General features: G+C 39.4%; 1 protein-coding gene and 1 pseudogene across 1 annotated transcript in view; one reads left to right on the top strand and one right to left on the bottom strand.

Moving 5' to 3' along the window:
* Positions 1-248, top strand: part of LOC149210809 (F-box protein PP2-B11-like) — a 2,578-nt gene extending 2,330 nt beyond the window's left edge. Inside the window, exon 3 of the mRNA XM_089396794.1 lies at positions 1-248. This exon is cut by the window's left edge and continues 450 nt beyond it. The gene's annotated coding sequence lies outside the window, so the exon portion shown is untranslated.
* A 23,253-nt stretch (positions 249-23,501) lies between these two features.
* Positions 23,502-71,166, bottom strand: LOC149210808 (uncharacterized; annotated as a pseudogene).
* Positions 71,167-72,089: the final 923 nt, after the last annotated feature.

Raw genomic sequence — 72,089 nt, 5'->3', positions numbered from 1 at the left:
TATTGCATCTGTTTCATGTTGTAGACTTAATTGCATTTATTGTGAATAGTGCGTCTGTTTCGTCGACGCTGCTGGTTGTGTCCCTCCCTACACATATTTTATTTGGTTTTGGAAGTTGCACATGATGACTCTGTTTCGTAGGCTACTCTGTTGACTTTGTTGAGTTTTACCATTAAATAAAACAAAACCGGCCCTGATTTACGAAATGAAAAAAGCCTCATTTTCACGAGATTTTATTTCCTTTTCTAGATGGCATTTTTGGTTTTTTGATAAAAAGGCAAGCACTTATTTTGTAGTTGGTAACTATGTTGGAAAAGATTTTGACTGAATTGAGAGTTACATATTGTTAGCGTTGGTCTTTTCCAATGCATATTTTTCCATTGAGCTAAGTGTTGTGATTCATGTAGGATTATTATCTGCCTAGTTGTCGTAGCTATCTTTAGCTGACACTGGGCCTTCTCTATTGTTATAAATGAAGGAATTCTCTATGTATTTTTACAACATTGTGAGTAATACAAAACTATTTCATGGTATCTTCGAAATTGAGGATAATGAATCATGACAATGCTCTTGAGCAATGTTAGTTGCCTTATTGCCCATGTTTCAAAATTTGTAGGTTTCACAAGCAACAACTAGTGGTCGTTTGATTCTGATGAAGTTAACACTACCACCTTTCAGTATTGATGGTTTTTTCAGTGGTGGCTTGTAGGCGTCAATGGCAAGTGTACAATTTTACATTGTTCATGTGATGCTTTTGTTTTGTCTTTGATTCATGGCGAGGGTATAGCTTACATCCCCCAATGTTTTTTCATATTCAAATTGCCCTGGATCATACTAACATGGTTTCCTATATTATTTCTTGGTTTGACTGCAAAACCAAGCTGAGATCTACACATCTGTCAGAGTTGTTTTATAGTAGTGGAAACACATTTGCCAACTTATTTTGTTGTGAACAATTTATCAAGATGGATAAAGATTGCAAGAACTTCATGAGAAAGATTGCAAGAACTTCATGAGAAGGCAACGCATCAACTTCGTAAAGAGGTCATTCATTTACAGTCCATTGTCACTATATTGCAAGAAAATAATGCAACACTTAATAATCATTTCCAATGTTGTATCACTGAGAAAATCAGCAAGGCTGATAATCTGGAGTCAACCATGGAAAAATATTTCCATAATCTTGTAGATGAATTTCAGACCAAGAGTGACCTTCTTGATGATTTGGAGGAGGAAGTTGTTATGCTCTTGACGTGTGAGAAACCCAAAACACAAAAATATCACATAAAATGAGACAAGTTGCAAAGATATTTTGGTATTTAGAAAAAAGATACAATGTTCACTTGCCTCTTCGAGGGGGCAACCTCCAACAGAGCAAAGCTTGATTACAATAAGAGCCGATGATTTTTCCCTTACTATCTAAGACTATTTATAACTTAATGACATCCAAAACCCTTAAATAACACGGGTTAACCACTTTATTGATTAACTATGACTTGTTTATAACTAATTGTGGCCCCTTTTCTATAATGCAAGTTAACCACTTACAATTATTATTAATGTGGACAACTGCTTACGGGCTTTATTGACTCTCTAACTAACTATGACTTTGACTAGGCCCCTTGGGCTTATTACATAAATAAAGGGGTTAGGTTTGGACCCTAACATTTCCTCCCATCAAAATCATCCTTGTCCTCAAGGCTGAAGCTGTGGAAACTGTTGAAGAATAGTGGCATTTCCCATGTCGCATCTTCTGGAGAGGTGTCTTTCCACTTGATGAGGACTTCCTTGATCGTGCGACTGCGGAGATGTCTTTTGCGAGTATCGAGGCCCTGTTTTGGTTGGAGTCAAAGTGAGCCTTCCTCATCTGATTATGGTAGACTTGTTTGAACCTTGTGATTGGTCCCCACCACTTTTTTGAGGCATGATACATGGAAGATCGGGTGGATTTTTGAAGTAGTTGGCAAGGCCAATTTGTAAGCAACTGCTCCTATACGTTGAAGTACCTGATAAGGCCCATAGAATTTTGGTGCTAGTTTTTGGCAGCACTTTTCTTTTAGAGAGGTTTACTTATATGGTTGGAGTCACAGGAACACTTGGTCCCTTGAAATGAGTGCTCAGAACGATATGTACCAGAAATGAGATTGTACGATATTTTCATATAGCTACAATCTTTTATGATGATACAATTAGTAAGTTGGCCTTGTGACAGACGCATAACACTATTATTGTGAATTTCTTTCGTCTTGGAATATCGTTTCAACTTCATTTTATAGGGATAATGCATGTTGTTCACTGCCAAAGAGTTTGAATTTTCTTGATTGAAAAGTATATCTTCTATAATCCTACAGGCAGATGTTTACAGTGGCAGAACAAGGGCAATAATGTGCTGCTTTTCTGTCAAGCATGGATGTTAGATCTGATATAAAATTATCTTTCAGAGTTTGAGATATGACCTACATGTATGATCTGTTAGCAAACTTCTTGATTGCATAAATATAGCTTTCAATATTGCTGATGGGAGTTGCAGTCTTTCTTAATTGCATGAAGGTTGATTGGACTGGAATTTAATCGTTATCTATCTAGCAGTGTTTATAATCAACATTTTATGTATTGCATGATCATATTATATTTCTGAAAAGTTCTGCTTCTGTCAGGGATAATGTTTGCTAGGTTCTGGAAAGGATAACAATAGGGATCTGAGTGGTTAGGTGTTAAGATTCGAAAAGGGCGTGATTATCTATTGGCATAGAAAATTAAGACACCTAGAATAAGTTATCAAGCAAACACAAACTGATGATGCTGAAAAACCAAATAGATACTATGAACTCAATCCTGCTGAAAAATATGTATGGAAATTAGCCACTAAAATTTTTGCTATGCAAGGTAGAAATTTCAATAAAAAGTCCAAGTGGCAAGTTGTGGTCTTAGCCATTAGCTAATATGCAGGTTGTATTAGCTGAAATGGATTATTCCCAATAACTGTACATGGCTCTCCTTGATGTTAATATCTACAATGGAAACACTTGTTTGATATAGTGCTATAACTGGCTCATCTAGCATCCCAATAACTGCACATGGTTCTTCTTGATGTTAATATCTACATTAAAAACACTTGTTTGATATAGTGCCATAATTGCCTCACATACCATCCCTGCAAAAAAAAAACAAGAATGAAACTTAAGAGATGAAGTTGACAACTAAAAACACCTTAAGAAAATCCAAATGAGAAACCTGAGAGACTGATAGGGAGTGTTGTGTGGCATGAACAATTTCCACTTGGCATCCAAACTCTGCCTTCTCCTAGGCACTTTTGTGAAGTAATGTAAGATTAAGACAAATACCATTCCCATTATAACTGCAAAACATAGATAATTTGCTTAACCTAATCTGGCTAACTGTGATCCAGATCTAGTTTGACCTTCAATCATCCTTAGTATGTTGCATCCCTGATTGCATGGACAACATATTCCTGCCATTTCCATGCTTATCTTATGCGCTCTACCTTTATAGTCCTAATATCCATGCCAAAGTATTCCATTTATCTGGCAGTTGATGTTATTTTAGTATTTTATATTTCTTCCCACTTAATGTTATTTCATTCTTCTATGTCGTTGTTTTTGCCAACTCGTAGACTCTTGCTCTCTTGCAGCTAGCAAAAGCAAAAGGCAATGCAGTTGTAGAAAGATTATCATTCTGTTTTTTAACTATTGACAGGCAACTGATTAAAAGAGTCGAGTTAAATTCTCCTATCCATTCATTATTGCATCCTATTATTTCCTTTTTTTGGCTTTTTCTGTTGTCCTTTGAATGTTGTTTAATTGTTGTTCTGCTACTACTACTGTCAATTTAAGACATTTTAATCAAATTGACTTCACAGTGGATCTGTCGCAGATTATTTGGTCAGAGTTTGTACATACTTGTTAATGCCTTAGCTTATATGATTTACATCTTTATTTCACAACTATTAACAAAATTCTCTAACCCTGATTCCTTCCGGTTGCCTTGCCTCTTCTTGATTCCTTCCGGTTGCCTTGCCTCTTCTTGAAGTTATAGTTATTTTTCCATTTTAAAAGGATAAATAACATGGAAGAAAGGGCATATAAAGAAAGGAATTTGAATAGACAAAATAGCAAATTTAATGTGAATGTGGCAAGTAGTGAAACAATTTTCAGACATATTATATCTGGTATGAGAAATATTTAATCAGGAGCCTCTGTTAGCATTGAAAATAAGGTGTGAAAACTCCAATACAAAGGCAATTAGGGCACTTCCTGTAATCAGATCCCGGGGCATCTGCAAATCAAGAAATTGTAGTATTTTTTCGAATAAACTCATTCCTACACTCTAGTGTGTTACTCAAGGTTTCATCATCTGCAAAGCAAAAAATTATTGTTTTTTTTTTAATAAACTCATTCCTACACTCGAGTGTGTTACTCAAGGTTTCATCATGCAATATTTTTTTGAAGAAACAGAGTAAGGATAAAGCTCGAAAACAGATTGTCCGGGAGCGGATTGACAACTCAGGTGCTGGGCCTATTTTGATGGACAAAGGGACCCTGGACACTACGGAGCTGGTGGGTAGTCACACCGGGGAGATGATTTTTTCTTCAATTTCGAAGAAGGGCTGGACCTAGAACTATCAACCTTGAGTTAATCGCTTTGAGGTTCACTTTTTCATTGGCTATTGACAAAGTAGTTGAAAGATACTCACCTCTGCTTATTAAATGTGTGAAGGAGTTCATTATGAAACATTTCTTTTTATAGCCTGTGTTAGATGAGATTCTAAATTTGTCCCAAGCTTTTGATAGGATCTTTTTCACCATGTGTATATGTAGAGGATGATAGAAATTTAAAGAGAGCAGTAAGAGACAATGATTGCACATAACACGAATCAACTATACACGCTGTTTTATCATTGATCACAATGGCTACAATATATAGCATTTAACACACTGATTTCGACACCTATAGATCATGATTACAACTCATTATATAGGAATCAACACTTTTTAGACTGATGCCTAGGGACTCACAATGACACCTACACATGACATGGAAGCAATACTCCCAACACACTCCTTTAATGCTTACATTAAAAACACATATCCCAACAACAATATGATATCTGTCTGATTGGTCTTCATCAACACTCACATCCACTCTGGAATCTTGCAAACACTGCTCTTTCACCACCGTGTCTTTGAGCTATCACTTTGCCTCCATTTAAAACATAACTGCTTTAGACCATCTTTGACGTACTTTGTTGAATTGATGCTTCGGGACCTCCCGAAACACGACGGGTCAGTGTCTATATTGAACCATCCTATGGACACACCTCCATCTGTTGAACACATGGTCTTCCGTTGTATTCTCTAGTGGTTTAGGAAGGCAGTTTGAGTACTGAATGTATTCAGAAATCAATTATACAAGATAACCTCTTAAACGCATAATCAAATTACCCTGTAAGTTGATGTCCCTGACTCCACATGACATCACCAACTTATAACAAATTATACATAATCAAATTACTGATATGTTCTTGTGTCACCGTATACATCAAGAACCACTAATTTGAAAATATATTAATATGTTCTATAATTGATTCTTCATTTGATTTTTCACATTGTAATATTTGCATATTACAAATAAAACTAAATAAGCAAGACACCAATATTTTATTATTTCAAATCTGAATGAGAAACACCAATTTTGGGTAGCTGTTTGGCTGGACCTTCTCTTCTCCCTTTCATTTTTCAACTGGCCCAATGCACATGATCGTTCAGAAAATGGATAGTGGGAGGGTTTTCAACAATGATCATAAGGGCATCGTCAGGTATACAAATTAAAGAGGGGTCCCAGATATGCACATTGGTTCCTTTGGGTAGTGCATCTCTATCTGCGTCGATGAATTAGGCACATTGTGAATGTGCAACCTGACAGCAAAGGCATCTTGTAAGCAAGACACTGACTATCACAATCATGACGCTGACCACAGTGATCACACTGACCATCTTGTAGGCATCAGTGCAGAGGGTTCCATAGAGCACACAGTTGCGTTGGTTTCCGTCAATCTCCAACTTTTTGAACAAAGATCCATGCAACTCTGCCACTATGATACAACAACCATAATGCCAGAAACATAACTTTAGGCACAATTACACACAAACTCTAATGCAGGCTCCCCAACGCACAACTCCAGCCACCACACTTGGATCCACCACGCAATCTTAAGATAATGAAAACGTATTTATGAATATAAACATCCTCCATTTATATAGTTGATATTTATGAGTATAAACATCCTCCATTTATATAATCTATACACTAAATATTAGTCTAGTGTGAGTAATTTGGGAAAGTTGTGTTAGTGGACATTCCTAATGGCTTATTAATTCTTATGTTAGTGCACATGGAACATATTATTTTTGTATTTTGGTTAGATTTCTGTTAGGAATCTTATAATACATGTGGTTATTTATTACTCATTTTTATAAAAATATTTTGGTTAGATTTCTGTTGGGAATCTTATAATACATGCGATTATTTATTACTCATTTTTATACTATTAAGTACAAACTCTTTTATGCTTCATAGTCTTGATAAGGTTTTGGGTGTTTTTTTAAAGAATGTAATTTTTTAGATATCATTTTTTGGGATTCAACTGCGTTAAGTAATCTAATATCTAATATAATGCACTGCGTAAATCCCCCATGCTTAAATGTAATTTTTGTTTCTCTGTAATAAAATTTTTATTGTTATTTTTAATATATTGCTAAAAAGACATATTTATAATAATAATAATAATTTTTTAAATCATGGTCAACAAAAAAGAGAAGTTAAACAACATATATCACAATTTAATGATTAATTATGATCCCTGAAACATGATGCATGTAAACCTTAGAGATTTATCAAGAGGTCTCACAATCTTGTTATTTTCTGAATCTGTAAACAGATTTATTCACAAGAAAAATGACACACAAATATATCCCAGTACACAACATTTACATGATAAAACCTTGACTATTTGTGAAGGAAACATTCATGGGCAAGGCAAATAGGATTATATTGCAACATAATTATTACAATCAAGCTTACTCGCTCAACCCCCTCATCTCTCGGAATCAACATATGAAGTAGGCACCGTTACAATAGTTTGGTAATTGTCTTTTGGTTCATAAACTACCTCCATTAAAAAAAGCACAAGAATATTTACATCAGTGAATTAGTTTTACATTTCCATTTTCTTTTAATGGTTGTTGTCATATTCTAATAATCAGCACCTTAACAAAATGGTACTTTATATCAATATGTTTGGTCTTGCTATGATAAACTAGATTTGTAGCCAAATGGAGAACATTTTGACTATCATAGAATATAATTATGCTATTATGCACTTTCTTGAGTTCAGTGAGAAGACCTCTCAACCAAATTGCCACTTTGCAAGCACGTGAGACAACAATGTACTTTGCCTTTGTGGTGGATAAAACAACTATTTCTTGACGCTTAGACATCCAACTAATGGACCCCCTTGTAAGAGTAAAGACATGTTGAAGTAGACCTCTTATCCAAATCACCTGCAAAATCTGAATCAACATATTCTATATAATCATTATAACCATTAAAGTTGATACATCATTGGTGCCTCTAATGTATTGAAGCACCAATTTCACTACATTGTAATGCTCTTTTCCTAGAGTTGCCATGAACCTATTGACAATGGCCACTACATGTTGAAAATGACATCAAGAAAGATTCTAATTTAATTTTCCCTTGAATTAAATTAGAATAAAACTATAATTCCACATCTCATGACAACTTGTACGAGTTAACTACGTTAATTAGACTTGGATCAGTTAATTCGAGTTGAGGGCCTAACTGGAGTCATGTAGAGTGTCTCTTACATTATAGGAGCCTTGGTTGAGTTTATTTTGAGTTGTAATTAATTAACTTAGTTTATCTGAGTTAAAGTTAGTTTGACTAGTTCCAACTGATGGAGGAACTAGTGAGAGGTCAAAGAGTGGAATTTGGACTCGAGCAACATCTAGTGACCAGTCATATATATGATGATTCACTCATAAATAATCCATGCATGTCAGTTCTGAGAAAGACTCAGTTGAGATTGGAGTTCAAGGGCAGTGTACTATCAGTGGTATAATCATCCAAATTGTACAAGTGGTGCATGCAGTCAGAGGAAGGCCTTAGATGAATTACGTATTTGTGGTTGGGAATTTCCCTAATTAATAGGGCCTAATTACCCATGGAAACAACAAAAGGAAATAACGATCCTCATAAGCAAAAAAATGGTTAAGTATTGGCCTAGGCTTGTCTAGGAAGCAATGAGACAAATAGAGATAGTGCTGAGGTTTTTTAGTCTTGAGAAAAACATTGTAATCTTCTCATATTTTCTGGCTAATGCAATATACAGATAATAGGGTTTTTAGTTGTGGCTTTCCTCAAGAAATCATTGTAGAATGTGTGATTAAAATTATCTCTTATATGCTTTGTGATTTCATGACTGTAGTTGGTTATCGCAATTGGTAGAGTAGATTCAAGTCTATTGTTTTAGCATATTACAATTAGCAATTTGAATCTACGTGGATTTTCTACATGGTATCGGAGTAGGAATCACAATAGAAGAGAAGACTACGAGTTTTTCTTTGTAGGTGAATCAAATTTGCAAATCCATTCTTCAGGACTAGTAGTAGGATCAGGATGTCTTTCTCTGGATTGAGACTTGAGTATGCCCTTGAGGGTAGCTCAAATTATATAGCTTGGAAGGACAAGATGATAGCAATGTTGGAAGACAACGAGTTGAAGGAGTTCATAGATAGTGATATTCCTAATCCTGCGCCAACTGATGCTCAAGGTCTGGCGACCTGGAAGAAGAATGTAGCAAAGGCAAGAAGAATTCCATTGGAAGGTGTTCGAGATCATATTGTCTCGAACCTCCATGGAAAGGAAACTCCATATGCAATGTGGATGGCCTTAACATATTTGTTTCAGAACAACAGTGTGTGAAAATTCCTTAAACTTGGGAATTCCTATTGCAACACTGATGATATTTCTTCTACTTGTTATATTTACATGAACAAGTTATTTGCAGTGTCCTACGAAAAACATCGAAATACATACACTACAGCCTACGCCATTTAAATAATATGCCGAAACAATAGATTGAACAATAGAGAAAGATACAACACAAATGATAGTTGTTTTTGCACAAATGTCCCCAGAAAAACCCAATGCGGGAAAATCAGTGAAGCAAATATGAGGGATTTTATTATTAAGTTGAAGTATTTCTGAATACAACTATTGGATGCCTTCCCGACAATCTAGTTACAAAGAATATCACTCGACAAAAGAAATTAGTGAGATTACCTCACTCTACACTGCATGTCCTTGCTGATCCGACAGCTGAACGAACGAGTGCTTGGCTACTTTTTCACTGCCCCTGTGTGGGATCTATGTTAGCCTCTAAGGCACTACATCACCTCTAATGGGAATCGATTTTCCCTCTAGAGCTGATTCCATCCCTCCCGACTCAGAATATCCAAAGCAAATCTGAGGGATTTTATTATTAAGTTGAAGTATTTCTGAATACAACTATTGGATGCCTTCCTCACAATCTAGTTACAAGAATATCACTCGGCAGAAGAAATTAGTGAGATTACCTTACTCTACATTGCATGTCCCGGATGATTCGATAGCTGAACGAACGAGTCATTGGCTACTTCTACACTGCCCCTGTGTGGGCTCTATGTCAGCCTCTAAGGCACTACATCACCTCTGATGGGAATCGATTTTCCCTCTAGCGTTGATTCCATCCCTCTCGACTCAGAATATCCAACTCCCCAGAAAATTTCAAACTTCTGCGTAGGAGGCTCCTCGCTGCTTTGCGTGGGCCCTGTGTGAGCCCTTCCTAGCTCTGCGTCACTCTCTTTGGCCTCTGTGCTACCTCCTTTGTGTGTCTTTTTGCCTCTCTGCTGAGTATCCTTGGCTTCAGAGAAGATCCTCCAGCGAAAACTCCCTTTGCCCCTCTTTGTGTGATCACTACAAATCACTACACTGCCTCTAGCTTTAGCGATTTGATCTGACTGATCAACTCTCTGTGTGTCTTCCAAAATATCGTCAAGCCTCCTTAAGTAATCTCCTCGTTGACATTCAACGGCCCAGATTAGAAGCTAATCAATGACTAAGATCATTTCTGCTTGTTCCTCATCTTCTTCTAGAAGTTACACCGATAATTAGATTAATACCCATTAATTATTTTAATTTACTAAGTTTAGACTTAGGGACCAATTAAAAATAATTAATTATTTTAATAAAACTGTCTTTGGGTGGAATTTCCCAAAATGCTTTCTGGGTTCTTTGGAATAGATGTGCCCAAGCCTCCCTGCAAAATTTGAGATTTAGATCACATCCAATGCTACCAGAAATCAACACTTCCTCTTAATGAGGAATGTGCTCTAGCAATGCCTCCCACTGAAGCATCACCTTGACTTCATAGCATCGTCCTTTGCACTGCTGATCTTTGACATGTTGTCCACCAACTACTGTGCTGCTACTGACACTGCCATTGTCAACACTGCATCTGTACTACAACTCCCTCTGAATTTCTGCATCTGTGTTGTCGCTGACACTGCCACTCCCAACTGTCTCTACATTGCAAATTGTTGCTGCTACTGCATCAACAAAGGAAAACATCCCAAATTACTGAATAAGTGTTCAACATAGATGCATCTTGATGTTGGAGATCTGACTGCTGTTAGTCCCACAGTATCCCTTTAAAGCCATTGTGCCGCTGCCGCTACTACACTATGCCTCCATGCACTGTTGCAACTCTGCACTACACTACTCAGACTTGGCGTTCTAGCCATTGCATCTGTTGCTCCAACACTCCTCTGCACCATCTGACATTGGTCCATCCTACTATTTTTGATTTGGGCTCTCGTAGCAAGGAATTGATCCGAGAGGTGGGCTCCTCAAGGATCCTCCCCATATGTAGCTCTTTCGAACTACAACTCTAAATTATCCCACCTCCCTCCTAGAGGTATCTTAGTTGTCATGGTAAAATCTTCCTCCTCGATCTTCGCGAGTGTAGCCTTTGGATTGTGCTTCTCATCTTTGTTCTTCTTTCTGAGAGGACAGTGTGTTGCGTGGTGATACATTTGACCACACCTAAAGAATTTGATCTTCGAGACGTCCTTCTTCCGCCTCTACTGCTCTTGCTGCCCCTTAGATGCAAGGGCTGCATTTTCTTCCTCCTCTTTAGGCTTCGATCCACTGCTGCTGCTTCCGTCAAGCTTACACTTGACCAAGTCTCTCCTCTTGCTTAAGAGTTGCCCACATCTCATCCCAATTTGGCAAAGTCGCCCTGCCCAAGATACTCTGGACAAAGACTTGCCACTCATCTGAGACTGAATTTAGGGCCAGTCTAACCAACTCGGGCCCTTGAGGTGTAGACCCCACAACTGCTAACTCATCCCGGGTCTCTTGAATCTTCATGAGGAACAGATATATACGCTCCCCCTTATGCATTTGCGCTGATCTCAGTTTATTCTCTAAATACATCTTTCGCTTCTCAGAAGATCTTTGATACAGCGTTGCCAAGGCATCCCACATCTCCTTAGCAGTCCTTCTGTTAGCGATGTGACAAACCACGTGATCCTTTACTCCATCCAGGATCATCCTCTTGGCCTTCGCCATTTCTTCCTGGTACTTCTTCAGCGGATCTGCATCTGCAGGCACAACCACCACGCTGTCGACATAGGTCTTGAGAGAATGCTCATCTAGGAGGAATGCCATCCTTGCCTTCTAGATGACATACTTGGATGCCCCATCCAACCTATCCCGTTTTCTCAGCCCATTGGTTGCCATCTCTGCCACGAAAATGTGGCACTGTTCCTCTCTACTTCCTACTGCTGCCGCTCATCCAATAAGAAAACAGACTTCTTGGCGGGAAGTCTATTGAGGAAAAATTCCCTCAATGTGCTTCTCTCTCTCTTCTGACGTCTTTTTGCCCAACAAAAAAATGGCCGGCAAAAAAACTGTGTCTCACCATCTCTTCCTCATGCTGAGGCTTCAACGCTACTCCCTTTGTCTTGGAAAAATTTCCACTGGAAGCCCTTCCTCTCTGTCGACTCACTCAAAGGGAGACTGCCTTGAAATTCAACCCTCTGACTTGGACTATGCAAACCCCTTTGGGAATTCGAACCACTGCCTCCTGCAACTATTTCAATCTCCTTTTTTGTTCAGCGCTGAGTTCTCTGGCACTATTCTTCTTGCTTCACATGCACTGCTTTGATACCATGTGAAATTTCTGTTGGCATTATGAGACAAGTGTTGTCCTTGATGGCAAATCACACTGATGACAAATCATAGTGCAGAAGGATAGCAGCAAGGAATTGATGATCAGACTATAAGAAGAAGAGAAAATTCATATACGCAGGTTCATTAAGCCCAAGTCGCGTATACACGCAGGTTCGCTATATACCAAGTCGCGTATACGCAGGTTCGCTATATATCAAGTAGGGTATACATGCAGGTTCATGAATGGAAAAGAGCGTACGTGTCGGAAAGCTTACTTTTGGTTCGTGGTAGTTAGTCCTCGGTACTTGAGCCTATGTTTTTGGACCAAAGTATCTCGACAGACGTGTTGATCCCTAGTATTGAGTTGATGGTATTGTTTTACTATGGTTTTGGGCCGTGGTATTATGAAAGGCCTAAACCTATATAAGGAGAAGATCATTAGGCCAAATGGTGTGAGTGAGTAATGAATATCTGATGAAGTGTGAGATCCAAATGTTGGTTATGGGTTGGTGATCTGAACCATGGTTTCACTCATGTGGAGGATGATGAACTATGGAATGAGATCTCAAGGCTTGGAATGATTATCTTCATATGGTTTGACTGTGGATAGACTAGATCTATTGACGCATGTTTATTGTTATGATCTGGGTATGTTTTGATGTCTGATATAGCTGCGGAATTATAAGTTAGGATTTGCAGATCTGTACGCAGGTTGTCTTTGGAAAAAGAGCGTATACACGCAGGTTGGATTGGTCCAAGTAGCGCATACAATGTGATGTATGATATTTGAAGATGAAGTTGGATCTGGCTATTGTTATGTTGTCTATGTTGTTGACAGGGTTTCAGTGATTCAGTATTGGGTGATTCAGAGATTGATGATGCAAGTTGTTTTATGGATCCAGTATGAAAATGTATGAAACATGGTCCCGAGAAGATCGTAGAGTTCAGTAGGCTGGCACCTACGTACTGGTAAACATATTAGCCAGTACAAGAACCAGGGGGTTGTAGCTCCCTTCCAGGAGCAGCTGGAGAACGAGTAAAGGTTGGAGCATTCTGTAGGCAGGCACCTACGTACTAGTAAATGGATCGGCTAGTACAAGAGCTAAGAGGGTTGTAGCCCTCTGCAGGTTGTAGCCTGCGTGCTGGTAAAGGACTGCACCAGTACATTGTAAAAGAAGTTTCTTATTAAAGGAAGATAGAAACAAATTGCAGCAGGTGGTTTTCACCCACATTGGGTTTCCACCTTATATCATGGTATTCATGTGTGTGCCTTATGTGTGATGATCTGTTCTGTTATACTGCACCTATTTACTATTAATATGGTTAATAATGTTCTGATGCATTTACTGAAGATAAGCTAACTGAATCATAAGATTACTGCATGTACGCTAGTTGCCCTTAACGAAGTCGCGTATATACGCTGATATCCTTAACTGAAGTTGCGTGTATGAATCTGAGTATGAAATTGAAAAGTTTTATCTGATCTGATAATACTAATTCACCCCCCCCTCTTAGTATTATTTGCAACAATTGGTATCAGAGTAGGTCCTTTGGTAGAAGCTTGATCGCTTGAAGGAGATCCGTGGAACAATGGGAAAGAAGCTTAAGAAGAAAGCTCATAAGAAGAAGAAGACATCTCAAAAGGACTATGACAGTGGGAGAATCGATTGGGGATTAGGTATAAGAAGCTCTTCAGATTCAGAATCATTATCAGGTATGAATGTGTTATCCTCTGATGTTCCAGCTATATTTCCTTGTGAAAGAGATGGAAGTGATAGTGAAACTACTGAACTTGCTCTTATGGGTGAACAAGAAAGATATCAAATAGAGGCAGAATTTAAAAGGCTGACAGACAAAATTAGAGATCAACAAGATCTATTGAACAAAAGGGAATGTGACTTCAAAGAAGAAGCTACCAAACTGAAGGCCCAAATAGAAGAAGGAAACAAGGTAAGAAAACTACTCAAGGACAAGGAAAATCAATGTCAAAAATTGCAGCATGAAGTGACATCATTAAGAAAAGAAGCCAACGAAAGAAGCACAACCATCAAGAAACTCAAAGATAGATCCAGCTACTATGAAAATCTTGAAGCTACAATCCTCTCACTAAAGGGAGATCTTGAAGAATCAAGGAAGCATAATGAAGATCTACATCAAGCAATTGAAAAACAAGAAAATGAAGTCATCAGCTTAAAATCCCAGCTGGAATGTGCCTTCCAAGTTCGTCAAATGCAGCAGGATCTGAATGAAGAACAAGAAAAGGAGATTCTCAAACTAAGGGAACAAATGGAAGAAGGAAGAAACGCTGAAGAAGATTTGAAAAAGCAATCCCTTGAAAAGGAATAACAACTTCAGGATGAGGTAAATATCTTGAAAGGTAAAATAGAAGAAAAGGATAAGCTTTTACGATTTCAAGATAGCTCTAAAGTCTTGGATGATATTCTTAGTAGTCAAAGGTCTCCTGGTATAAAGAATGGTCTTGGTTTCCATGAATCGGTTGAAGGTGAATCTAGTTCACAAGGTGAGGCAAGGAACTCTAAAGAAAAATCTAAAGTGATCAACGAAGAAATAAAAGATCAATCTCATCATCAACCAAGGAAAAAAATTTCTCAAAGAAAATCCTTTACTCCTCCTATGAATAATGTTGAATGTTATGTATGTCATAATCTTGGACATGTTGCAGCCAGATGTGGAAGAAGAAGAGTTCAAGACCATCATGTAGAAAGATCATCTCAATCAAGGTACTTTTATGGATATTGCTTTGCTTGCAATATGTTTGGTCACAAAGCTGCTGATTGCTACAGGAGGAATATGAAACATGTAAGATGTTATGCATGTAAAAAGCTTGGACATATAGCAAAGGAATGCAGGAACAAAGCACGGACTTCACACCAAAAGGAGAAAACAACATCACACTTGAAGATATGGAAGAAGAAGGAAGTACAGATAGAAAGATGTGGCACAGCACAAGGTACTCAGACACAGCACAACACAGACTCAGAGGGAGCTGAAAGTATAAAACTTCAGTGTCCTGAATCTCATTCGCAAGTTCCATAAAGGGAAGTCGCGTATATACGCGAGTTGGATACTGCACAGTCGCGTATATGTTTATCTGAAGAAAAGCAGTGGGGACAGGCTCAGAAAAAGGATCTGATATGATTCAGTCCATTATTTGCTCTATTGGTTAATAGCTACAGTCTGCTGAGGATGTGTGGAAGTGTTTTGATACTTGTAAGATGGCTAGAAGTATTTTGATCCTAACTTGATGATGATGAGGTCTTGATGCTTACTGTTGATATATGCATGTTTAGATATAACAGCAAACAGATGGCACAGGTTGAGGGGGAGAATATGCCTTTAATATTGCATTGTTGGCATTATGGATTAATAGTCCTTGGTGATGTTACTTATATGGCTAAACGATATATCTTGCTATGATGTGGTTGTGAGTAGTCCATGATAAAATCTCATATGATTCTTTGGGGTTTCATAGTTGATGTTCAGATCAGATTTATGGTTGATTCATTGATGATGCATATATGGTGCTTACATGGTGATCTTCATAAGGATAAGGAGAAGTACAAAGCTTGAATACGCATCTTCCTCACTTGATGATGAGTCACTCATATGCTGCTGCCCTCATATGCATAAAGATCATACAGTTAGGATGCAGGCACTCATGGGGATAAGGATTGTTGTTGTTGATGATATCAAGAAGTTTTGTCAAAAGAGTTTGAGCTCAAGATACATAGTGCTGATACATGGATGACTCCTCAAAGTCACTTTGTTGGAGACATGATGATGAGTTCATATCTATATGATGATAGGTTGATACTTACATATGTTGGTTGATGCAGATGTTCCCAAGTAATGATACTTGGATCATGTAGAGCTTGATGAAATGGCTATGGTTATTTCACACATGATATAATGTGAATGACTCTGAATTCTGGTCAAAGGGATGAATTGATGCAGACATACCTTGTTATAGGTTGATGACTTATTCTCTACTGGACATTTACAGGTTGCTGATATGGAAATTTGTGTACGCGAGTTGGATAAGGACTATCTGCGTATATACGCTTGTTTATGTAGATACAGTCGCGTATATGATAATTTGAAGGAAATCAGTGGGTCAAACTCAGAATGAGAAGATTCTGATATGGGTCTAACAGAGACCATCTGGCACAGGTTCAGGGGGAGCAGATTAACATCTAATAATGCATTGTTGGCTTTTGGTTCTAGTTCACAGCTGTTGCTGGTTTCAGGTGGAACAGAGGTAGATGGAGAACAGAAGGAGAACATGATTGCTACAGTGATTGACAGATGCTGCTGATAGTAGTTATTGATGATTTGCATAGTCTTGATATTTCATCTCTATGTCATATATCTCTTTTATGTGGTATCTCTTTCATGGTGTCAAGGTCATGTAACGGCCTATATTGGTTTCCCCACTATGCTTGGGATGAAGATGTAATGTAATTGGTTGTCATATGTAAACTTCTGATGTATCCCCACTTAGTTGGGAGGTTGATCCCCACTTGGTTGGGTGAAGGATGTATAGAGTTGTGTTCTTTCTTGTAGAACATCTTTTTGCAGATCTTGCCTTCAGTCAAGAAGAGCATGAACAACACACTTCAGCAGTACAAAGACTTGGCATGGACAGATTGGTACACTTTGGCATATACAAAGGGGGAGCACATTTGGATATTTCAGCAGGTACTCAGGGGGAGTATGAACAGCATAATGTTTATCAAGGAAAGAGAATATCTTGGTCCACCCTTTGCCCTTGATGTCAAAGGGGGAGAGTGATTTGGTGTTGTTGCCATCAAGTCCAAAGGGGGAGATTGTTGGCATTATGAGACAAGTGTTGTACTTGATGGCAACCCTCTCATAGAAGAACATCTCAATTACATATAACTAGATCAATCTACAGATGTGACTAAATGCATGGGATGCAGGACAGCTCAAAGGAACAAGAAGATCAAGTTCTAAGTGTGACAAGTTAGCTTTGCCATCAAGTCCAAAGGGGGAGATTGTTGGCATTATGAGACAAGTGTTGTCCTTGATGGCAAATCACATTGATGACAAATCATAGTGCAGAAGGATAGCAGCAAGGAATTGATGATCAGACTATAAGAATAAGAGAAAATTCATATACGCAGGTTCATTAAGCCCAAGTCGCGTATACATGCAGGTTCGCTATATACCAAGTCGCGTATACGCAGGTTCGCTATATATCAAGTAGGGTATACACGCAGGTTCATGAATGGAAAAGAGCGTACGTGTCAGAAAGCTTACTTTTGGTCCGTGGTAGTTAGTCCTCGGTACTTGAGCCTATGTTTTTGGACCAAAGTATCTCGACAGACGTGTTGATCCCTAGTATTGAGTTGATGGTATTGATTTACTATGGTTTTGGGCCGTGGTATTATGAAAGGCCTAAACCTATATAAGGAGAAGATCATTAGGCCAAATGGTGTGAGTGAGTAATGAATATCTGATGAAGTGTGAGATCCAGATGCTGGTTATGGGTTGGTGATCTGAACCATGGTTTCACTCATGTGGAGGATGATGAACTATGGAACGAGATCTCAAGGCTTGGAATGATTATCTTCATATGGTTTGACTGTGGATAGACTAGATCTATTGACATATGTTTATTGTTATGATCTGGGTATGTTTTGATCTCTGATATAGCTGCAGAATTATAAGTTAGGATTTGCAGATCTGTACGCAGGTTGTCTTTGGAAAAAGAGCGTATACACGCAGGTTGGATTGGTCCAAGTAGCGTATATAATGTGATGTATGATATTTGAAGATGAAGTTGGATCTGGCTATTGTTATGTTGTCTATGTTGTTGACAGGGTTTCAGTGATTCAGTATTGGGTGATTCAGAGATTGATGATGCAGGTTGTTTTATGGATCCAGTATGAAAATGTATGAAACATGGTCCCGAGAAGATCGTAGAGTTCAGTAGGTTGGCACCTACGTACTAGTAAACATATCAGCCAATACAAGAACCAGGGGGTTGTAGCTCCCTTCCAGGAGCAACTGGAGAACGAGTAAAGGTTGGAGCATTATGTAGGCAGGCACCTACGTACTAGTAAATGGATCGGCTAGTACAAGAGCTAAGAGGGTTGTAGCCCTCTGCAGGTTGTAGCCTGCGTGCTGGTAAAGGACTGCACCAGTACAATGTAAAAGAAGTTTCTTATTAAAGGAAGATAGAAACAAATTGAAGCAGGTGGTTTTCACCCACATTGGGTTTCCACCTTATATCATGGTATTCATGTGTGTGCCTTATGTGTGATGATCTGCTCTGTTATACTGCACCTGTTTACTGTTAATATGGTTAATAATGTTCTGATGCATTTACTGAAGATAAGCTAACTGAATCATAAGATTACTGCAAGTATGCTAGTTTCCCTTAACGAAGTCGCGTATATACGCTGATATCCTTAACTGAAGCTGTGTGTATGAATCTGAGTATGAAATTGAAAAGTTTTATCTGATCTGATAATACTGATTCACCCCCCCCTCTCAGTATTATTTGCAACAAATTCCTTAAACCTGAGAATTCCTACTGCAACATTGATGATATTTCTTCTACTTGTTAGATTTACATGAAAAAGCTATTTGTAGTTTCCTACGACAAACATCGAATTACATACACTGCAACCTACACCATTTAAATAATATGCCGAAACAAGAGACTGAACAATAAAGAAAGATACAATGCAAATGACAGTTGTTTTTGGACAAATGTCCCCAGAAAACCTAATGCGGGAAAACTGGTGCAGCAGATCTGAGGGTTTTTATTATTACGCTGGAGTATTTCTGAATACAACTGTTGTATACCTTCCCTAAAATCTAGTTACAAAGAATATCACTCGACAAAAGAAATTAGTGAGATTACCTAACTCTACACTGCATGTCCCTACTGATTCCGCAGTTGAACCAACGAGCAAGGAAAATTTTAAGAACCGCCCTAAATTTATATGTATAATAAATGGGTGAATCCCCATGATACATAGGAAAAATGGAAGGCAATTTTATCAATAATATAATATGTATATATAAAAAATTTGGCGAATCTCACCAAATTATATTATCTTGTAAAATCATGGCGAATCTTTCACCAAACTATAAAATTTTGTAAGATCTTAGCGAATCCTTCACTGAATAATTAAAATTTCTAAAGTCTTAGTGATTCTTTTACTAATTTATAAAACATTGTGAAGTCTTGGCGAATTTTTGATAAAGTATAAAACCATATATGATAATACGAAAACATATTCATTAAATTCTAAGATACTAACTTACATGTTCTGAAAAAAGAAACATAATTTGTTCTTCCTATAAACAATGTTGCAAGCTTTAGTGGGCGTGTTTGTCAAGGTTCTCATTGCACACTCTTGCATATCCCTCTATCAGTTTGGATAATATTCCACCAAAAATTTATTGTATGTGTTGATTTTGATTACCACTTTTGTCGAAGTAGGAGAGATTAATCTTTTCTCTACCACTTCTGTCAAGCTATGAGAGATTAATGTTTTCACAAATCATGACATAAAAACACCAATTGAGTCTAAATATTTTGTCTACTAAAAAGACATAGGGACTTTCTATTATTGAGAACTTTAGATTACATAACTCCAACGTTGCATATAGCATGTGCATATGTAAAGACAATCTTCTGAGAGAATATGAATGTACGTTGCATATAACATGTGTATATGTAAAGACAATCTTCTGTGAGAATATGAATGCTTTTCTAGAAAATTGTAGGACACCTCAAAATTCAAACAAATACAAAGAAAGGTATAGAGTCACAGAGCTCCATTCTCAACGATATAGTGCAACCATGCAGTTATGCATGTATGAAATGCATCTAGTACACAACAAGTGCCTCAAAATCAGCATAATCCAAAAAATCGGAATCCACGGGTGGCATCAAATAAGTTGTTATTAATTCTGACACCAAACAACTATAAGAGGAATTTTTTGGAGATTCTTCACAAAGCCAGGAGCTTGACTTTCTCCAATTGCTATTATCTATTGGTCGATGTCTACCATCCTATCAAGTTTCTTTTTGAATTCTAGATTCTCAACATCCAAGACAACAAGAAAAATCCTTCTTGTAGTTTGGCTTCTCCGCATTAGTCAGAAAAATACATTTCTAAAATCCCTCCCACACAAAACATCACTACAACTCAATTATAAACACACAAAATGGCTTCTAAGTATTGTGAGATATATGAAACTTCTAACCCACTTTGGTGATAACTTGCATATCGAACTCTTTGTGTTCAGTCCAATGCCTTCTTAAAATGATATTTTGAGTTCCTAAAGCATCTGATGGATCTATTAAATGTCTTATTCCTCTCTTTGTGATTGGAAATAAGTGTTGGTATTATAAGGAATTGTACTTTGTTTTTTGGACTAATATATTTTTTACAATCCCTAGAAATCAAATTTGAATACTTTTCTTGCAGTTTTGCAGTGGATCTGTTAGGACTAAATTCTTTATTTTCAAGGAAAAAATTGCAAGGAAACTCAAGGGATGCTTCCCCGCATTCATGAATGGAACTCCCAGTAAAACCATCCACATAGACTAGTGCACCTAAACCAATGGGACTCAAACCAGGTGTCTGCCGACATGGAACTAACTAATGACCAAAAACATTTGAAACAACCAGTTGAGCTAACCCCTTGGGGGTTTTGTTAGAATTAAATATAACAACTAGCTACAAAAAAAATCTAGAATTTTCCATTTTGATTGCTTTATCAATATTTGCCAATGCTCACTCTGATTTATTTTTATGAGAATATATTTCATCTTACTAGAAGACACTGTTGGTCTGGAGAATGTATACTTATTAATGTCTTGAATTAATATCTCTTAAATGAGAAAAATCTTTCTGATTCATCTTATCAGTAAATTAGACACTGATTCCACAAATGGCTCCAATATTTGAAGTAGGAAAAAGATAATTACAAAAACAAAAATTGAAGTTCATAAATTTTCATGAAATCAATTGTTTCATGAAAACTTGAATCTAGAAAAGATGTACTTCCATTGAACTTAGGATTTCAAATGTATGACCCTCTACAAGATGATTACTAGCAAGGCCCATACCAATACTATAAAAACCAATGAAATACAAAACACCATACAAGTCAAAGCAAAGATGTCCATCAACACCCATAGTCTTTCAACTTTATGTTGACGAACTTGAAAATCTCATTTCAAAGTGATACAGGTAGTTTCCTTCTTTATGGGATTTCCATCGGACATTTATTGTGTGGATGACATTGTCCTTTTATCCCACATAATCACAAGAAATCAAAAGCATCTTGACACTTTCATCTCATTCTGTGATAGTTATGGCCTTCATGTCAACCTTGCAAAATCAAATATTCTGGTTTTCAACATGTCTAGGAAGGAGGCATATAAAACTACTCTCACTTATAAATAAGAGGAGGTAGAAATGGTGACATCCTACACATACACTATAGTATTATCCTGTAGCCTATCCTTCAGTGTAATCCCAACAACAAAATCAAGGTGGAGTAGAGGATACAAAGGATCATAAATACTATAGAAAAAATGTTCCAGACCGACTTCCAAGATATTTGGGCTTAGATATTCCTCTTCCATACCTTAGTGACACCTTCTCTCTTTTACAATTTTGAAGCTTGGAACTTGTTCCTAACTGAAACATGATGGAAATACTTGAAAGAGTACTCATTACTATGCTCTTAGAGTATATTCAAGCAAGGAAAACTATCTCACACTTTTAGCCCCTCTGCATTTCCATGATTTTCCATGTTATGACATTGCTACATAGAATTTGTTGCATGGAAGACTCCCACTCAAGCCAAAACAGATATCCTTACGACTATCCAATTCTCTATACAACTTTCCAGACAAAGTATCATAAATAATTGGCATGCTAAATCTTCTTCTTTGCTCCAATACTTGAACATTGATATCGAATTTCTTATGGATCAAAGATTTGTTTAAAATAGAAGGTGATGTATTTCCCTACTCCTTCATGAGATGCTTCACCTTTGACCATAGGCTCTAAGAGATGGATCTTTCCACATTGTTAATTCTAGGTTCACTACCTATCATTTTTACCTGCGAAATGATTTTGTCACAAGAATCTTTATGAGTAGATCTACCAAATTTATTAGGCAGGTGGACATTAGAAATCTCATCACATACTTCTTTTCAGCATTGGATGATAAGAGAGATTAGGGTTAATGAAATTTTTGGCCTAGGGCTTCCTCTTTGGTGCCCTTTAGACCCTTTCCCAGTTTGATATTTTGGGTTTTTTGGGGTTTTATTCTCCCTCTCTTTTGGAAGTCTTCATATATTCAATTCTTTTGCATTTATTCTTAATAGTGATCAAATAAATTTGTATCTCCAATGACAACTTTAGAAATCCAATGCAATAGAAAAATAGACATTTTCACATTCAAAACTTGAATTTACAGTGAACAATTTAGGAGGAAATAACCTAATGATGAGGACAAACAATACTACTGGATGCATATCATAAGAAAGTGGGAAAATTTTGGAAAGATGATCCAAGTTTTAGAGAGTAGGAAATGTAGCCCATTCACATATAATATAGAGAAAGTGATTAAATATGAATACATAAAGCAATACAATAGATCTGTGGTTGATACCCTATATCAAAAATTGTAGATTGAAACAAAAATACATAGAATTCTCCTTTACAAGTGATGTCTATTCGAGCTTGTTTCAATCGCACCTAACATCAAAATCATACTACCTCTTGTTCACGATTTACAACCAAAATGATGATATTCTGAGACTGCTGATACCAGAAGTGGGAACAACTTCCAATTTACACAACTACTTTATAGCAATCTGTTAGCACTCATGGCATTAGAGAAATAGGTAGCAAATATTTGCTACAAGGATATTTATATGGATAACAACATCTAGTCATAAAGGTTGAGTGCTTTGAACACCCTCAAAAATGCATATGGCATGAACATTAAACTCTGTAACATCATAAAACACAGGAAGGGAAAAGTAGAGTCATAATCTGTAGCAGCTACTTCCCTCTCATATCAATAACAACCTGGAAGAGAGGAAAATTTTGGAGTTAAATGTGAAGAATATCAATAGATAAAATTGTTTTAGACAAATTTCAAAGCCTAAGCTGATTGAGCCATTGAAGTTCCAGTCCTCGTTATCTAAGGAACTTGGGTCTAGGTTTTGTGGTAAAATCCTCCGAACAGGTGGACAAGAGAAAACTAGGATAACAGATCGATTTTTAACTACCTCTGCAGTTTGGAGTGGACAAGGCACCAAATTGGTGTCATTTCTTAAGAAATCTGAATGAGGCCTTTGACAGGGAGGGGCTAATAAAACTAGTATTGATGTCCTTATTTTCATAGGACCAACCATTGATGAAGTAGACCCACAGTATCCAGGTGCTAAAAAGGATGACCCAGGTTGAGGAATAGTTTGTGGCATCCATTATTGTTTCCTTTGCTGCTAATGCCGCCTATGCAAACCCCATGATTGCATTTAATTAGACCAGGGTAACAAATTGTTAGAAGCAAATGTTGCAACCCACTTTGATACATTGGAAATTCCTAATATAGGAATGTTGTTATCCCTTGGGATATCACCTTTAATCCATTACTCTACATCTCTCTCAAGTTATTGAAATGGGGTGGGCATTTGCTGAGATGCTATTCTATGTATAGTTCTAGCATTTGCACCAGATCTATTTGCTACAATAGCTTCCCTCCATTTTTGTTGCCTCTATTGTTACTGGTTCTCTTGCTGCCTATGCAGACCCCAGGATTGCATTGAATTAGACCATGGTGACAAATTGGTATAAGAAAATGTTGCAACTCACTCTGATACATTGGAAATGCCCAATGTAGGAATGTTGTCCAATGTTATCCCTTGGGAGATCGCCTTTAAGCCATTCCTTTTCATCTCTCTCATGTTTTTCAAATGGGGTGGTCACTTGGTGAGATGCTCTTCTATGTATAGTTCTAGCATTTGCACCAGCTATTTTTGCTACAATAGCTTCCCTAGAAAATTCTAATGGAAATGGCTCATGCAGAGAGCTCCCAACAAAATCACCAATAGGAGATTTATTAGATGCAATAGCTTCCCTTGAGATAGAGGAGGATGAAGATGAATCATAAAGAGAGTCTGATATATTGTTGTGGAAAAATAGACCTAATTAGGAGCAAAATCCTAGACCCAGACAATGGTAGAGTAGGATGAGGCAACTGTTGTTGATAATGATGATTGTGACTAGAACTGAAGCTCAAACAACCTTCTGTGGGAAAATCAAAAGAAACCCATTGTGATGCTCCTCCATCCCAAGGTTCATCATGTAGGTGTTCAACATAATGGATACTACTCTCTCTCTTTGGGTGAGCATCCTCCTCTTCGATGCCGAGTGTTGTTGTTTCAACTATCGGGACAATTTTATCTCCTTGGACCTATGTTGTGAAAATGCTTTGAAAATAGTGATTTTCTCTTGCTTATCTTTACATTCTTCGTCCGTTGGTGTCTGTGAGAAAAACCAAAGTTGTTGTGCCACTACCATCCCACAAAAAACAATAAAATTAGCATATATAAATTAGAAATACTAATCTATTTAGTAGCAAGGAAGAAAAACAAATGGAATACACAATGCCATACAAGTCAAAGCAAATATGTCCATTGTCACCCATACTCTTTCAGATTTATATTGACAATTTAGAAGATCTCATTTCAAAGTGATACAGGTGGTTGCCTTCTCTATGGGATTTCCATCAGAATTTTGCTATGTGGATGACATTGTCCTTTTATCCCACATAATCACAGGACTCCAAAAGAATCTAGACGCTTTCAACTCATTTTGTGATAGTTATGGCTTTCAAGCCAACCTTGAAAAATCAAATATTCAGGCTTTCAACATGTCTAAGGAGGAGGCATATAATACTACTATCACCTATAAAGAAGAGGAGGTAAAAATGGTGACATCCTACACTTCAGGCCCATCCTTCAGTGTAATCACAACAACAAAATCAAGGTGGAGTAGAGGATACGAAGGATTAGAAACACTATAGAAAAATGTTTCCAGGTCAACTTCCAAGATAGGTCATGTATTCAAGACCCACCTCTTGATGTTTAGGCTCTCAGACCACCAAAAAGCCGCCTCTCTAAAATTTTGTTCCAAGCCCTATTTGTTTTCTCTAGCCTCAAAAGGACCAAATTTAAGGAGATAAATTTATCTTGGAAGTTGACCTGGAAACATTAGATGGGTAGTTGTCAGTGGATGGGAGGAGATTTGTGAGTCTGGTCCTATTTCCATTCCTAGATCCCACGCTATTGAGTAACCTAAGGTCTTGGCTCGCTTACAAAACTTCAGGATTACATGCTTAGGCATGGTTAAAGGAGTGGATTCAAGAATGACAACACACAGTTTCCTTGGATATTAGCTCGAGGTATGAGAGTCTCAATGTCTGTATAGTGTCTGGACATATAAGATTAGCTACGTGCCCTATTTCCTACATTGGATTAACTATCAGGCATTTTAGCGGCTATTCTGTGCATCATTTTATAAGCCCCGGGAGTCATAATAAGGGATTTACTCTCCCGTTGTGAGTTGGTTAACACTCTGCCATATTAAACAATATCTGGTAATCTTCTCAACAGTTTGATTGTATGCCACCCCATTGTATGGATAAGTACTGATAGGACAAAACCTTTGTAGGAAACCTTAGTATGCAACCTACTATCTAAAATGGGACCTATCATCCAATAATACAATACCCTTGCATGACATATCATCATAGTAAATAAATTGATTGCTTTCAATGTGGATGGTACATGTGAGGTCATTGGTTCACTACCCTGTTTTACCACAGAAGCATAAGGTAGCATTACAATATGCAATCCACAATGTCATAGTCTATTATTAGACTCATCGGAAGCTAATTCATGTGATGCTACTGGTGATTCTCACTAGGCATCATTGGTTACCCCATGAATTGCAAGTACAAGCTGATGGATAGTGGTACTCTTAGAGGTATTGAAATAAGGCTAAGCACCAGTATGCCACTTAACATCAGTGTGTTATATCCAACATTATTAGTAAAAGGAATTTGAGTCCTTAATTCAAGCTTAATGAAACAATAATGTGGCTTACAATTGACCTCACTATCTCATCACAAAGATCACAAGCCTACTATTTTTTCTGCACTTATCCCTAATTGTTTCATAATTTAACATGCCTTATCAGTGGTTGCGTAGCTGGTATGAATAGACTAAATCTAGCATGGATACTGCTAGTCAAACAACCATATTTGGTGCATGTACTAGATAATTTACTGTGAGGTAAATATAGCCATAAGACCTCTGATATAATAAAGGCTTTTTCTATCAATGTGCTCACAAAATGTTTTCTATGTTGGTAATTTTTTTTTAAAAGGGACTCATAATGTATATCTAGAATATAATACAATAGAATCTTCATGTCAATTGAGATCTGACCTTTAGATCAAGTAACCATTGAATGTGAGGAAGTCAATCCAATTATTACGATGAAAAGCAGCTGACAAGATTTGCAAGATAATAAACTAAAATGAATATTATTAGTGTTTTGTTTCTTCAGATTGCGTTGACTCACTTACATGGTAGACTTATTGTAATGAAATCAAATCGACCACATTTGCAAAATCAGAAAAATAAATCATTTCCTTCTCTTTGAAATGGCAGATTGTAAACCAATTAGGTAGTATTCATTGTTATTGAATGGATGGGAAATAATTACATCTAGGCGTTAATGTCAATCCATTTAAAATTTATTCCCTTGATAGTGTATTGTCTGTAATCCCTTATTTTGGTTGAGGATTGGTAACAAGCTCCAGGCCGATATATCAAAAAATTATTACCTCGTTACATCAGCCATTTGCTTCTGTGTGCTCAAAATCTTTGCCAACGATGTCTTTTTTTTACCCATTTAACGTTAGTGTATATTTGCTAGAATATACACATCAAGATGGTGTTAAGATAGTGTTGTGTGTTAAATGCATTACTCATCAGAACATGGTGTCAAGATATATAATTAAGTGCTGTGTGTTGAATGTATTATTCATTTAAAAAATAAATAAAATAAAGTTAGGGGCTGCTACAGATTCCATGGAAAGCACATTATAGTGATGAGTTGTTCTAAGATGAGTATGAGGTCTGGAAATACAACCCTACAAAGAGACCAACAAAAGTATGCCAAAGTCGGAAGTTTGATGCTTGGATGTAAGATATATTCTATCAATTTTCTTACAATCTCATTTGGGATCAATGGTTTTCTTTGGCAACATTCGTATAGACCTTAGCTAGAAGAAATGACTACTTAAATGCTTGGTTGAAAAGCCTTCTATCAAAGTTGTGATCCACTCCTTAGTCAGATCACAGGAATGTATCAAAGTATAATTATGATGACTATTCAAGGAGCCACGTCACCTACAATTTCAGTGATGAAACTCACAATATGATCTTCAATCATACAGAAATATTGATAGGCCTTCTGATCTAGGAAATTCATCTTGATATTTCAAATGACAACATCATAATTTGGGTTATGGCTCAAAGCAAGATAAGGCCAATGCTAAAAGTTGAAGTGTGAGATAACAAACCTGTTTTTTTCTTTGAAAATATTGCATTGTGTTCAGAAGCAGGATGTTGAAAAGCTTATGAAAGTATCACGACATTTGTTGTCATGAATATTACATTGTTAAGTAAAGGACCTGGAAGATGCATTGCATTTGGTTATTGCTGGTGCCAAGGGCATTTGAAGGATGAAACCTACTTTTGTTCAATCTTGAAATTTAAGAATTCAAAATAAGGAAAAATATCACTGTCAAAGCACATTGTGATGGAACAAGTTCACCTTTTGACATAAAAAGCTTACAATGAAGAAAAATGCCAAGTCCTCTTTCAAGTTTGGAAACAAAAGTACTCTCAAGAAAGATGAGTCATTTGCAAAATTGAATTATTACTAACTGATATGATAAAGGATGAGCTACTTGGATTAAAAAGGTCAAAATCAATGTTCAACTAAAAATACAGAGTTCTAGGAGTATCCTTACTAGTGTTGTTGAAGATGTAACCAAGTATGCTGTAGGTCTATCATATTTATCTCTTGATGAAGACATCTCATTGGAAGATCCATGATCTTGACTCATTCGCTTAGTCTGATATCAAGATGAAATATCATTTGATTGTTTTATGAGGCATTAGGACTATGATTTTTTAGACATTTGGTTATGAAAAGGAAAATTGGCACATTACAAAGTTTGATTGGACTTGCAAGGGGTGTAAAATGTAACTAGGATTTATCCTAGAAGACTAGAAGTTTTGAATGTAAAATTCCTAGGGTTTGTAGATAAAACCCTAGATCTAGATTAGCGTTTTGAGGACAAGGATGATAAAATTGCAAGATGGATGCAAGAAGGCTAAGATTTCCCTTCTTGGTATTTCCCGATTGGAAAAAGGAGTTTCATGTACACGTGGATGCTTCTTGCATTGCGGTGGGTGCAATACTCACACAGGAAGGCGAAGGAGAACTAGACCATCCCATAGCCTTTGCAAGTAAAAATTTATCCAAGGCTGAGAAATATTATTTACCAATAGAGCGCAAAGGGTTGGCCATGGCCTACGTGCTGCAAAAATTTAGGCACTTTTTGTTAGGGGGACATCTCAAGATGTATACAGATCATTCTGCCTTAAAATACCTGGTCAACAAACCTATGTTGTGGGGGGGGGGGGGGGGAATTTGTAGATGGTTGTTATTATTTGAGGGGTATCACTTTGAAGTCATTGTGAAGTCGGGGAAGTTGAATGCTAGACTTGACCATCTGTCGTGAATTGAAACAAGCACAGAACCCAGTAATTTGGAGGAAGGGTTGCCCGATGCGCAGCTCTTTGCGGTAAGTGTAGCTGATAACCATTTTGCTGATATTATTCACTTCTTAACTACAGGAATGGCGCCTGAAGGATATACAAATCAGCAGAAGAAATAATTGGTAGTATGCACAACTGATTTTTCGGTCATTACGGGGCATTTGTACAAAATGGGTGCAGATGAAATATTGCAGAGATATGTGATGGACTTTGAGCATGATAGTATCCTCGCTGAGGCTCATGGAGGATCTTTGGGAGACCATTATGTAGGAAAAGCAACCGCGCAGAAGATTTTGCACACAGGACTATGGTGGCCAACTGTTGGGATAGGGTCCCCTGGGTCAGTTTTGGGGAAAAAGCCCAATTTTGATGTAAAAAGATGTAAAGCCTTCGCAAAGTGTGTTTGTGGAGCATGTAGCTAGTTAAGAGTCAAAAAGGATTTTACCCTTCTTTTATGTAACTTGAGTCGGATTTTGAAGATCTACCCATGGTCCGCGGACCATGGGATTGTATAAATAGGTGTGTCTTAGGGATGTATAAGGGAAGTAATTTAAGTTGTCTATGGGTACGACAGAAAGAGTCTAGAGAGTTAGTGCATGAGAGTAGGAAGAAAGGCTCTGTAGTTGAGTGCGTAGAGGCCTAGAGTGGTTTCTACAGCTGAGTGCATGGACCCCTGTAGCTGAGTGCCCAGGAAAGTCTTGAGTCTATAAGCTTAACTAAATATCAATAAAGAAGATTGTTGTAGGTATTCCTGTGTTTTATCTATTAACTTCTGTTATGTATGAATGCGCTTTATGATGTGATGAATAATGATTTTATGAAATAATGATGTATTGATGCACGACTTTACTTATCTACATTATTAGCTAAACACAATTAATGTTAAGTTATTATGTAAATATCATAACATTTTCTGTTAAAGTTATCAAACACTTAAGTAGATCTAAGCAAATAATGGTCTAAGAGAAATCCATATTGCACATAAGTAGCTAATTCGCCTATTCACGGTCCACAAAATCCAGTCGTAGACCTTCACGGAGGTCTAGAGGTTGATTAAAGGAAGTTACAGCAATAGGCCGTAAGAGCATAGAGGTCTGCACGAAGGCAGATCTAGGTCGACAAAAGGACATTGCGCTGATCTTTGGGTGCGGAAACTTGGTTCCAGCATCCCCCCATACTGCTTCAGGTGAAACTTTAGTCCGCACACTGCGGATTGATGCTGAAAGTGCCAGTAGTGTAGGGATTTGTTTGGCACAACTAACTCTAAACCTGGGTAAGGACCCTTAAGCCAACACCAACATTGCACAAGGAATCCAAAGCATACTGCAAGGCTTGCGATGCATGTCAATGGACTGGTAGACCATCAGAAAGGGATGAGCTACCACTACATCCTCAGGTATCTTTATAGGCATTTGAGAAGTGGGCAATTGATTTTATCGGACCAATTCAGCCACCTGGAAAGAAAATGGGTGCACACTACATTATCAATGTGACAGAATATTTAACTAGATGGGCAGAAGCACAACCTGTAAAGGATTGTACAGGGGATAGGATAGCAAAATTCTTGTTTGAATATGTCTTAACAAGATTTTGATGCTTGAAAGTTTTGAAAAGTGACAAGGGTATGCACTTTCTGGATGAAACGATTAGTGCGTTGACAGATGAATTTCGGGTCTACCATCAAAAGAGTACACCATACCACCTGCAAACAAACATAACTGTTGAAGCTTTTAACAAAATTTTGGAGAACGAGCTGACAAATATATGTAACGTGCAACAGAATGATTGGGATGTGCACGTACCTGCAGTACTATGGTCCTATAAGATAGCTTGTAAGAATTTGACAGGGAAAACACCATTCAGATTAATATATGGGGTCGAAGCAGTAATGCCTATGGAATACATTGTTCCTAGTCTGCGCGTAATAGCTTTGATGGATATGGCATATCATGAGGCCTTGGAAAAACAGATCGCATAGCTTGTGGAGCTAGAGGAGGATTGCTTCTTGGCAGGATTCCACCAATAAGTATAGAAGGAACGCGAAAAAGCATGGCATGATCACCATTTCAAGCTTTGAACATTCAAGGTAAATGATCTTGTGTTGTTATATGATATTAAGTTCACTAAATTTCCAGGTAAATTCCATATGCATTGGCTAGGACCATATATTGTCAAGGAAATTACAGATGGTGGCACTGTTTAGCTCACAAAGCTGAATGGCGAGCCCTTCCTGGGAAAAGTGAATGGGAGTAGGTTGAAGATGTATATGGGGGATCCTACGCAATGACTATATGGGAGCGCAGGACTATAAACTACACTTCTAGGTTTGGAGAACAAGGAAGGGACCCAACAGTGCGAAGACTAATGAGGATGCACCAGATGAAACTGCGCTCAGGACATTGTGCCATGGGAGAATGTTCTACGCAACCTAGCAGGAAAATGACTGTTGGAGTTACTATTCATGATTCGACGGCCATAAAGCAATTAAGACGAGTGGGGAGGTGTCAATTTAGGAAACAATGTTTGAATATTTTCCTCAAAAGCAACATTTATTATCAAAATTTGGGGGAAACGGTCGGATTTGAATTAAATTCCCCCTATAAATTACACATATCAGTCTAACATAGAACAATTTGCACTCTAATACTTGCTCGAATTTTTTTTTCTCTAACGCATATGAGTCGAGCGTTCTGGGAGGAATTTGTGACACATCCCTCATTTGCGAATTGTTTTGCAGAAGCCCGAGAGATATTCATTGAAAGAATGATTGGCACTAACCCCGCCGAAGCCCTCAGTTCAAAAGCAGTTGTGCCCGACGTGCCAGGTCCTGAAGTATCTAGTATGGAGACTACGCCTGCCATGCCCACGTCGACGAGGTCGCTTAGGCCGAAACAAACTGTGACAAAAGAAAAGTAGCCCGCTATGAAAGAAAAGAAACTAGCCACGAAAGAAAAACAAAAGAATTCGGTGCCGGTGCGTATGTCACCTAGGAAGCATATAGAGCCACAACAGAAGCAGAAAAAGGACAAGCAGCCAGAAAAAGTAGTGGATATAGAAGAAGAGGAAGAATTCCAAGGTATCGAGGATGTCGATGTCGAAGGGTTGGAACCCATAACGAGGTTTCCTGAGTATATCCCTCAACAGAAGGGAAAAGCTAAAGTAACAAAGGATCCCGATTAAGGGAAATTTGTAGTTTCGACACCTTTGCTGCGAGGGTCGCATTCGAAGGTCCTAGACTAACGCACATTCCATTGCTTAAGATGGAGGATTGGGATGTCGTGGACCATGCAAAGTTTCCACAATTGGCAACCCACAAGTATATGCAGAAAATTTACTGTGATGACAGGGGGTTACAATGTTGGAGCCCATGAAGTGGGTCTGCGGTGTTGAGCAGTCAGGGTTGTTGAATCTACTGTTAGTACCGCATTATCACAACTCCAGCGTTAACACAGTATGTGTGTGCCAACTCCTTGCACTGGTGCATGATGGGTACCTATGGCTAGGTGAGCTTATACCCATCACAAACATGTTGGTCCACATGATAACAAGGTTTCCTTACAAAGGGGTGGACCCTGCCAAAGAATTTGGAGGAAAATGGGAGAAAAAGAGTTGGAAGATAAGATGAAGAAGAAATTTGGTCTGATAAAAAATTTGTGAGGATACTCTATCACATCCATCTCATACCTGAAAGTAGAGTTGGTTGCCCAGATTCTAGCTGGAAAGTTAATGAGAAAATGCTGCGCGGATGAAGTTCTGGCACTGGTCATTTTGCTCACAGCTCAGTGCGCAAAGGGTGTATGATACAACTCGGCCAAGTATCTCTGTTAGGAGTTCCTCACGAACTGCCGAGAGGCCAAGGAGGAGAGCAGGCTATTTCATTATGCATGTCTTATGTTGTCGATCGTTTTGGTTGTGTGGAAGTTACCAGAGGATAACTAGTTTCCTCCACACAAAGAAGAATTTCCTGAGGCAGCATGGTTTTCCTCATTGTGGGCCACAAAAGACCCAGAACATGTTAAGGAAACAAATATCTTTTGGGTTTTGATGCAGATGGAACTTCACATGGTGATTAATCAGCGGCCATGGTTGTCTTGGTGCGAAAACAATGTCATGCATGCAACAATAGTGAGATGCGAATGAAAACTGAAACAATGCTTCTACATGCTAACATACATCAAAACGACAACAAGCGCTCATTGAAATCAAGCAGACAACATTTACACAAAGTGAAACACAAAAAGCAACATAAACACAACACAAGACATGAGAAGCAGACTCACCTTGAGACAACTAAGCTTAAAGTTCTGAAGACTCCTGGATGTGATGTGGGATGTCAGAGTTGTAAGATCAATGTCAGGAATGAGCTCTACAACATCCGGTTCATAAGTTTTGATAAGGTCAAGTTTCTGACACGCATGCCACAAATCTAGGAAAAAAGGATACTTGATGAGAGGTTTCTAAAATGATCTATGCATGTAAGATCCAGCTGCTAAAAATAGATCCCTCAAATCTAGGGATGCCTTTTGCATACTACCTTTTTCTATTTTGGGAAAAGTAGCCCATGCATGCAAATCAGTTTGGCTCAGTGCCGGAGGGAATCAGTTAACCTTGAAAGCATATGCATTGGTCTAGGAGCCTGGGATTGAAATTTGGTAGTTTCAGAGCTGGCTGTTTGTAAGGCATTGCACAATTTTTGGGTGGAGCAGGTCACTGGCTCCTAGAATTGTGCAATTTCTCGGTTGAGGCCCAGTGCTAGTTCAAATTGCGCAGTTTTCTGAAGGAGGAATGCCTGACTATTATGTGCAATCCTAGAGCCCAACAGGCTGCCCAACTGATTTGCATAATTTTTGGAGGGAAGGGTGGTTCCCCTACATAATTGCAAAATTTTCTGGGGGAGTGTCTTAGCCAACAAATTGTTGGAAATACAGAGGGGGTGGGGTGAATCAGTATTTCTTAGCAATTAACACTTTTAAATATTTTTAGAGAATTAGTTAATCTTCAATTATTATTAATGTTTATGCACTAATAATAATAAATAAAAGAACACATCAGGCACAAGAATTTTAGGTGGAAAACCCCCCCGGGTCAAAAACCACAGAATGCTTTTCTAATAAATTCTTTAATCTTCAGCCCCAACTGAAATGAAAGCAACAACTTCCTAGAATTATAGAAAAATTTTCTCCTCCAGCTCCCACTGGAAGGATGCCCCAATGCCCTAGTTTCTTCAGTAATCAACTGAATGGATGCCCCAACACCCTAGACCAACCTACCACCCTGAAGTGTTCACAGGCTCCAACCTATAGGCGACTTCATGCACCAGCTTGGCACCTTCCTACCACCCTATGATGATTGAAATGAGACAAGAGTATGGATTCCCGTACTAGGGACAATGATCCATGACACAATATGATTTACAATGATTTTGACCGAACACCCAATCACACTATGACCTGCAACCCAACCATGACATCATCCCAACAAAGACTCATATACCTCCCAATAATGCCTTTTCGACTCTAGGCAGATTGAATCTTTTACAATAATGACTCTTCCAATGATGACACTTTTACAAATGAATCTTTTATAACTTTATAATGATGACTCTTGGCCTTGACACTTCTTCACAATATACAAATGGCTGCCATGTCTTTAGAGGATGCCCTGTTGACTCTTGGCCTTGATACTTCTTCACAGTATGAATATGGTTGTCATGTCTTAAAAGGATGTCCCTTTGCAATGCCTCCTTTGATATGATAATTCATATCTTGAATTCTTGCTTGAAGTTGTACTTGAATCTTATTCTACCTGCATGCAAAATTATCTTGATGAAACCAATCCCAAAACAAAACAAAATACCCTTCAACTTACCTCTGTCTGCAAAACACATGTAAGTGCATAATAATGAATAAATAAAAATACAAATTACAATGCGTACCGGAAGTGTGCTTGCCACTTTTGTTGTTGACTTGTTGCAATAGTAGAAAAAGACTCCCACTCTTGATATAGGCTTGGACTCTATGCAAGACTATATCTAAAACTGACCTAAAGATATATACAATAAAAACTAATGACAAACCCTAGACTAGTGATGGACCAAGTTCTAAGTACAACAATAGAGACCATTCCATCAACTATGACAAGACAGGTAACATGCACTTACAACATCATATAGATTTAGCAAACTTGGTGTAGCATCAAGAATATGTAGCATAAAATGTGTAGTATCAAGAATAGGACACCCAAAAAACTAATTGTGACATATAGAGACATAGAGATATAACTCAGACATTGTATATACTTACATTGTCCTGCAAAAACATATGTCAGAGATGATAATCAAAATTCAAATGTAAGCACTAATCATACATACCTTGCTATAGGAGACTTACCCTTGAATGTTGATGTCTGGTCCTTACTGCAGTGATCCTTGAATGCATGCTTTTTCTTGCCTTCTAGTAGTGTGATATTTAATATGTTGTATCTATGTAATTTAGGATCTCCAGGGTCTGAAATTTCATCCTATGGTAGCCCTATGAGTGATATTTCTAACCCCATAGGCTTGATCAAGATTGGATTATTCAAGAAAGAGTTATTCCCAATCCCCCATGATGGCCGGACACTGGTTCAGTAGAGAGAACTTGTACGAAGAGCCATGTGTCACGATTGTGAACTTAGGTCCTGAAAAAGATACTCAACAAACTACAGTCAATACTCTTTCTATGAATATTTACAAAAAATGAATCCAAATTCTCAGAGAGAAAGTTATGACGATTTTCCCAACGTCATCTGTTTGACATGGAATTCGGTAGTCTACGAAAAACCTAACTTCCTCAGATCATATCTCCAACCATATAGAGAAAAAAGATCTGCAATTCGGTCACAAGGTTCGTCAAGATTTCGGATCAAATGGGTTTTAATTTCAGCTTTTGAAGCTTCACCGAAAAATAGTTATAGCGAAACTCCCACAATGACATGTTTGAAGCCACAAAATCCCTACAAGAGGAGGATATGAGGGTCATTATTTATATGAATGTTTTGAGTAGAGAGGGTCCTCAACAAGTGAACATTGAAGGGATTTTAGGAGCAAAAAAATATTATTAATTATTGACTATTCAATTACCACAACCAATTATGAGTGCCATGCCACAACCCCATAGGGTTTTAGCCTACTAATTGGGCTTACTAACTTCAAACACATATAACTCTCAAACTGTGAAGAACTGGGAGGCATACCATATATCAGCGGAAACATATCGACGAGTAGAATCCATCGAGATGATATTTGATGCAAAATAGTATGATTCTTCAAGTAAAAATTCCCTTGCAAGATCGGGGTAGCCCTTGGTGCTGCTTGGGTTGACATCAATGACAACCACTAATCAACACAAATAGTCTAAGTACGGAATGGAAACCTGTGAAGGGAGTGAAGCAAACTGAAATGCCCAGGCTGGCAAGCCAGTGAAAATAAAATGAAGCCTATGTACTTGACAATGTAAGACATGCTGCTAAGGATGGTTGGTAGGGAGGCTCCAAAACGAAGCTAAGGAAAAATTTTGGAGGGTTGTTGTAGCCGCTACAACAGTTGGCATCACACTAGTAGAACTCTAGCTCTCTGAATGGACCTTGTTCGTGAAAAGCAAGTCTAACACCTCCAGAAGTATTGTTCAGTTCTCTGTTCGTATTGGTTTCCGTACTTTCTTGATTGTAAGATGTAGCATCTGCCAAGATCTTAGTCGGTCGACACACATTCCAAGCCAAGCCAACACAGTTATTTCGATTGGGGATGAGGGGTATATTGGTGCACAAGCCATATGGTCGTTAGAGTTTTAGTTCCATATCTGGTGTTGCTCCACTACCAACAGGCATGGACAGTACCCCGGCAGAGTCACACAGGAACACAAGCATCATTCCGCTTCTAGCAAGCCTAGTTAGTACCCTGGCGGAGTTACTTGCATCACCTCTCTGCGCAGGAAGCCTTTCTCTTTTTTTGCCTTATTCTTTTTTTTTAAAATTTTTCACATTTTCATTACTGTGCATAGCACTTATTCATTTTAGAGGCGAAAGAGGGATTCCGACTTGTTGAGAGCAGAATAGGTTGTTTCTTCAGAGAAGTAGTTTGTATATATACCTCTGACATGCTTGTTAAGGTTTCCCCCCTCACCTTACTCTACTTGACTGAACTCACAAGGATTAACCCAAAAACAACCGACTAGAGTAGGTGATACTAGTTAGTGCGAAAGCATTGTGTTTTCACCGAGCTTCACTTTGAACAACACGTATTTTCCATTGATGTATCATGGAATAAGGACAACAAGTTCTTCATACAGAGGCAAGACAAGAGATAACCAAGTATTGATGATTGCACAAGTCCTCTTGTACTTTACCTAGCTCGTTTCAAGGGTCACGCACGGTTTCATGCGAAACTATCCTACGAACATAAACAAGAGAACAAACAACAAAGAAAAGAAAAAGTAGAAGTAAATTCATAAGCAAAGCGAGAAATCAAACACGTAGGGAAGAAAACAAACATGCAAAGTAAGAAGCAAACATGCATGTAAGCAAACAAATCAAAAGTAAACACCACTCCTACTCCTAAGCTAACGATGCATGGGCCTGCTCACATGAAGTGATACTTCCAATGCAACCACCAGTGCATTGGTCGATCCATGTTGGTGAAGGTATGGTTCGCGAACAACACAGCTGTGCAAACCAAAAAACATGAAAGATATACCAATGAAGAAAAACACACTCCGAGTTTAAATGTGTCCACATAACATAAGTGAGTGCAAGTGCATGGCATGGAATCTGTGGACTTACCATGATGTTGTGCGACACTGCGTGCAGATGTTAAGCATATGCATACTCTTGACTATGACATGCAAGCAAATGAAAGAAACAAAGACAACTTGTGTCGTGCATGTGTGCTTGCTATGTAAGGTTCCTCCAATGAATTAATGATGGGATCATGTAGTTCGAGTGGAGGAAGCATAATGTGTGTGTGATGTTGATCTTCAATGCATACATATGAGTGATGAGGAGCCTCGAGTGCTTGAACGATTTCCTGATCAAAAGTGAAACCAACCTCACAACAGTGAGGGCTTGATATAACCACCAGCTCGAGCTAAAGTGCCTTGACAGTCGGTGGGATTTCGAATTCATCGACAGATAGATCATCATAGACCAATGTCTTAGATAGATTAACAATGATTGAATCAACATCGTGATCAGATGAAGAAGTGGTGAGATCACGACAACCAAGATCAGAAAATTCAGCATGTTTGTCAGCATCCTCATGATTTGATGAATCACACAGAGGGGTAGATGAGAAGCAATAATGTTCACCCTCTGCATTTCTGGAAAAAGCAGACGAAGAATTAAGTGGATTTTCAAGGAATTATTTATCCTCTTTGTTGTCAGATGATGGACTTACATCCGGTGTGTTTTGCGAATGATCAATAATGGGAGCATCCATAGATGGAGATACACATGCAAAATTAGGGATAGCAGAACCAACAAAGATGTCAGGAAAAAACAGAGGAGGCACAAACAAAAGGGAATCATCCTTCGATGCAGGTTGACATTCAGGCTCCCATTCATACTCTTCTTGAATGACAACACAAGTTGGTTGGGAAACACCAACTCTGTCGATAGCTTGATCCTCATTCACAACTGGTGTAGAGTCTGGAATGAAAGCACATAAGACAGTGTAATCCAGAGGATCAGCAGAACATGAAGACATAGGTTGAGGTAAGACATGCATGTGACAACCCATGGGCTTTGTAACCAAGTCTGCACAAAAATTGAGAGAAGTGATGTTGGGAGGATGTGACAGTTGAACGGATGTGTGTGCATGTTCTCCCACATCACTCTGTGGTGGTGGAGCCGTTTGATGAGGGGCCAACGAATAATCACTTGTGACAATGAGCGTGTTCGTATGTGATTGCGTAGCTCCATCACTGAAGTATGTTGATTGGGGCTTGAACTTGAAATTCTTCTTGAGATTGACAGATTTGGTAAGACAATATTCAAATCTGTCCATGAGATAATAGAATTTCATCTGACTTTTCGGAGCTTGAAATTGCAATACACAGAAGCGCTCCTAAAAATCTTGAGGCGATTGTTGAGGAGTATTCCATTGTTTTAATAGTTTTTTGTCAAGAGGTTCTAGATCAAAATGATGGAATGTAGATTCAGTAAGATCACAGGACTGCTCAAGTGAGTGCACGCTACCGGGTGGCACTCTCCAGCACCACCGTTGTGGGGATTCGAAGTGTGTATGAAAGCAGCATGCTGGCCTCTTCTACATAGAACCTGTCTGCAAGGAATGCATAGAAGTCTTCTAAGTACTCAAGCCATGCTACTTCGCCTTCACCATCATACGTGAAATCAGACAAGAGATCACAAAACTCTATCATGATGTCGAGAGGTTCAGAATGCGAAAAACATCATGGAGGGACAAGTATAATAATATCCATGATATATGTATGAAGATTCAAAACAGGATGAGAGGACACATCTTGTCATCTGGCCCTCCTTCTAGTGCCAGAAATGTTGACAATGCTAGACTCACCAAAATTCTAGGGGATCTCCTCGATAAGAAGTCCCAACTAGACCTCATACCATTTGGTGTAGGAGTCCTAGCAGTGGGTCGTATAGTATCACCTTGACCATGGTTGTGTGCAGAGGTAAGAAAGCTGTCCTTGTTGGTAGCAAGGGTGTGACATTCACAACAAGACGAGGAAGGTTCATGAATGGTTCTAACACACATAAGGTGTAATGAGTGCGTCCCTTGGAAACCTGTGTAAACACACAGCTTGGAAGGAAACACACGAGCAAAGATGCATCAAAAACTAGAAGGAAGTTGAACCAAAAATCCAAAGTGATAGTTAAACCAACAACACATCTCAGTAAGATTCATACATACATATACAAAAAGAGTCCATACATACATGTGTAAGCAAACATATACATATATCATTAGAGTAACCAAGTTAACTGAAATAGAACAACAACGTATGCATGAAACATGATGGCTCTGTTATATTAAGAAGTGAAAGTTCAAATCATACAATAGAACCATGACCAACCATTAGTCCCGATAATAGAATGTTACAGTCACTTCTGCCTGCTCCTCCAAAGAGATGTACTAGCTCTGCACTGTGGAGAAGCCAAGGCTCATTACAATACTCTCCAAGCTTTCTCTAGGATACTCCTATCGGAAGCTGGGCTGACCAAAAGCCTCTATATTGAGTTATGAGGTACTATAAATAAAAAAGGGTGAGGTGACCCTTGACATTCCTCTTTGTGACTGTTCACCTATCCTCATGACTCTTCAACTACTTTATGACTCTTACACTCCACTATCGACACTTGGACTTTCAACTTACAAGATGTTACATACAATCTACACATGTACCCATGTGAGACATAATAGGCTTGAGAAAGGCATGAAAGACATTAGTAAGACTCGAAAAACTATGGGAAGACCAACTATTCGACATCCTCATGATGGTCGATGGTGGTGAACTGATGCCAAGCTTGGTAGTCCGCGATGGTGTCCGTGTACTATGTGGTGACATCTTTCTAGAAATGAACTCTTGCCTGTGTTGCATCTGGGTACAATGATTTGGCTCCTCTGTCCAAATCATCTGATATCAACATGTGCATCATCGTCTTGAGTGGAGCTGGACTAGAAACATACTGATTCATAGTGTCTATGTTGATCTTCATGTGTGTGCTGGTGACTATGCGCATCAACTTGTCGAAATACATGTTCAGCTCCAGTCCGACTTGGTTCTTGTCTTTGCCTCGGTGAGTGTGCCCACAGGTGGGATCGTATGCATGCACATAATGAAATTCATGCTCCTGAACAAACTTGCATGTGATCGATGGCATTGTTCACCCTGTCTATTCCGTGTCTGCTGCTATGCATGTTGCGCCTCCTGTTGTACCTGTTCCTGCTAAAACTCCTTCTCTCGTCTGTGAAAATCCTGTTCTTCCTTGAGTTGTTGCTTCAACACCTACAACACCTTCTTTGTTTATCTCTTTGCCTTCGCGTGATCCTATTTTCGCACTATCACCTCATAGCCTCAATCTCCAAAGTTGCTTTCATCACAAGTGGATATGCTTGAAATTGCAACTTTTCTTTGCCTCTGCGTTGTCAACAACCTTTCTCTTGCATTTGTCGCACGCAGGTCTGCTACCTACTACTGCTACTGTTGATGCTACTGCCATTTCATCCTGATATCCCTGTTCATGAAAAAAATTGATGTCTTCATAGATAGGAAAGTTCATAGACACTTGATCGACTGCATCCCGAGTTGCGCTCTCAATGGTGTCTTTGACTTTGCTCTCCTAGAAGCCATTGTGATGATGATGATGATGATGGTTAACGTCCCCTGAGACCAAATTGGTCTATCGGACCTATAATTTCTTAATTTCTAATTGTCTGGCTCCTTGTATTTCTTGGTGAGATTGGTGATGTAGCTTTCTTTTTCTTCTCTACGGTCTTCCAACTTCCTTTATCTTTCATCTCCCTCATCTCTTTTGGTTCTTGGGACATTGGTGTCTCAGCTTCACGATCTATTGTGTTCGTCCTTTTGGAGATAGTCGGAGAAGAAGTTTGGTCTAGGAGATCTGCTTCGCTGTTAAATGAAGATTTATTTTGCGCCTTATTCGAAACCTCATAACTGTCGATGCTTGAGGGGTTGTTGAGTTCACCTTTTTGTTGTTGGGCGGGGCTTTCCCCCTGCTTGTCTTGAGAGTTGTTTCTATCTTGCCCGATTTCTTGTAATTCAGAGTTTTCTCGAGAGTATTCTTCTTGGATGACAGTGTAGTGTTCTTTTTGTGCTCCTTCCCACCATGTAGATCTGTGGTGATTTTTTCTAACAAAGTTTTTCTGGGAGGCTTTTGGGCAATTTTTGGCTAAGTGGCCTGTCTCAAAGCAAGATCGACATCTGAAGAGGACACTTTCATAATCGAGTTTCTGGTTCCACACATAGTCTTTACTTGTTAGGTGTATTTCTGCTGGGAATACGAGGCTGAAGTCCATTTCCACACAGATGCGTGCATACGTGGTTCTGGCATACTCCTCTGTTTCTGGGAACCTGCAGTAAAATTTCCCAATTGCATTTCCAATGGCTTCTAGCGAAGAGAAATTCCAGAGATGCAAGGGTAGATTTGGCAATCTCACCCAAACTGGTGCTGAGGTTATGACTGTTGTTGAGGGATCGAAAGATGGTTTCCATGGCCTCATGAATAAGCCTGATTTATCCCAAAACCAAGGGCCAGAATCTAGAATACATTGCCTGCTTTCACGGTTTTCAAAATCTACTATAAAGAAACCCCTAGCACAGGGGTAGATATTAATTGCATCAGGAATTAGAGGCTTCCATACCTCCGAGATCCAACTGTGGAGAGCTGTTAGCCGTGGCCAAAAACCATTGAATCAACATATTAGGGCACTTTCAGAGAACTTCAAAGCCTCATCGAGTGAAGCCTGGACCACCTGGACAGTGGGAGTTGGGGCTTCACTGACGATATGGGCAGGAGCTTGCCCCCAGAGGCGGACGGAGAGCCAACAGCTATTTTCGTGAAGCTGGGAGCCATCTAGAGAATGTTCTCCTTAGCAAGCGAGGTAACATTGACTTTATGGAATTAGGCTTTGCCATAGGGATTGAGGCATACACGAAGGTTCTTAACCCACAGATGTTCTAGATCTCGAAAGTTTTGGCAAATCGATTCTGTTAAGGGCCACAGATCTAGAGAGCCGCAGAGCCGCAGACCGCAGATCTGGACGACAATGAGCCGTAGAGCATATAAAGAGCCGCAGATCGGCCAAATATAAATATTGCGATCTCATGAAACCGCAGAGCCGCAGAGAGGCAGATGAACACCTCTGAAACCTGGAGACATAGAAACACTCATGGAAAGCAACATGTCAGTTGAAAACCAAAACAAACTGGAGGATTGACATGCAACAAACCCGTGTGACTGTCTGTGAAGATTGCACAATTTTCACCAGGAGGCTGGGAGACTGACTACCAAAAGTACGCAAGGAACAGTCTACGCTGTCGAGAGGCTGACTGAATACTCAAACTACACAATGCACAATCCAGCCTGGTGTAGTGAGGAATGAAACTGTGCAATGAGCAATTTCAGTCAGCAGTGACATGCAAACCAGAAAACTACAATGCACAGTTTCTGGGGCTAGCATGGCACTACCTCCGAGAATTGTGCAATGAAAGCTTGGAAGTCAGTGCTAATCCAGGCTTGTGCAATATTTGAAGGGAAGGTAGAGCCTTCACTTCTAGAAATGTGCAATGCTAGCCGGGAAGGGAAAGTTTTGGGCTAAGGCAGCCTAGACCCACTGACGAGCAACTGAAAACATGAGAAGTCTGAATGCATGGTGAAACTGAGTGTAAAAAAGAGTGAATGATCATGCATGCAAATAATAAGTGAAGGATTCAGAAAATGGTAAAACATGCATGTGTGTGAAGAGGGTCACCGCAACACCGACTGTCAGTGCGAAAACAGTGTCATGCATGCGACAACAATGAGATGTGAATGAAAACTGAAACAATGCTTCTACAAGTTAACATACATCAAAACATCAGCCAACGCTCGTTGAAATCAAGCAGACAACACTTACACAAAGTGAAACACACGTGTTGAAGTGCTGAAGACTTCTGGATGTGATGTGGGATTTCAGAGATGTAAGATCGATGTGAGGAATGAGCTTTGCAGCTTCGGTTCATAAGTTTTGATAAGATTGAGGTTCTGACGCACATGCCACAAATCTAGGAAAAAATGACACTTGGAAAGACATTTCTAAAATGATCTATGAATGTAACCTACAGGTGCTAAAAATAGATCCCTCAAATCTAGGGATGCCTTTTGTATGTTGCCTTTTTATATTTCAGGAAAAGCAGCCCATGCATGCAAATCAATTTGGCTTAGTCCCAGAGGGAACTGATCAACCCTGAAGGCATATGCATTGGTTTGCAAGCTTGGGATCGAAATTTGCGCAGTTCCTGGGTTGAGCAAAGTTGGTTGTCTTTCAAGCATTGCATAATTTCTAGGTTGAGCAGGTCACTGGCTCCCAGAATTGCGCAATTTTTGGGCTGAGGCCTAGTGCTGGGTTAGATTACGCAGTTTTATGAAGGAGGACTACCTAACTATTCTGGAAATTCTGGAGCCCAGCAGGCTGCCTAGCTGATTTGCGTAATTTTTGGTGGGAAGGCTGGTTCCCCTCTAGAATTGCGCAATTTTCTAGGGAAGTGTCTCAGCCAGCAAATAGTCTAGGTCCGGAATGGCAGCCTGTGAAAGGAGTGAAGCAAACTGACATGCCTAGGCTGGAAAGCCACTGAAAATCAAATGAAGCCTATGTACTTGATAGTGCCAGACATGTTGCTAAGGATGGTTGGCAGGGAGGCTCCAAAACAAAGCTAAGGAAAAATTTTGGAGGGTGATTGTAGCCGCTATAACATAACCTAAATCCAAAAATGTTATCATTAGAACAAATGTAAAGTTTGCTGAAAATATATCGATCTACAAGCCTAGTTTGGCAGATGTGCCACCTCTCTCTATCCCTTCTACTTTTGAAAATATTCCTTCTTCAGATGATGACATCGAGGATAACAATCCTCCCCCACCTCTCAGGATCCTCCTTCAACTCTACAGCTTCCAAAAAGGGTATGTGCTACTTGGTATGCAACATGTGCTCTTTGCAGGTGATCCTACAGATCAATGATGTACATGTTCTTAGTTCGATAGAGCCTCTTCTTTACTGGCTCAAGCTTCAATGAATTATGATCCTGACACCTTTGCAGAAGCTTTAGGCCATCTAGATTGGGGTGCAGTTATGAATGAAGAATATCGTTCATTATTGGAAAATGATACATGGGACCTTGTTCCTCTTCCAAAGGGATGAAAACTTGTTAGATGCAAATGGGTTTACAGAACCAAGTTTGGATCAGATGGAAAAGTTGATAAACATAAAGCTCGTCTTGTTGCTAAGGGTTTTTCACAATTTGAAGGCATTGACTATACTGAAACCTTCTTTCCTATTGCCAAAATGAACTCTACCGGCCTTGTTCTTTCCCTTGCTACCTCTTTTAAATGGGAAGCCCATCAGATCGATGTTAAACCCGCCTTCTTGCATGGGGACTTGCATGAAGAAATCTATATGGAACAACCTCCTAGATTTATAAAAATAGACTCTAGCTTTGTATGTTAGCTTAAGAAATCCCTTTATGGTCTTAAGCAAGCCCCTGAAGGTTGGTATGCTAAAATGAATAACTTTCTTTTAGATACTGGCTTTTCTAGATGTCATTTTGACAATACTATCTACACCAAGAAAGTGGGTAAGTCTCTTATCATTATTTTTCTTTCTGTTGATGATGTTATCCTTACTAGTAGTGATCTGAACCTTACAAACCATGTGAATATCAGCTTTAAAAAGCAATTTAAAATGACAAACTTAGGACATTTGCATTATTTTTTTGCTCTTCAAGTCTTGCAATCCAAATAAGGTATTTCCATTTCCCAGTCCAAGTATGCCTGTGATCTTCTATGCCACTTTCACATGGAATATAGTAAGCCAACCCCTTCTCCCTTTCAGTCTGGAGCCAAAATTTTAGTCACTTGTACTTACCATGAAGTTTATGCTACCTTATACCGTCAACTTGTTGGAAAATTTTTGTATCTGACCCATACCCATCCTGACCTTTCCTTTGTTGTTGGACTTGTTGCTCGGTTTATGAAAAACCCACATGTAAGTCATTGGGAAGTAGCTAAAAGAATACTTTGATAAGTGCAAGGTATAGTTTAGTTTGGGATTCATTATAGTGCAGAGGCATCTGGTTTAATTGATTCTGATTGGGTTGGTGACCCTGATGATCAGAAGTCTACTGCAGGTTATGTCTTCACTCTTGGTTTTGGACCTATTACATAGGATTGCAAGAAAAAAATTTCCATTTCTCTTTCTTTAGCAGAACCAGAGTATCATGGTGCTGTTGAAGCTAGTAAGGAAGCCTTGTGGCTTCATCAGATCCTGTCAGAGTTTGGTTTTCAGCAGCAACATACGACTACACTTTGGTGCGATAATCAAAGTTCCATTTAACTATGCAAAGATCCAGTCCAACATCAATGCAACAAACACATTGAACTACACATGAACTTCATCATAAAGCTCATTCATGACCATGTTATTGAAGTGAAATATTGTTCAACCAATGATCAAGTTGTAGACATCTTTACAAAGGCCCTCACAAAGGCGAAGTTTACTGAACTTCGATTTATAGTTGGAGTTCAGGAAGTTGTCATTATGGGGGATAGGCTCTAATGCCTCCTTCCTTCTCCGATTGTGTCATCTATTAACACCCAGGTTGTTTCCAATGACTCCCAAGGGAATACGGCCGGGGTAACCACTAACCAATCTTTGGATTACTGTTTCTAGCCAAACTGTAATCAGAGAGGGCTCTCTCTTTATGATTTGTCTCTGTTTTGATAGTATTTTAGGCTAGCTATTATGTTCAGTGTTTTTTTCTATGTTTTGGTTGAGGGAAGTCTTCTGCATCTAAGGTGTAAGTTTTCAGGCAGTATTAATCCATTGGGCAATGGAGTCTGTGGCTACAGGTTGACTGAATATTGGGTTGAGTAACTAGAATTACAGGGCCATTTGAATATCTCATGGGACAAATCTAAAATTATGATTGTGATGTGTGTTCAACCAGTGAAAGGCAATTAAGAATCTTCCACTAGGCTGAGTGTGAGAAAGAGATATGTTGCACAGGATCAAACTTGATTTCCTGAAACAACAACCACTGTGAAAGTATATAGTTTGAAAGTGCAGCAATTAAGAATTACACCTTCATACCTGTAACTGAAGAAAACATTTATAATGGCATAGATTGAGTCTAGGGTAAACTGTGATTAAATCCTAGAACTATTCTTTTTCCTTGCCATTAATTGTAAAACATAGAGTATGAATGAGCTATGGAAAGATACATAAACACATAACGAGAGTTTGAAGAAAACTTATTGTGCCATGAAACACGCAGGAATCCTGTAACATTCAGCAAAACACCACAACGACTCAGATAACGCAGAGCTTTGGAAATTCCATCAACTTTTGTATTAATAGTCTGGAAAAATACAGCATAAGAAACTCTTGAAGAGAAATCAACAACAACCCCTGCAAACTTATGCGAGGGGGAATATATACAAACGGTCATACAAAAATATCTGAGGCGTTGAGTCATCTGAGAAATAAATACATTCACCAACTTGTACAGAAAGTAGATAAGAAGTTATTACATCATTGAATACAGAATAAGTGCTCTTTATGTATGTCAGAAGATATTTTGGCCTTTGGAGGCGACTGAGTCGGTCTGACCGTTCTGCTTTAACTCTGAAAAATGCGCCTTTATGGCATGTCGTGCTGTAGTTTTTTCGGCCCTGTTACATGTTAGCTGTCAATCTTCCTTTGTTGGCCGAATATGATCTGCTGAGTTGGATCAGCCCTTCCCTTTTCATGCATGCTGATTTTACTAAGTTTTCCTGTGCATGCCAACTTGTACTTTTGATAAAAAAAAACTTAGTGAATGGCTTCCTGGTCTATAAGATCATCTGTATTGCCTTAGTCCACCATTCCTGTGTGGGCAATTGATGTCTGAGAATTGCATCCAAAGTCTCATCTGCCTCTGTGTATTTATAGAAATTGGGAGGCACTTCAAACAGATGTTTGATTTCATTCATTATAAAGAATAAATTATCTACCCTGTTGTAGAGAATTTGTCCTGTAGCTGGCCCTGTTTCCTCTGAGGTGCTGGGCCTTTCAGTGATCTGATTTGTGGCGAATGTGTTGACCCTCTTGGCATACTGCTCATGTGTAAGTAGCCTTCCTGTGCTGTTCAGTAAGCCAGGGAGACCTCTGTTTTGCAATGCCACATACTTGTCCATGAATCTATTGACCTCTGTCTGCATGTCCTGGGTCCTTCTTTCTAATGTCTGCACCAGGTTTCTTAGTGTTAGGACCCTCTTTACTAACAAGATAGTCTCAGTCCTGTTGGAAATTCCCATAGTTGCTAACTGAGCACTTGTTCTATTATTAAGCACATTGATCATCCTGTTGGCAATTTCAGGCATATTACCTAGAGAGGCCCTTGATCTCTGAATTTCCCTTTGTGCTTTTGCAATGAGCTCCAACTGCTCATGAATTGTCTCAATATATTGCCATTGATCAGTGATGGATTGGCCAATATTGGCCCATAGCACTGTCTTGAGCTCAGCTGTCACTTTATCTAGTGTGAGCTCCTTCTCCAGCTCCTTTATCCTGTCCTTAAGGGCTTTTATTTCCCTGTCCTTTTCTGCTACAGTCTGCTTAGATTTGTCATATCTTTCATTTAATTTGACCAAATTTTCCCTGGCCTCTTTTAACTCTGAAATTTCGGCTTCCAGGGCTTGGATTTCATTCTTGAGCTTCTGCATATCTAGGCTTGGAGCCTGCTCTATTGTTGGTGCTGGTGCTGAGGTAGAAGGTGCTGCCTGATCTGTTTGTTGAGTAGGAGGAGCAGTAGTTGGAGGAGCTTCCTCAAGGTTAATTATTTCAGGAGGAGGCTGAGATGTTTGACCTCCTTCCTTTTGCTGTAATGATGCTTGCAATGCTGCCTGTGCAGCCTCTGATTCTCCCAACTTTTCTTGAGTCTGGATCAGCTGTTTATATAAAGACACCAACAAAGCTGTGGCATCTTGATCATGTCTCAGCTGGGCAACTTCATCTGTTTGAGGGTGAATTGTTGTTGGGATTTTGATCTTTCTCCTCAAAGCTGCCATGTCTGCATCCCTCAACTTCAATATTTCTTGTATGCCCTTGATGTCCTTAGGATCATGTCCAATCTGTATGATTATATCTTCTAAGGCCCTGATCCTGTTGTCCTTTGCTTGAGAGGATGCTCTCTCCAACTCAAGTTGGGCAGCTGTATTATTTAGGCTATTTTCTAGCTTGTAGTTATCCAGTGTCTTGTCTGCCAAGGAGGCATACACCATCTCACCCGTTTGTTTATGCAATTCGATTTTGTCCATTGGGTGGATGTCCTTGGCAAGGACCTCAAGATTGGTCCTCAAGTAGTCTGAAGGGGACTGTGGCTACAATGCAGTTGGCATGAAGTGATTCATGATCATTTTGCCTTCATTAACATCATATGCAGAAATGAGCCTTTGCTGGTTGGTGGGAGCCATTTTCAACAAATGATTATATAGTTGTATCTTTATTGGCTCATTCCTCCTCTTAATGTCAATGAACTGCTGTTTGATACTCAGTTCACCTTCTCTCTGCTGGCTTGAGGAGCTGACTTCTCCTCCCATCATCCTCTCTTGTTCCTGCTGGAAGGAACTTGCTGAGGCCTCCAGACTTGGTGGGCCCATGCCCAATGACTGCCCAATAGGCATTTCCTCATCTGAAAGGGGATTCATTCTGTGCCTTTTCTCCCCATGACTTATTGATGTGGTTAGGGGAGTCTCTCTGTCCCTCTTTCTCATTATGTCTTCCTTTTGTGGGGTTTGGAGGACTGAGGCTTCGGTTGTTGTTTCCTGCCTAGGAGGCACAATTTGTGGTGGCTGCTGCTCAGTAAAAATTGGGGCCTCAGCTGCATTTTCTTGCTGTAATGGCTGCTCTGTCTCTTGCTACCCCTCTTGTTGCTGTTGTACCTGTTCTTGTTGCTGCTGCACCTCCTCATGAGGTGGCTGTTCGGTTTCCATCTTTTTTTCCTTGCCTTTGCTAGAAGTCTGCCCAGTAGCTTTAACTGCTTGCTGATTTGCTGTGGAGGAAGAAGCAGCTGCTCCCACTTGAGTGCTTGGAAGAGTAAACACCTGTGAACAAAGCTCAAGGTCAGCCATCTTCCTCAGATTTCTTATCGCTCTTTGATTTAACTCTTCTTGTGTGACAGCCTCCTCTAAGGTTCCTCTCCTCCATTTTACTTGATTTGCATATTTTTCTATGTGAGAAATCCTTACATGATCATAACCAGACAATTTATACTTGACCCTTCTTAAAGTTATGAAGTGATTGGGGTAATAAGGTTTCCAAAGGAAATTGGTTTGCAAGCCAAGGGATTCTAACATGCTATCCGCCTCTTTCCAACCTTCCTCCCTTTTGTTGTAGATAAAGTGGCCTAATTGGTTCCTGACCTTGAGTTGTGCTTTCTTGCCTTTTCCTGAAAAATGTAGCACATCAGCATTCCCAAACTGCCTGAAATATTCAAGGGCAAACAATCTCATGGGCACATATTTGGGCAATCTGTAGGGAGGCAATTCACACCCATAGATCCTGATGTCCGTGTGGTTCTGATAGAAGTACCAGTCCCCAATGCTGTATGATTTAGACAACTGGAGTACCCTTTGCATCTCATCAGTTAGTCTTGGAGGAGGTGAGCTCATCATCAGAGACATAGCTGGGTGGATGAAGAGATCTATGAACTCACAGTAAGTGTATAGGGAGTTAGGTCTGCAGTGGAAGACAGAGGACCAATAGACCATTGACCTTGGATTGCCTTGGGCATCCAACCTTTTCATAACAAAAGAAAACTTTTCATGTTGATAATATAGGATTAAGTGGTATATGTAAGAGGTGTATCTGAACACCTTTTCTCTTGCCAAGTTCATCAATTGCTCATGTATCTTATCAGAGATGTAGGTGGCATAGTCATAGCAGATTGGAGACTTGCCACGAGCGAACATTAGCATGATTACCAACACAATTTCATCAACAAATTCAATTGAATTATAGCCCAAAATGGGACTAATCATGTCTGCAAGATCTCTGCCCAATTGGTTGAGGTATACTTGGTTGATAGGAGGATACTTCACAGAGTCAGAGTCAATGTATAGCTGATTTAATTTGGTGACCTGAGCATCTGTCAACCTGGCTCCTTGATTTATCAAGTCTATGAGTGATAGAGGGACCAATTTCTTCTCAGTTTTGAAGCAGAGCATCTCTTCGATAGCTTCTGAGGTGATATAGAAAACAGCTGAGCCTGAAGGGTCAAGCACTGTCCTCTGAGTAGGGTCATAGTTTTCAGCACATAGGTGGATCAAATCAGGGAACTGGTTGACCTGAGTGAGCTTGAAGATAGGGAGAAAAGAGCCCCATATGCCCAGCACATCTGTCCCACTCTCATGTTTAGCCTTTAATTCATTTAGTAGGTGGATGTGGAACTTGGTCCTCATCAGCATTTCCTCTGAAATTTGATAGTCCAGGTCTGCTAGAGGCTGCCACTCCAATTCTCTCTGAGGGGCATACAATGGAGCAACGTTCAATGCCACCGGGGCTACTGGTGGATCCATAGTTACTTTAAGGATTTCTGTTGTTTATAGACTGGTGTTACTATGCCGAGCAACACAAAGAGTTTACTTTGACAGAGAAATGTGAATTACTCAAGGACAGAGGATAAATGGTCAATTGCAGCAATTGAAATACTGCTTAATGCATGGATAAGACCAATGTCTAACCTTAATCTCTCCTTTACAACAAATTGGTGTGGTTTGGGTTACCAGTTCGCGATTGCACGAACAGAATGCAGTTTTTGGTAAAAGCTCGGGCAAACAAGGCTCAGCCGGTGATTTTCGACCTTATAGGTGCAAATGGGGACCAGGCATAGGGGATTTGCCGGTGAATTATAAGTTTCTCAGTGTTTTAAGCTTTTATGGTAATTTACAGACAAACTAGGCGCAGGAGGGATTTCACAAGGATAAATACCTGGTAAATAGCGAGCATTGGTCACAGATGCAGGTGGAAATGGCGCGCCGGTGGTCTCCAGGTTGAGTTCAGTAGGTTGGTGTGCGGTTTGAACGTAAAAAACCATGCAGAGAAAGCAACAACGTTTTTGGCAAAAAGTGCGAAAAACGTGAAAATTTGGCCAAATATGGATTTTTCGGAACATTGGCGCTTTTTTTTGGATGACGTCAGCATGGCGTCATCAGGTGGGGGTCAAGGTCGGATGACGTCAGCATGACGTCATCGGGTGACGTGGCGGCATAAGAGAGGTCCACAGGGATGGTGAGGTGGAAGACAGGTGGGGCAGATGGCAGACGGGGCGCTGACACGGCGATGACGCTGGCGATGACGTTGGCAGGCTGGTTCACCGAAACCGGAGGTGGTTAGCGGTTTCATATCGCACCGGCTTCCATACGGAAGCGGAAATGCCAGAGGTACCTCCGATACGATGTGGGGGTGACGCGTGGCAGAGGCCTGACGTCACCCTCTGACAGATATCGGAAGGTATCTTTCGGACGTCGGGGCCGGTCCGATATGTACGAGGGCCGTCGGATGAAAAGGGCCTGATCCGACGGTCGACGGATCGTTGAGATGGCCGGACGATACGAACGCGGGTGGGATTAAAATAATATTTCTTTTGGGATTTGCGCCCGGCGGAAACCTTTGGAATATGGCGGATTTTCATGGTTTTTCAATGTATTTTTATAAAAATGCGGACAGCGCTAAAACTTTGGGTAAATGGAAAAAGTGGGTTTTTATGCGCATTTTGCAAATGAAGTGGGTTAGGGGTAAAAAGGGGTTTTTTCACAAGGTTTCTTAGCCAATGAAAGGTTTGATGGGTCAAATGGCTCCAGAAGGGGAAAAAGGGGTAAGGTTTGGGGTTCTTAAACTGACCAGATGCCAATTTAATCCCGAACAGTGAATCATATGGCTATTATGCCAAGGGGAGGGATATTTATACAATGCTTGGGGTTTGTACACCATAGTGTTATAATAGTAGGGAAAGGGTAACATAGGGGATTTAGATAATAGAAGTTAGGGGTTAATATGGATGGAAAAGGTGAATGAGGAGTGACATCACTAAGTTTATTTGAAAATCACTTAGTTCAGGGAGTAGATCAAAATGAAAAGATTTTTAGACAAGAAATGTGTCTTTTAAAGGAATAAGAACCAGCCTAAAACCTCAAATTCTTTCATGAACACAACTAATGAAGGGATGTTAGTAATGAATGGGAAAGGGGAAAATGAAAGTTAGACATGCTCCTTTGCTTTGCTGCCACCTGATGGAGAAGAAGAGCTTCTCAATCCATTGATTTTCCTTTGTGAATAGGTTAGCATACATTCAATTGTAAGGAATGACATTTCTGCAACCCCATCTGCCTACCCATCTACTTGCCTAGCATTTTTTGTTTCTTCTTGGAGGGTGCACTTAGACTTGCAGACCCTTATTTGCCTTTTCTTTTCTCTTGGCTTTTTCTTTTGATTTTATATCTAGAACTACCCTTATTGCTTCCAAGGTCCCAGATTAAGCAGTTGGGAACCTAAATTCTCTACCTAAGCTACTGGTCTGCCAAGATTAGACAGTTTGGACAAACTTCTTTCTCTATTCTACAACAGAAAATTGAAACATGGCATGATCCAGATTAGGCTGTTGGACCATCCATCAAAATTGAGTGTACATCAAGCTCTATACACACAATGTCTTCTCTTGGAAATATGGGATCTTTGCATCATCAAAGCAGAGCATATTTGGAACTTTCTTTGCCAATCATGAAATACGAAACCTATTGGTATAGGTAGCTAACAGTGGCTCCACATGGGGATGGTTTTTCCATTTGAAAGACCAAGAACAACAGGTCAGAATTCCTTGGCCCTTGACTGCTTTGACCAAGACTTGAAGTATGCTGCTTTGAAATGCCAAAATTGTATTCTTCCCATCTTGGTAGATCTCTGAACTCATTAGCTTTTAGCTGAGAACCAATAAAACTTGAGAAACTGCATTTTTACATTTTAACAGAAAGTAATATATACACCTGATTATGTACAAGGGAAACTCAGGCTGCACTTATGGATAGTAGTCAAAATAGTGCTTCAACATCCTGCCATTCACAGGACCATCCAAATCAGTTTCTTTAAGACCTTTAAGGAAATAAGTATTGTTTCCTTGTACTGCTTGAACAGCAAATGGTCCTCTCCAAAGGGAATCAAATTTTCCATGTTTTCCTTTATCTTCCCTTCTTGAATCCCACTTGAGGACTTTGTCTCCAACATTAAAATCTTCTGCCTTGGTCCTTCTGTCAAAGGCTTTCTTTAACTTTTCTTGCAAAACTTGAACTCTGCTGTAAACTTGGTCTCTAGTTTGCTGTAAACATATAATTTGATTTACCCTCCTTTGCATATCATTGGGCTCAGCTTGAGTCTCTTGAAGTAGTTTCATAACAGGGATCCCTAGTGATGAAGGGAATTTGGCCTCTAATCCATAGACTAGCTCATATGGGCTGACCCCAATTGATCTTTTGGTTGTTAGTCTATCTGCCCATAAGGCATTCACAAGTTTCTTATGCCAATTCTTTTTATTTTCTTCTAACACTTTCTTTATGATGTTAACCAGACTTTTATTTGATGACTCAGCAAGGCCATTTCCTTGGGGATAGTATGCAGTAGAATGGCCCAAGGTAATGTGAAATTTGTGGCAGAAATTCACCATCTTCTTAGATCTGAAAGCAGCAGCATTGTCTGTTATTATCTTATCAGGACAACCAAATCTAGAAAGAATATTGGTCTCAAGGAACTAAATGATAGTGGAATCATTAGCCTGTCTGCATGGAACCGCTTCAATCCATTTAGTAAAGTAGTCTGTAGCTGTTAGAATCCATCTATGTTGGCCTGAAGATGAGGGATGAATTTCCCCAATGAAATCCAAGCCCCATTGTTGAAAAGGTCTCTCTGTTGCAATAGGCCTCAAAGGAAGTGGCAGTAAATTTCTCTTTCCCTCAAACACTTGACATTTATGACATGAGGTGGTGAATTTCTTGACATCAGAGAAAACCGTGGGCCAATAATAACCAGACCTCAAAATCTTATCCACAGTGGACTTCCAATACAAGTGTCCACCACAGTCACCTGCATGAAATTATTTGGTGATATTATTAGCTCCATTTTCAATCAGGCAGTTTAACAGTATACCCTCATGGTTTTTACAAAGCAAATTGCCATCCATGACACAATATCTTGAAGCTTTCATTTTTAAGAACCTACATTTAGTTCTGGACAATCCTGGGGGAGCACACAAGTTTTGTAACACATAACATATATCAGAGTACCAAGGGGATTGTTCAAAGGCTATATTGATCTTTGGAGTCGCCAGCTCCGGTTCATTGTCCAGCTGGTTGATGTCCAAGGCTTGGAAATTTGTTTCAGACATTAATTTGGCCAAACCTTGCCCTTTTATCAGTTTTGTAGGTTTTATTTCAATGTCAAATTCTAAAATGTTGGCAATCCATTTTCCTCTCCTGCCCTCTAAGTTCTCTTGAGTAAGTATGTCTTTCACAATTGGGCTTGGTACATAGGCTATGACATGGGAGTATAGGATGTAGATCCTAAAGTCTTTAATAGATTTGACCAAGGCATATGCTTGTTTTTCCATGATTTGGTATTTGAGGGGTGCATCTCTAAGAGCTCTACTAAAAAAAGCAATAGGTTTTTCATTTCCTTGGTCATCTTTTTGTAATAAAACAACAGCAATTGTGTGTTGGGAAGCAAAGGAAAATATGATAAATTCCCTATCAAATTGAGGGTTGGTTAAAACTGGGGTTTGGGTGAGGGCTAGTTTGATACCTTCAAAAGCTTGATTTGCTTCTACTATCCATTTTACTTTTGAATCCTTTTTTAGCATGTTATTGAGTAATCTGCTTAATTCAGCCAAATTTGGGATAAATCTCCTTAGGAAGTTGATTTTACCCAGAAAGGCTTGTAATTCCTTTACATTTCTTGGATGAGGCATTTGTAAGATGGCCTGGATTCTGTTTGGGTCGATCCTAATGCCATCCTTTGAAATGATGTGACCCAACAGTTTACCTTCTTCCAAACCAAACAGGGATTTCTTGGGATTTAAGGAAATTCCATATTTCCTACAGGTTATGAATATCTGCCTTAGATGTTTCAGATGTTCAGGGTCAGATTTTGAAAATGGTGTAAGGTCATCTAAGTAGACCACAAGGAAATCATGGATCTCTTTGGCAAAAGCAATATCCATTGCTCTTTGAAAGGTAGCCCTTGCATTTTTCAATCTGAAAGGCATTTTCACATATTTGAAGGTTCCCCAAGGGGTTGTAAACGCTGTTTTGTCCTGATCATCAAGGTGAACTAGGTTCTGGTTGAAACCTGAGAATCCATCAAGTAGAGAAATTCTTGAGGCCCCCACTACTCTCTGCAAGATGTGATCCATCTTGGTTAAGGGGTAGTTATCTTTCAAGGACACTTGATTTAAGTTCCTTAGATCAACAAAAAGCCTTATTTCACTAGTTTTCTTTCTTGTAGGGACTAAGTTTGAAATCCAATCAGAAAATATGATTGGTGCTATGATGCCAGCCTTAAACATTTTTTGTACCTCTTGTTCCATTGCTGGGAGAAACATAGGATTGATTCTCCTCAATTTTTGCTTAAAGGGTTTTTGATCTGGTTTGAGAGGGATAGTGTGTTGAATTACAGAGGTGTCATAGGATTTTAAATCCTCATAACTCCATGCAAAGACATCCTGGAACTCCTTGAAGAGGTCAATTTATTTAGGCTTTTGATCAGGAGGTAATGGAGCAGACAATTTTATTATTTTGGGTTGTTCAACAGTCCCAATGTTACACTCTTCTATGGCAGAGTTAAGGGGCTGCATTTTTGGTTTGCTGGGAACATCATTGGAGTCGAAAATGTCTTCTAATGGAGCTAAGCCTGTTGGAAGAAAATTGTCTTTCAATTGTATAACTTCGGCTTCATCATCAGCTATCTTTTCATAACTGTTTTGTCCAAGTTCTTGTATATTGTCTTTGTTGAAAATTGTTGGATGTAGGATTTGGTGAGCTGTCTTAGGTGACATTGGCTTGTTATTCTGTTTACTCTGTATTTGTGATTGACTTTCTCTTTCAAGTATTTGTGATTGACTTGCTCTTTCAAGTATTTGTGATTGACTTGCTCCCTCAGTGTCAATATTTAGTCCTGCAAATTCTTGTTGCAAGGTCAGGAAATTATTTATCTGTGCATCATCTTCAAATACTTGCCAGTCTTTGACATTGTTTGGGACAGAAGGTCTGTGCTTTACCTCAGCTGTAAAGCAATGATGAGGCTCAAAAGGTAGCTTGCAGGTACTTGCAAATGTGGCCAAGCTATGAGCATGCAGGTTATGGGTTCTAGGAATTTTGGTAATCTGGAATTCAGTGAAGGACTGTAGTAGTTTAGCAGTAGCAGACCTATAAGATCTCAGTCTTTTATCATTAGTAACAAAATTTCCCTTTACTTGTTGGATGATCAAGTCTGAATCTCCTAGTATTGAAACTTTTATGGCTTGTAAGGATTTTACTAGTTTAAGGCCTAGTAAAAGCGCTTCATATTCTGCCATATTATTAGTGCATCTGAAATTTAGCCTATAGGCTCGGCCTTCAGCATGATCGTTCTGTTTATTATGTATCCAAACTCCAACTCCTGCCCCTAATTTGTTGACTGATCCATCAAATTCAAGGAACCATAGGATCTCTTGTTCTAGGGGAGATCTAATGACTTCTTTGTAAGCTGGGATTGTAAGTTGAAGATTTGGTTTTTCATTTAGTTTGTTTTCTAGGAGAGTCACATCATTTGATTGAATGTGCTTAATTTCTAGGACGACAGCTTTGTTTAGTGATGGTTTAACCATTATTTCTTGGGTAGCAGTTTGTTCATCAGTGTCCTCCTCTTGTATGAGTGTATTGGTTTCAACATCATTGTTTGAGGGAGTTGTATTATCATTGAAGAGAATGTATGAGTCTATGTCTGAATGGACAGCATATATGGGAAAATTTTGAGGTTTTTCTTCACTGCTGACCATGTATTTCATGAGTGACTCTCTATATAACCTCTTGGGTTGACCAAAGACTGAGATGGTTGCATATGACATGTCTAATTGTAGGGAACCTTGGAGTTTAGCCCCCCATGATCTTGATAACAGCATCCCATATTTGGGTGGGATGTCAGCAACTACAACATCCATGAGAATTGTTTTATTTGGGTACTGAACAAGGGACACACATAAGTCTTTTATCAAACCTAGACACTTGACTTGGCTGGAGTCAAATGAGAATAGGTCCTTATATGGTCTTGTAATGTCTAGATTCAATCTTTCCATGACTGATTTGGGCATCAAGTTGTGAGAGGCACCTGAATCAAACATTGCATTGTGTAGTATCTTATCATGAACATGTAAACTGACATAAAAAGGTAAGATCCCTGTGACTGCCATCTTTCCATCAACCTCTGGACCGAACATCAATTCTGGGGTATCATCCAACACATTGACATTGTCTTTATTACGAGTAAGTTGGAGGGACTTCTTGATTTGTTGTCTGTAGATGTCATGCTTGGCTAGTTCTGAGAGGGGGATGGCTACCTTCAGTTTGCCAATTTCAGCTTCCAAGTCAAAGGGTCTTTCAGATTGGATCTTGGTGTTGTGGGTGAAAGCTTTTCCCTTGTTCACTAAGTCTTCCTCTTGTTTCTTATCTCGGTCTTGCGGCTTGTCCTTCTTACTCATTTCTTGAGGAGTGTTACTTGGATTGGGCTGCAAGGGTGGTGAATCTGCTGTTTGCTGTTTTGAGGGAGATGTTTCAGTTATTTCTTCAACTGTTACCTCATCTGTAATAGGACCTGTTTCGCCACTTGGTTCTATGACAATAACTTTCTTAGGCTGTGTAGTGTCCTTTTTTTTGTCAGGCTGTGTCACATTTATAGTTCTGCTTCTTAGCTTGTATTGTTTATGAACTTCATAAACAACTGTGTCATATCCTTGTTTAAAGTCAAATGACTCACCTGACCTGGTTTGGAATTGCTGAATGTCATCATCTTTATGATCCTCTTGACTCAAGAAAACTTGCTGCTCATCGTTCAAACCCATTAGGTTAGTGTGGGTGTCATCTGTTTGCTCATTTGAAGTGGATGCCTCAGTATAGTTTTCTTGGAAAGGAGGCCTTATGTCTGGATCAGAACCGGTCTTGCCAACGTTTGGGTTTTGATTTCTCCTAAAGTTTGGATTCCTGTTAGGGTTATTTTGTGGTGCATCCCATGATGACTTTCTCTCAACTGATTCTACTCTGTCCCCCAATCTCTTCATGCTAGTGAGTATTGCATCCAGTTTTTGATCAAAGGCTGAGGGTTCTTCTTTGAAGGTGGTTCTCTTTTCTAATCTTGCCCTGTTTCTTTTGGCAATTAGGTTAGCCTCTACTGTGACAGCAACCTTTTGGGCTTCTTCAAGGGTTTCAGGTGCCCTTTCTTTCAATTGATATGCCATATCAGGGTCAAAACCATCAAGAAATTTGTACAAGGCCAGATCAGGGTGAGGTCTTAAATTCTGTGGTATTGCATTATATACATTATTAAATCTTGCACAATACTCCAACACGGTCTCTTGAGGGCCTCGTCTGATTGTGTCATATTCACCAAGTATGTGCACGGGATCTTTCTTCTTCTCCCATCTATTAGTAAAAGCTTGATAAAGGTCATCAGGGGTTGTAATGGTATTTGCAGCCAGCGATCTAAACCAAGTTCTTACATCCCCTGTGAGGCTCTGAACAAAGACTCTCATTCTCACACTGTCATCATCAATTTCATAATTCTCAAAGTGGTCTTGCATCCTCCTGGCATGCTAAATTGCTGTGAAAGGGCCAGTGGAGTCAAAATATGAGATCTTGGATTGATAGTCCTGAGGTAGAGCTGGAGCATTGGCAGGTAACTGCAGGGGTGCATATCTGTTAGCCATATTTGCAGGATTTAGAGGGTTAACAGGGATAGCATGAATGGCTGGTATAACGGGGGTAGTGGGAAAGGTGGAAACTAGAGTGTTGGTCAAGGGAATGTGCGCAGTGGATGGAGGTGTGAAAGGAGGGCTTTGAGATGTGGATGGTGAACTGGGGGAACCAAGGGTAGACCGAAATAGAACCTTGATTGGACTTGGCACAAGATTGGGATGAGCTGTCTCAGGACTTCAGTCAGCAAGGGTCTTCTGTTCCCACTGCTTCCTAATGATCTTGGGGATGGTATTAGGATTTTCAAAAATAGCTGGTGGATTTGGGTCAGGATTTGACCTTGTATACCGTGGATTCTTCTTAGGAGCCAGCTTCTGCACTTGTTTTTGAGTATGTTTTTTGGAATATTTTTATATCTGTAAGGACTAGGCAAGATTTTGGAATAGCCGTATATATCTCAAAGCTAACATGAAGATTGACTGAAGCATCATTTATCTGAGTCTGTTAATGTAAAACAGAAACAGTTCTGAAGGCTTCCTGGCTGGTATTCAGGCTTCATCTGTAGCTTTAGGGGATATACAGTAATTAGAAAATCCTAAGGAGTCCCCAGTGGAGTCGCCAATTATGTTAACACCCAGGTTGTTCCCTATGACTCCCAAGGGAATACGGCCGGGGTAACCACTAACCAATCTTTGGATTACTGTTTCTAGCCAAACTGTAATCAGAGAGGGCTCTCTCTTTATGATTTGTCTCTATTTTGATAGTATTTTAGGCTAGCTATTATGTTCAGGGTTTTGTTCTATGTTTTGGTTGAGGGAAGTCTTCTGCATCTAAGGTGTAAGTTTTCAGGCAGTATTAATCCATTGGGCAATGGAGTCTGTGGCTACAAGTTGACTGAATATTGGGTTGAGTAACTGAAATTACAGGGCCATTTGAATATCTCATTGGACAAATCTAAAATTATGATTGTGATGTGTGTTCAACCAGTGAAAGGCAATTAAGAATCTTCCACTAGGCTGAGTGTGAGAAAGAGATATGTTGCACAGGATCAAACTTGATTTCCTGAAACAACAATCACTGTGAAAGTATATAGTTTGAAAGTGCAGCAATTAAGAATTACACCTTCATACCTGTAACTGAAGAAAACATTTATAATGGCATAGATTGAGTCTAGGGTAAACTGTGATTAAATCCTAGAACTATTCTTGTTCCTTGCCATTAATTGTAAAACACAGAATATGAATGAGCTATGGAAAGATACATAAATACATAACGAGAGTTTGAAGAAAACTTATTGTGCCATGAAACACGCAGGAATCCTGTAACAATTAGCAAAACACCACAACGACTCAGATAACGCAGAGCTTTGGAAATTCCATCAACTTTTGTATTAATAGTCTGGAAAAATACAGCATAAGAAACTCTTGAAGAGAAATCAACAACAACCCCTGCAAACTTATGCGAGGGGGAATATATACAAACGGTCATACAAAAATATCTGAGGCATTGAGTAATCTGAGAAATAAATACATTCACCAACTTGTACAGAAAGTAGATAAGAAGTTATTACATCATTGAATACAGAATAAGTGCTCTTTATGTATGTCAGAAGATATTTTGGCCTTTGGAGGCCACTGAGTCGGTCTGACCGTTCTGCTTTAACTCTGAAAAATGCGCCTTTATGGCATGTCGTGCTGTAGTTTTTTCGGCCCTGTTACCTGTTAGCTGTCAATCTTCCTTTGTTGGCCGAATATGATCTGCTGAGTTGGCTCAGCCCTTCCCTTTTCATGCATGCTGATTTTACTAAGTTTTCCTGTGCATGCCAACTTGTACTTTTGATAAAAAAAACTTAGTGAATGGCTTTCTGGTCTATAAGATCATCTGTATTGCCTTAATCCACCATTCGTGTGTGGGCAATTGATGTCTGAGAATTGCATCCAAAGTCTCATCTGCCTCTGTGTATTTATAGAAATTGGGAGGCACTTCAAACAGATGTTTGATTTCATTCATTATAAAGAATAAATTCTCTACCCTGTTGTAGAGAATTTGTCCTGTAGCTGGCCCTGTTTCCTCTGAGGTGCTGGGCCTTTCAGTGATCTGATTTGTGGCGAATGTGTTGACCCTCTTGGCATACTGCTCATGTGTAAGTAGCCTTCCTGCGCTGTTCAGTAAGCCAGGGAGACCTCTGTTTTGCAATGCCACATACTTGTCCATGAATCTATTGACCTCTGTCTGCATGTCCTGGGTCCTTCTTTCTAATGTCTGCACCAGGTTTCTTAGTGTTAGGACCCTCTTTACTAACAAGATAGTCTCAGTCCTGTTGGAAATTCCCATAGTTGCTAACTGAGCACTTGTTCTATTATTAAGCACATTGATCATCCTGTTGGCAATTTCAGGCATATTGCCTAGAGAGGCCCTTGATCTCTGAATTTCCCTTTGTGCTTTTGCAATGAGCTCCAACTGCTCATGAATTGTCTCAATATATTGCCATTGATCAGTGATGGATTGGCCAATATTGGCCCATAGCACTGTCTTGAGCTCAGCTGTCACTTTATCCAGTGTGAGCTCCTTCTCCAGCTCCTTTATCCTGTCCTTAAGGGCTTTTATTTCCCTGCCCTTTTCTGCTACAGTCTGCTTAGATTTGTCATATCTTTCATTTAATTTGACCAAATTTTCCCTGGCCTCTTTTAACTCTGACATTTGGGCTTCCAGGGCTTGGATTTCATTCTTGAGCTTCTGCATATCTAGGCTTGGAGCCTGCTCTGTTGTTGGTGGTGGTGCTGAGGTAGAAGGTGCTGCCTGATTTGTTTGTTGAGTAGGAGGAGCAGTAGTTGGAGGAGCTTCCTCAAGGTTAATTATTTCAGGAGGAGGCTGAGATGTTTGACCTCCTTCCTTTTGCTGTAATGATGCTTGCAATGCTGCCTGTGCAGCCTCTGATTCTCCAAACTTTTCTTGAGTCTGGATTAGCTGTTTATATAAAGACACCAGCAAAGTTGTGGCATCTTGATCATGTCTCAGCTGGGCAACTTCATCTGTTTGAGGGTGAATTGTTGCTGGGATTTTGATCTTTCTCCTCAAAGCTGCCATGTCTGCATCCCTCAATTTCAATATTTCTTGTATGCCCTTGATGTCCTTAGGATCATGTCCAATCTCTATGATTATATCTTCTAAGGCCCTGATCCTGTTGTCCTTTGCTTGAGAGGATGCTCTCTCCAACTCAAGTTGGGCAGCTGTATTATTTAGGCTATTTTCTAGCTTGTAGTTATCCAGTGTCTTGTCTGCCAAGGAGGCATACACCATCTCACCCGTTTGTTTATGCAATTCGATTTTGTCCATTGGGTGGATGTCCTTGGAAAGGACCTCAAGATTGGTCCTCAAGTAGTCTGAAGGGGACTATGGCTGCAATGCAGTTGGCATGAAGTGACTCATGATCATTTTGCCTTCATTAACATCATATGCAGACATGAGCCTTTGCTGGTTGGTGGGAGCCATTTTCAACAAATGATTATATAGTTGTATCTTTATTGGCTCATTCCTCCTCTTAATGTCAATGAACTGCTGTTTGATACTCAGTTCACCTTCTCTCTGCTGGCTTGACGAGCTGACTTCTCCTCCCATCATCCTCTCTTGTTCCTGCTGGAAGGAACTTGCTGAGGCCTCCAGACTTGGTGGGGCCATGCCCAATGACTGCCCAATAGGAATTTCCTCATCTGAAAGGGGATTCATTCTGTGCCTTTTCTCCCCATGACTTATTGATGTGGTTAGGGGAGTCTCTCTGTCCCTCTTTCTGCTTATGTCTTCCTTTTGTGGGGTTTGGAGGACTGAGGCTTCGGCTGTTGTTTCCTGCCTAGGAGGCATAATTTGTGGTGGCTGCTGCTCAGTAAAAATTGGGGCCTCAACTGCCTTTTCTTGCTGTAATGGCTGCTCTGTCTCTTGCTGCCCCTCTTGTTGCTGTTGTACCTGTTCTTGTTGCTGCTGCACCTCCTCATGAGGTGGCTGTTCGGTTTCCATCTCTTTTTCCTTGCCTTTGCTAGAAGTCTGCCCAGTAGCCTTAACTGCTTGCTGATTTGCTGTGGAGGAAGAGGCAGCTGCTCCCACTTGAGTGCTTGGAAGAGTAAACACCTGTGAACAAAGCTCAAGGTCAGCCATCTTCCTCAGATTTCTTATCGCTCTTTGATTTAACTCTTCTTGTGTGACAGCCTCCTCTAAGGTTCCTCTCCTCCATTTTACTTGATTTGCATATTTTTCTATGTGAGGAATCCTTACATGATCATAACCAGACAGTTTATACTTGACCCTTCTTAAAGTTATGAAGTGATTGGGGTCATAAGGTTTCCAAAGGAAACTGGTTTGCAAGCCAAGGGATTCTAACATGCTATCCGCCTCTTTCCAACCTTCCTCCCTTTTGTTGTAGATAAAGTGGCCTAATTGGTTCCTGACCTTGAGTTGTGCTTTCTTGCCTTTGCCTGAAAAATGTAGCACATCAGCATTCCCAAACTGCCTGAAATATTCAAGTGCAAACAATCTCATGGGCACATATTTGGGCAATCTGTAGGGAGGCAATTCACACCCATAGATCCTAATGACCGTGTGGTTCTAATAGAAGTACCAGTCCCCAATGCTGTATGATTTAGACAACTGGAGTACCCTTTGCATCTCATCAGTTAGTCTTGGAGGAGGTGAGCTCATCATCAGAGACATAGCTGGGTGGATGAAGAGATCTATGAACTCACAGTAAGTGTATGGGGAGTTAGGTCTGCAGTGGAAGACAAAGGACCAATAGACCACTGACCTTGGATTTCCTTGGGCATCCACCCTTTTCATAGCAAAAGAAAACTTTTCATGTTGATAATATAGGATTAAGTGGTATATGTAAGAGGTGTATCTGAACACCTTTTCTCTTGCCAAGTTCATCAATTTCTCATGTAACTTATCAGAGATGTAGGTGGCATAGTCATAGCAGATTGGAGACTTGCCAGGAGCGAACATTAGCATGATTACCAACACAGTTTCATCAACAAATTCAATTGAATTATAGCCCAAAATGGGACTAATCATGTCTGCAAGATCTCTGCCCAATTGGTTGAGGTATACTTGGTTGATAGGAGGATACTTCACAGAGTCAGAGTCAATGTACAACTGATTTAATTTGGTGACCTGAGCATCTGTCAACCTGGCTCCTTGATTTATCAAGTCTATGAGTGATAGAGGGACCAATTTCTTCTCAGTTTTGAAGCAGAGCATCTCTTCGATAGCTTCTGAGGTGATATAGAAAACAACTGAGCCTGAAGGGTCAAGCACTACCCTCTGAGTAGGGTCATAGTTTTCAGCCAATAGGTGGATCAAATCAGGGAACTGGTTGACCTGAGGGAGCTTGAAGATAGGGAGAAAAGAGTTCCATATGCCCAGCACATCTGTCCCACTCTCATGTTTAGCCTTTAATTCATTTAGCAGGTGGATGTGGAACTTGGTCCTCATCAACATTTCCTCTGAAATTTGATAGTCCAGGTCTGCTAGAGGCTGCCACTCCAATTCTCTCTGAGGGGCATTCAATGGAGCAACATTCAATGCCACTGGGGCTACTGGTGGATCCATGGTTACTTTAAGGATTTCTGTTGTTTATAGACTGGTGTTACTATGCCGAGCAACACAAGAGTTTACTTTGGCAGAGAAATGTGAATTACTCAAGGACAGAGGATAAATAGTCAATTGCAGCAATTGAAATACTGCTTAATGCATGGATAAGACCAATGTCTAACCTTAATCTCTCCTTTACAGCAAATTGGTGTGGTTTGGGTTACCAGTTCGGGATTGCGCGAACAAAATGCAGTTTTTGGTAAAAATTCGGGCAAACAAGGCTCAGCCGGTGATTTTCGACCTTATAGGTGCAAATGGGGACCAGGCACAGGGGATTTGCCGGTGAATTATAAGTTTCTCAGTGTTTTAAGATTTTATGGTAATTTACAGACAAACCAGGCGCAGGAGGGATTTCACAAGGATAAATACCTGGTAAATAGCGAGCAATGGTCACGGATGCAGGTGGAAATGGCGCGCCAGTGGTCTCCAGGTTGAGTTCAGCAGGTTGGTGTGCGGTTTGAACGTAAAAAACCATGCAGAGAAAGAAACAACGTTTTTGGCAAAAAGTGCGAAAAACGCGAAAATTTGGCCAAATATGGATTTTTCGGAACATTGGCGCTTTTTTTGGATGACGTCAGCATGACGTCATCAGGTGGGGTCAAGGTCGGATGACGTCAACATGACGTCATCGGGTGACGTGGCGGCATAAGAGAGGTCCACAGGGATGGTGAGGTGGAAGACAGGTGGGGCAGATGGCGGACGGGGCGCTGACACGGCGATGACGCTGGCAGGCGGGTTCACCGAAACCGGAGGTGGTTAGCGGTTTCATATCGCACTGCCTTCCATACGGAAGTGGAAATGTCAGAGGTACCTCCGATATGATGTGGGGGTGACACGTGGCAGAGGCCTGACGTCATCCTCTGACAAATATCGGAAGGTATCTTTCGGACGTCGGGGCCGGTCCGATATGTACGAGGGCCGTCAGATGAAAAGGGCCTGATCTGACGGTCGACGGATCATTGAGGTGGCCGGACGATACGAACGCGGGCGGGATTAAAATAATATTTCTTTTGGGATTTGCACCCGGCGGAAACCTTTGGAATATGGCGGATTTTCATCGTTTTTCAATGTATTTTTATAAAAATGCGGATAGCGCTAAAACTTTGGGTAAATGGAAAAAATGAGTTTTTATGCGCATTTTGCAAATGAAGTGGGTTCGGGGTAAAAAGGGGTTTTTTCACAAGGTTTCTTAGCCAATGAAAGGTTTAATGGGTCAAATGGCTCCAGAAGGGGAAAAAGGGGTAAGGTTTGGGGTTCTTAAACTGACCAGATGCCAATTTAATCCCGAACAGTGAATCATATGGCTATAATGCCAAGGGGAGGGATATTTATACAATGCTTGGGGTTTGTACACCATAGTGTTATAATAGTAGGGAAAGGGTAACATAGGGGATTTAGATAATAGAAGTTAGGGGTTAATATGGATGGAAAAGGTGAATGAGGAGTGACATCACTAAGTTTATTTGAAAATCACTTAGTTCAGGGAGTAGATCAAAATGAAAAGAATTTTAGACAAGAAATGTGGCTTTTAAAGGAATAAGAACCAGCCTAAGACCTCAAATTCTTTCATGAACACAACTAATGAAGGGATGTTAGTAATGAATGGGAAAGGGGAAAATGAAAGTTAGACATGCTCCTTTGCTTTGCTGCCACCTGATGGAGAAGAAGAGCTTCTCAATCCATTGATTTTCCTTTGTGAATAGGTTAGCATACATTTAGTTGTAAGGAATGACATTTCTGCAACCCCATCTGCCTACCCATCTACTTGCCTAGCATTTTTTGTTTCTTCTTGGAGGGTGCACTTAGACTTGCAGACCCTTATTTGCCTTTTCTTTTCTCTTGGCTTTTTCTTTTGATTTTCTATCTAGAACTACCCTTATTGCTTCCAAGGTCCCAGATTAAGCAGTTGGGAACCTAAATTCTCTACCTAAGCTACTGGTCTGCCAAGATTAGACAGTTTGGACAGAATTCTTTCTCTATTCTACAACAAAAAATTGAAACATGGCATGATCCAGATTAGGCTGTTGGACCATCCATCAAAATTGAGTGTACATCAAGCTCTATACACACAATGTCTTCTCTTGGAAATATGGGATCTTTGCATCATCAAAGCAGAGCATATTTGGAACTTTCTTTACCAATCATGAAATATGAAACCTATTGGTATAGGTAGCTAACATCATCTTTTTACATCCTTCAATCCTATCCCAAGTTGTTCTTAAGGGGGGATGTTAGAATATTTCAACACATAGGAAATAATTAAGTATAACTTGGTCTAGTGCATAGTTAGGTAAAGTGTGTTTCTTTAGTATGCATTTTTTGTAACTTACAATAGGACGGCCATGATATGTTCTAGACATGAAGTGATATGGCAGTTCATTCTTTCCTCGGTATTACCGACACTTGATCTATGGCTGAGCACCAGATTGGTCTATGATCCCTATTTAAAGAGCATGGAGGGTAATTTGTTAGGTGACCATTCATGAGAGAAACTTATGTAAATTTTCTTTCTTTTACATTAATAAATTGCCTAAAGTGGTAGCATTGGCTTAAAATGTGGGCTATTTCCCTCTTTCAGGGTTTTAACCACGTCAAGAATATTGGTGTTCTATCTAAGGAACTTACCCTGTAAATTTGTACAATAGAGAGAATAATGAAAGAGCTCCAACACTGCACTGACAAAAGGTTATCAAATGATCCTCAAAAGCCTTTTTATGGATGAGGCCTCTATTTTCTTCATTTTCCCATTATTTTCCTTCATTTTCCTTCTCACATGCAGCTTGTGACCTTTCACCTTCATTTTCTCTTAATTTCCATTATTTTCATAAATATTTGTGCCAAAAATGCCATTTGCCCTTTCCAAAGACTTAGCCATTGCTTTTTCCGATTTCCTTAGCCATAAGCAACCAAATAAACACCCCCTAGGATGTCTTTTCCAACATTCGAGTTGGAATAAGTGTCTCGTTGACCATGGTTATTGTTTTTAACTTTTATTACATGAACTTTCACTAGGGTTGTTACAGTAACCCTCATTTGAAGTAATGCAAAACACCTAATCCTCGCCCAACTTCCATTTGACTATCTAACTCCTATTGGGTGGAGAAATATCTTCCTTGTACTGAATTCACCAAGTCACTGTATAATCTGAAGCCTCCATGCCTTCACTTCCTCCATGTGAGCCTCGTTTCAGAATATTTCACACTGGGCTCACAATTCATTCAACATGAACATCACAACAACACCATCATTCTGAATCACAAGCTCCAATAAAAAAAGAAGAAAAAAATTGGTGAAGATAATCTCGAAAATACTCCACTAGCTACCACACAATCTCACCAAACACTTCTTTGATCTGCACTTCAACACCTCACTCATTGCATAAATATGATGGTTGAAAAATACTTTAGCTCACTGCTACAACACCTGCAAACTGCTTTAGAAAATTTTGCACTAGATAACTCAAACTGACTCAACACACCAAGAAAATAAACTCAATACTTTTTTTTTTTTTTTTAGTATAGGCCAAATTATCTTCAATTATCTCCAAACCAATACCACGACCAAATACCATGTTTATGTCAATACCTAGGAAACTTGTACCATGGTAATCTCTAAATCAATACCACAGGTAAATACCATGGACACCTGTACCATGGTAATCTCCAAGTCAATACCATGGGCAAATATCATGGTTATGCCAATACCATAGACCCCTATGCCATGGTAATATATAAGTCAATAACATAGGTAAATACCATGGTTATGCCAATACCATGGACCCCTATACCATGGTAATGTCCAAGTCAATACCATAGATAAATACCATAGTTATGCCAATACCACAGAGTGGCCTGTACTATGGTAAAATCCAAGTCAATACCACAGGTAAATACCATGGTTATTCTAGTACCACAGACTTTTAGAGCATGGTAATCTCCAAAGAAATACCATGGGAAAATACCATGCTTATGTCGATTCCAAGACTATATTCACCAAGGCAATATCACATGGAAACCTACTCCACACATATACCAATACCATGGTAATGTTAATACCAAGAATACATGTACCATGGTAATACTCTACTAATGAAATATGCAAGATGTGCAAGGAAACTAGAGAAAGTGCTCAAATAGAATTGAAAACAACTCAACTCCAAAACATATGACATAAACCAAGTCAAATCACCTCCAATTCTTATAGCAGAATCTCCAACACATGCAACAATATCTCAGTGCATATAGAAACAATCCAATGTCTCTGAGACATACGAAGCACTTAGAGAGCAATCCAATGCCTCCAATGTCCTCATTTCTAGCATCCCAACAGAGCACTACATCTCCAATTTTGAAATCATCCTCCTTTGTTTTCCGGTCATAGATTTTCTTTATCCTATCATGGAGATTGGAGGTGTTCTGAAATACCTCATCTCGTGTCTGCTGTAGGTGAATCATTTGATTGATTTGACCCTGCATATCATTCTCTTCACTTCTTGCTTCTTGTGACAATTTTATGACCGAGACTACTAATGATGAAGGGAAAACAATGTCTACTCCATACACTATTTGAAAAGGAGAAAGTCCACATGATTTCTTACTACTCACCCAATTTTACCACAATGCATTGATCAACTTTTTGTGCCAATTCTTTTTTTTGGCCTCCAACATTTTCATGATGATGTTGATTAAGGATTTATTGGAGGACTCTGCCAAACATTTTCCTTGCGGATAATATGTTGTAGAATGTCCCAAATTGATGTTATATTTGTCACAAAACTCAATCATCTATTTAGACTTGAATGCTATCGCATTGTCCGTGATGATCATATTAGGACAACCAAAATGAGACAAGATATTAGTTTCTAAAAATTGAACGATAACTGGATTTCTTGCTTGCCTGGTTGGAATCGCTTCGATCCACTTAGTAAAGTAGTCTGTAGCTATCAATATCCACTTGTGTTGTGCCGATGATGATGGGTTAATCTCGCCTATGAAATCTAGTCCCCACTGCTGAAAAGGTGCATGAACTGATATAGGTTGTAGAGGCAAAGGAAGAAGTTTTCTTTTATCTTGGAAAACTTGGAACTCATGAAAACTCATTATTTCCTTGTAGATATCTACAAAAAGTGTAGGCCAACAATAACCTATTCTCCGTACTTTGTTGGCCGTGGTCTTCCAGTACAAGTGGCCCTCATAATCTCCTTTGTGGAAGTCATTTATCACCTCTTTAGACTCATCTTCGGTTAGACAGTTCAACAACATACCTCCAGGATCCTTTTGATAAAGTGCACTGTCCATAATACAATATTTAGAAGCCTTCAGCTTCAATGACCTTCTCTTAGCTTTAGACTTGCCTGGAGGGGGATTTAGATGTTGCAAAACATAATTAATATTAGAATATCGTGGAGATGATAAAAAGATATCAGATACCTGAATGAAATCTACTTCTTGATTATCAGACAATGCTGCTACAAGGTTGATATCTAGAGCATGGATATTTGAATCAGCCATGAGATTGGCTAAGCCTTGACCCTTGATCAGCTTGGTAGGCTTGATCTCAAGATCATATTCAAATAATGTTGTTATCCATCTACCTCTTCTACCTTCTGGTCATTCTGCACAAGAACTTCTTTTACCACTGCATTAGGCACATAAGCAAGAGTATGCAAATGTAAAATGTAAACTCTGAAATCTTTCACCGCCTTTACCAAAGCCAAAGCCTGTTTCTTTATGATGTTATACTTAAGGGCTGCATCCCTAATATTGCGACTGCAAACTTCTATTGGAAACTTGGTTTTATCCCTTTTCTGCATCAATACTATTGCCATGGTATGCTCATAAGCAAAAGAGAATATTATGAAATCAATGGAGTAATCGAGACTGATTAAAATAGGGGCAGTGGTCAAGGCAAGTTTTACCACATGAAAGGACTTATGGGCTTCTTCGAACCACTTTACATCATTATCTTTTTTCAACATATTTGTCATCTCTCTAAGACGTTAAGCCAAATTAGGAATAAATCTGCGTAAGAAATTCATCTTACCATTGAATGCTTGGATTTCTTTCTTGTTGCGACGAAAAATAATTTTGCTGAATGGCTTCTACCCATAAAGGGTCAATTCAGATGCCATCCTTTGAGATGACGTGGCCTATAAGTTTGCCTTCCTCCATAGCAAATAAGCTTTTGTTTGGGTTGAGAGAGATTCCAAAATTTCTGCATCTCTGGAAAATAACTCTTAAATGATGCAAATGCTTATCATCTGAATGTGAAAATATTTTTACATCATCTAAATATACAACCAAGAAAACATCCTTTTCATTGGCAAAGGCTATGTCCATGGAACGCTGAAAAGTTTCCCTTGTATTTTTGAGATAGAATGGAATTTTTGCATATTTGAATGTGCCCCAAGGTGTGGTAAATGTTGTCTTGTCCT

Source organism: Pinus tabuliformis, chromosome 1_2, assembly GCF_031772625.1.
Source record: "Pinus tabuliformis cultivar Carrire ecotype Pingquan chromosome 1_2, CPIR1, whole genome shotgun sequence".
Lineage (NCBI taxonomy): Eukaryota > Viridiplantae > Streptophyta > Pinopsida > Pinales > Pinaceae > Pinus > Pinus tabuliformis.
The sequence above is the reverse complement of the archived record's forward strand: the minus strand, read 5'-3'. Positions and strand labels throughout refer to the sequence as shown.